Raw genomic sequence first — 72,089 nt, forward strand, 5'->3', positions numbered from 1 at the left:
GGACGCTAACCAGGTCTATGCTGACTTGATCATGCACTTCCTGTTTCCAAGTACACATACAAAACAAAGCAACAGCCAGATAAACCGGTGAGAATGATAATCCCAGTAAAAGCAACATATCAAGTAATACAACAATAAACATGCTTTCAAGACAACAACACGATCAATAACAACGTAATGAAATGCATGTCTTTAAACCGGGATATCAAATCTGATAAACGAAGGATTGCTACTGTGCTTTTGGGATCCCGAGGATGAGATCATGTGACGACTCACCGACTCTCCAAATCGAGGTGGTGCCACATATCTCACTCCTCTAGACTTTGAGCAACCATAATGAGTATGCTAGCACTAGCCGATACGACTACGACCTAGGCCACTCAATCATAGTTCCCAAACGTCCAGACAAAAAGGGGCGGTTCTGCCCGCTAGAAACAAGATTGGCTCAAGATGAATGCATAACAAAACATAAACATAAGCCACATAAACAACTCAAATAACAACCAAAATACAAGTTCCACATGCTAGAACAAGTATTGATGCAATATGTGATTTGAAAGGGAAACTCGAGAACCAACAGTCCCGAGTATGCTATCCCGCTACGATGACTGCTTTTACCTTTCAATGCAGTAGTTCCAACTCTGGAAAAGCTACAACAAAAGATTGTATCAAAGACTATACAATCTAAACAACAACTACGGTTCAAGGTAATCTCTTTACCGTTCTTCGTCCAACTCTCGACGAACAATGCTGCTAACACAGGGCTCGACAAACTCCAACGAATCTGTACGAAGATAAGAGATAATCAACAACAACGATTACTCACGAGCCAAAGTGCAACAACTCAAAGGGTTCGAAATCTCGAAATTCAAACCGACGGCATAACGGCTATAAACTGAACAAACCGAAAACGCAGACATCAGTTCAATAACGATATAACCTCATAACAATGCCCAAAACAACAATAACAAGGCAACCCCATCAATCTCAAAATCCAATTTTTCAAAAATGGCTTCCAAAAATCATAACAAATCCGAACGTCGCTCTAATTCAAAACCGACAGATAATAAACGATCAGAACTCCGCCAAGAACAACATACTAGAATCTAAATCGATTCTAACAACCTTCGAAAAACAAAACATATCCGATCGGAGAAATACTTACGGTATAACGAAGCTCTCGCTGCAGTGATCGCTAATCTGCCTTCAGAATTAATTTCTAACGGACGGATCGAGCTCGGACTGGATTTTGAAAGCTTGAAGAGGGTTTGAGGCGTCTCTAATGGTGGATATCGGTTTGGAGAGGAAGATGAAGACTTTTCCCAATCAATTCCAAGTGTAGATAATATATCAAAAATAATATTTGCGTTTTAGTCCCTGAAAAATCCAATTTTTGCGAAAAAGACCCTGATCAAAATCAAGTCGGCTCGTGAACTCTGTAATCTCCGATTAACTCAAATAAATTCATTTAAGATAAAAACGGAGCGTTACAAAATCTATATAGGTACTAAAAAATATTTTTTTTTGGGCGGGGCTACAGCCCATTACAGCTCCTTCAATGATTCGTCCCTGAGTTTGAATACCTGAATTACGAAAATTCAGGGGATACGAGACTATCGATCTTGGGCTTGTAGACTTCGCTCCTGCGAACCCTCAACGTGAGTATTAGATCATCATTCGCGTCACGAACAGTGTGTCAGAGACGCCAGATTTGCTTAGCGAAAACCCTCATACGTTCAAGTCAACGCTACCTAAAACCAGAACAAAGGAAAAAAACTTAAAATGATAAAATACGCACCTCTTAAAATGAGATGATGAGGTCTATTTATATACCTCTTGACGGGTTTCAGTGATCTAGATAACAAGGTATATATGTCTCATCTCCAGTGTTAGCATATTTACAGTCCTTCAATTTTTGTCCGTTTTTAGCTGTTGCTAAAGCATTCGGAACAACTTAGCACTAGTAGCATACAAATTAAATCAGTAAAACATTATAATTTGAGAATGTTATAATTTAATTTTGTATTTGTATTTTCCCCATTTAGGTGTTATATATATATATATATATATATATATATATATATATATATATATATATATATATTTCAATTATATCATCTTTGTTTTCTTTGGATGTGCGCAATGGTATATCAACAATCTTGCTGCAAAAATACAAAGTTGTAATGGTTGGAACATCTCCAACCCTCCTCTATAATAGAGGATGCTCTTTCCAAACTCTCCTCTATAATGAAGGATTAGAGGAAGGTTTGTGCTCCAACCCTCGTTTAAAAGCACTCTCCATTTTAAAGAGTGCTATAATGATCATTTGGAGACTTATTTGAAAGATGACATTCATGAAAAAAATGTCATCATCCAAAATTTCAAAAAGGTTCTTTTGTAAATTTTTTTCATTTCGATCCATTTCAATTTTCTAATTTTTTTTTTATTATTTTCAATGTTCCATTTATTTTAATTTAGTTATTATTTTACTTGAGGTGTTTTATTTTATTCATAAACTAATTGTAATTTTAATATTTATAAAAAAACATCAAATGAAAATAATGGACAAGTTCATGATAAAAAAAAAAACACAACACAATTTATTACAAACATTTATTGTTGACTTAATTTAACTTGAAAAATATGCGATATTTTTTACACAGAAAAATAAGCAATACTAAAGGACATATTACAAACAAATTATAAAAAAACACAAAAAAAAAAAACAACACATTCGTTGCAATCAGGAAAATACACTAATAGTCTGAGAAGGTCGGGTCCGGGTGGTGAAGTTCCTCCGGAAAATTGTCCAAACAGTGCAGAATTCCCAGCGGAACCATCCCCCTTCGCTAATCTTTTCTTATAAATTTTTTGTTGCTCTTTGACCAAGTATGAACGGACTGATTCATCAACAGATATGGGCTTCAACAATAATATTTTATTATCTTTCTTTTCAGTCATTATCTCATCCCTTTGTCTCTCAATATCAATAATATTACACGATTTTTAATTGAAGCTTATCGAATTAATTCAGTTGAAAGATATATTATGTAATTATTAAATTATATATATGTGTGTTGTAAAAGAAAAAAAATAGAAAAATGAAATATTTGGTAATATTAAGAGGATATGAGTTGAAGAAATTTTTTGAAAATAAAGATCATGAATTTCTATTTTGGAGAATAAAATACGAAAAATAAAAGATATGAATTGGAGATGAACTCAAAATCAGTATTTGAGAATGTGAGATTACTTCCAAAAAAATAATTATAAATTTCTCCTTCCCAAAACTACGTAAGTTCGTGTATCTTCACAAACTGTCTGGTCCCAATTCCAAAAGCATCTAAAACATTAAAAAAAGATTGACACGTGCGAAGGCGACCCCACACGTGTCCATCACTCGTGTCACTCTCACTTCGCTAGTGTCAATTCAGGCCCTACTACTAATTATGTGGATTTCCATGCTTGGCTTCTCCCTTTGCCTCTTCTTGTCCTTATTTATCAAAATACTAGACAACGAAATGCATACCACTACACAAAAAATATATATACTTATTTTTATTTTAAATTATTCGTTACATTTGTGGAATTAAACACATCGGTGTAATAAATTATGAGCTTTTAAAAATAATATATATTAGTTATATACTTATCATTTTTGAAATAATATATATATTGGTTAATTATTACAAGCAACAATTTCAATTATTGCTCTCCTCGTAAACAATTCCTTTATCAATAGTTCCAACTAGGGTGCAAATTAATCGAATCGAGCCGAATAATGATAAAATTTTAAGGCTCGAATTCGACTCGTTATAAGTATATTCGAATTCGAGCTCGATTCGAAGCTCGATAATTTCAAATATTTTGGCTCGAGCTCAGCTCAAAATATTTGAACATATTCATAAACTATTGCTAGGATATTATGGTTCGAAAAGCTCGAAATGTTCGAAAAGGCTCGAAATGTATATATATTTATTATATAATTATATTATATATATTAATTAAATATAATATTAAGGCTCGCGAACTATTCGCGAACTATCGAACAAAATAATTTTGGCTCGAGCCGCGCTCGGCTAGAAAAAGAGTTCGAACATGTTCGAATTCGACTCGAGTTCGATAAGTTCAAATACGAATCAAATATTTATCGAGTAGATTCGAAAAGCTCGTGAACCTGTTCGGTTCGATTGCACCCCTAGACTTCCAACTTTTGCAATCTGATTAAAAAAAACTTTTGCAATCCATAAAAATCGAAACACGTGATTATTCATTTGTGTGTGCGTGCACGTGTGCATATGTACATATTAGCCGCACCGCATACGCATTATGTGTGTAATGTTATGCACAAAAATTATGTTCTATGTATATATAATATAAATTTATTTTTTTCAAGTATTTGATTTAATTTTTTTTTTTTTTGCAATTTGATAATTTTGTGTGGATTAAAAGTGAGCATACCAAAAGACCACTAAGATACTTTTGCTTTTATATATAGTATAGATAGTATGACTGCATGGAGTGTGATTGGTTGGAAAAACAAAAAAAACTAAAATCATTTTGTTTAAACACAAACATTTTTCTGAATATATATATATATATATATATATAAATTTTCAGCTGCACAACAAATGATGTCCAACTCATTTCCGATAACTAAAACCCGATACCGTGTTTTAGTTATGCAAAAAATCAAAAACAAAAACAACTAAAACCCGGTACCGTGTTTTAGTTATGCGAAAAATCAAAACAAAAACAACTAAAGTCGGGGACGAGGTGGAAAAATATTATTGGGCAGCTGAAAAGTCCTCTATATATCTATATATATATATATATATATGATCCACTGCACACTAGTGTGTAGGGATTCATATGCACCGCGTGATGTTCGCGCGAACATCTAAGATATTTAACAAGATGTTCGCGCAAACATTTAAAATTTTTTTAAAAAAAAAAAAATTGACGCCGGTATGATGTTCTCGCGAACATCACGCAGTGCAAATAGTGTGCAGGGGAACAAAATATTTAAAAGCTAGATCTCTAGGTCTTTAAAACGCAAACATCACGCGGTGCACATAGTGTGCAGGGGAACAAAATATTTAAAAGCTAGATCTCTAGTTCTTTAGCGTCTGCTTCTACTTCTATTTGAAAATAAAAGTATTTTTCTAACACTTGTTCAAAACGCGAACCGTAAAAGCATTCTTTGTATTTGAAATAAAAGCATGTTTCTATTAATTTGAAAGTAAAAGCATTTTCAATTTTTTTTAGAAGCTAGGTTTCTAGTTCTTTAACGTCCACTTCTACTTCTATTTAAAAGTTATAAAAGCAATTTTATATAATGTTTTGATTGTGTTTGCTTCTATTTTTTTTTATTTTTTAATAAAAGGACTTTAAAAAGATAGACCTAGCTATTTAAAGCTCTTTTTAAGCTATAACTTAAGAGAGTGGATTAATTGTTTTTTGGGATTAGATTGGCTTTGATTTGATTCGTAAACGTACAGGCCCGATCTTTCATTCTCACCGTTGTTTCCATTATAAACCTTTTCCGGTTTTAAAAAAAAAAACAGATCATTTATCACAACTCATCCAAGAGGCAAATGAGTCAAAAATCTCGCCCCAAATGATGTCGAAGTTGGTGGAATAGATAAACGCTTATCCAAAAATTAGGAGTTCGATTCTCCATATCAATACCTTCTTGGATTAGTCTGTCGCATAGGGCTTGCCTGACTAGCGTAGTTTTCAGGCTACTACGTTAACTCAGAGGTTTACCTAGTGCGCACCAAAATACAGCGATTGCCGATTCTCACGTTATAAAAAAATAAAGTAAAAAATCTCATAAATTTTCTTATATGAAATATTTTACTTCCTTAATCCTTTTTTTCCCATAATTTTAATATCGGGTGTAATAATGTACTCTATTGGGAAATAATTGTCCTTTGATACTTGAGAATGTATAAAATAATATATAATTCTTCAGTTAATCCTTCATTTCATGGTTTTTACTAATCAGAGCCGAACCTGAATTCGACGGGGCCTAAGGCGAGAGATAAAATATGAACCCTCTTGTTACAATAATTGTAAAGTTCGATTCACAAATAACAAATATGATAAACGATACATAAATATACCATAAACAATATGTTACAACAATAATATGTCAACAAATATTTGAAATAATTACAAAAATACTACTCATGTATAGATGTTTTAGATGTGATAATAATTTTCAAATCTGTGTAATTTAGTTTTCAAACCATTTAATTGTCAATATACAACATAGCTAGTCCTTTTAGTATACTCTGTAACATTTTTTATGAAAGATAATTTTTGATTACTTCAACTTGAGAATGTTCTCTTTTGCTGATATAATTGTTCTTGATGAATATGATTAACAAAATTTTATAGCCAATATTAGTATTTAGAAATAAATCTTTCAGTTTTGTTTAATATTGGAGCATGTTAATTACTCATTTTCATTTGTTTAATAACATTTTACAACAATCAACTCCAAACACAACTCGTCACCATTAATTTCTCGTCCATTATACTAAAAAATAATTGAAGCTTCATACAAGACACCTTCAATTTTAAGGTTAATTTCTCCAATATTTTTTTTTTAAAACCCAAATTAAAGTTTCTTGATATTGTTTAAATTATTCAAACCGAACTTTAAAAAAAAATCAGGCTTGAACAATTATTAAAAAATAAATTAAAGTTGTTATTCTTTTTATTTAACATTCGTTAGATTTTTTTTTTGAATTTCAGTGAACACCAGTTTTGCATATATATAATTTTTTTAAAAAAAATTGGGCCCCTTACAAGGCCGGGACCTGAGGCGGAGGCCTCTTTGGCCTTATGGAAGGTCCGGCCCAACTACTTGACAATTATTTTGTCAAAAGACTCAAAACTGTCTAAAACCGATCGAAACGACACATAAATTAAATTTTTACTTAAGAATGAAAAAATATTTCAAACCGAACAATACATTATAAGTCGCTTGATTTTATTGAAAAAATTGTCTAAAATCGTATCATGATCATGTTTAGCAGATTTTAGAATATAGTATTTTTGATAGTCTAACTTGAAAATTTATTACCCAGGATCTTTAAAATATACCTGGTGATACCTCGGGAAGGTCCCATGTCCTTACTGAGCCCGGGTCGAGGTGGTTTGCCCGGGTAGAGTGAGGGAGAATTTACGGCGGTAGAAGGGTTAAATATTTTTGAGCTCCTGGCGCGCCATCAGAACCCGGGAGTTACGAGGATCCGGCAATGATGAGTAAGCATGTGCATCACACGGGAATTGCAGCGCAATGATGAGTAAGCATGAGCAACACCTGGGAAATACAACACAATAATGAGTAAACATGGGCACCACCCGAGAATTGCAACGCAATGATGAGTTAGCATGGGCACCACCCGAGAATTGCGAAAGATTTTTTCCCATTTCCAGATCTTATAAATACCATACTCCATACATTTTACTCTATACATTCTCTTTGATTTTTCCGGCTCATACACTTTTTCATTGTTGATTTAAGCATCGGAGTGGTCATGTCAAAATATCTTCCGGCGTCTCAGACTCCCACTAACGTGTTTTTGTGTTTAAAATGTGTGCAAACCTGTACGCCGTAGAAAGTCATCACCCGATCATCCAATTCTCATTGGAATAAACTCTCATATTATTTGCTCGAATAATCGTCCACTGTAACTCTACCTGATGTTTGAGGGCATCATCAATATCATAAAATGTCTAACTTGAAAATTTGTTACTCAGGATCTTTAAGATAAAATCCGGTGTACGATATGATACGTTCTAGACTACACTTAAAAATGACCAAACATTTTATATATATGTTGTGTGCCACACATATAGTCATGCATACTAACCAATGATCTCTTGGCCTAGTGGCAAGAGTGAGGCTCCAACATCATTTGATTTTTGGTTAATAAAATATATATATAGTCACACTAAATTTATATCATATAATAATATAATCCTTTAAAAAACATAATTTCTTATATTAAATTATAATAATTTATTTATTTTTTATTTAATTTCGTCGGAATTTTTTTTTTTAAAAAAAATAAATTTTCTCCTACTCCCTATTTAATTATAATTTTGGGTATATTTGCATGGCCAAGGTTCACATTATATGTGTGTGGTGAGATCAGTTATAGAGTGCCACTTGTCCCACCCAATCCGCCTATATATGCCAGGTACAGTTCGGTAACCGATTGCACACGCACCTCTCACGCACTAAAAGGTGTAGGGATCCCTTGTGCCTTCGATTTCTTGGTTTCTAGGCGCTCTTTTCGTTGGATTCTCCGCCGATTTTCGTCCAAGAACAACAAGATGTTTATCGAGCGTTTTCAGGTTGACAGCCCGAATGTCAAGTATTCTGATGATGAGATTCATTCCGTGTATAATTATGAGACCACGGAGCTTGTTCATGAGAGCAGAAATGGCACCTATCAATGGATTGTGAAGCCCAAGACCGTCAAATACGAGTTTAAAACCGATGCCCGTGTGCCTAAACTGGGGTAATTTCGTTTATTATGGCGTTTGTGTGTTGTTTTCGTTGCGATATTATGGCCCATGCATTTCGTTTATTGTGTTTCCGTTCGTGGGTTCTTCTGATTTTCGGTTTTCTTGCCGTGGGTTTTGCAGGGTTATGCTTGTTGGATGGGGAGGCAACAATGGTTGCACCCTTACTGCTGGTGTCATTGCGAATCGAGAGTGAGTTTTTTTTTTTTAATTATTATTATTTTTATTTAAATTGAACACGGTTGATTTCTTAAAATTAAATCTTTTTGTGAGAGTTTGTTGGTGAATCTCATAAGAAAATCTGAGGATTTGGGGACTGTTGGCGGTTATATTTCCAAGACAAGATTTTGCAGAAAAGGAAACAACTTTTTGGAATTTATATCCGTAAATCTCGGAATACAAAAAGATTCGATTTTTCATGATTTTTCCTTGGTTCTTTGTCATTTTGTGGAAGTGTGACAAAACTTTTGAGACATGGGTTGAATGATTTCAGAGGGATTTCATGGGCAACAAAAGACAAGGTGCAGCGAGCCAATTATTTCGGGTCACTCACCCAGGCATCCTCAATCAGAGTTGGTTCTTTCAATGGGGAAGAAATCTATGCCCCATTCAAGAGCTTGCTCCCGATGGTACAGTACCCCTATGTTTGCTCTGACGTATATTTTAACATACTTTGCAAAAATTATAATCGATTTTGACAAGTTTTATTTTTGTTTTCGAATATGAATAGGTGAACCCAGATGATGTTATATTCGGGGGATGGGACATAAGTAACATGAACTTGGCTGATTCAATGGGGAGGGCTAAAGTATTAGATATTGATCTTCAGAAGCAGCTTAGGCCCTACATGGAACACATGGTTCCACTCCCAGGTATCTACGACCCAGATTTCATTGCTGCAAACCAAGGCTCGCGTGCAAACAACACGATCAAAGGAACCAGGAAACAACAAGTTGAGCAAGTTATGAAAGACATTAGGTACTTAGTTTTAATGTTTTTTCCCTTTCTTCTTTACAATAGATTAGGGTATCCATGTCTATTGATTCAAGTTTGTGTCTTTTGCTATATAAGTCTGGACTTAACTTGGGATTTAGGATGATGCTATAATGATTTTGCATTTGTGTGTATTCTTTGGGGCATGCTGAATTTATGTTGAATTGTTCCTTGGTTAATGGTTTTGAATTTGTTGATTTTTTTTGAATTGGAGCTTTGCTGTGATCACGGGATGGTGGAGTTCACATAGTGCCACCCAATCTACTTCTTGAGATGAAATCAAGAAAATCTATATGTTTTGAGTGGTGTAGAAGAGATGAGGGACATCATAGGCACTTTATTCAGCTGGGGCAGCAGGCAATGCCAGAACTAAGAGTTCAAGTTGAATGAAACAACTTATACATCACGCCTCCAATTGATTTTTGTTTTAATACATTGGCATATATAATTTTTAAAGAAAAATCAGTTGGCGTGGTGTGATTATATTGTCTTTATGCAAAATGATAAAAAAATCATGAAAGAAGTGGGACAGGGGAAAGAGAGAATGTAATCTGACGCTTATGCCTCGAACTATTTTGGTCCCCATCTGAAATTATTTGAACTCACTCACTTTTTGGACAACTAGGCAACTGTTATAACTCTTTAAGCATGTTCCATAATTCTTTTTTAAAATGTTTATTCTTTTTTAAAACATTATGTCAAGGTGATTTTCTGAGTTTTATAGTAACTTGGAGAGCTCTGTAATTTTGTTAGGGAGTTTAAGAAGAAAAATAATGTGGACAAGATAGTGGTGTTGTGGACAGCCAACACGGAAAGATACAGTAATGTTATGGTGGGTCTCAATGATACCGTAGAAAGCCTCATGGCCTCACTAGAGAGGAATGAAGCCGAAATATCTCCTTCAACATTGTTTGCCATTGCTTGTATTCTTGAAAATGTGCCTTTCATCAATGGCAGCCCGCAAAACACTTTTGTTCCAGGTAAATTTAATCATCCTCCTATCACCAGATTTGCCTTGTTAAAAATTGGTAATTAATTATGGTCATCTCAATTTTCCAGGGCTGATTGATTTGGCAATTCAAAGGAACAGTTTGATAGGCGGAGATGATTTTAAGAGTGGCCAAACCAAGATGAAGTCAGTGCTTGTGGATTTCCTTGTTGGAGCTGGTATCAAGGTACATCATCACATTCTTTTGACAAACTGTGCATCAAAGATTATTTTGTATATTTTTTTGGTGTGTTAACTTAATTTTGTTTACTGATACAGCCAACATCGATAGTGAGTTATAATCATTTGGGAAACAATGATGGGATGAATCTGTCGGCTCCACAAACTTTCCGGTCTAAAGAGATCTCTAAAAGCAATGTTGTTGATGACATGGTTGCTAGCAATGGCATCCTTTTTGAACCTGGAGAGCACCCTGACCATGTGGTGGTTATCAAGGTATAACCACCATCAATTTTGAGTTGCATATGCATAATACATGTATTTGTAATTTGCATTCTGGTAATTGAAAATTTGTTAAATCTTGATTAATAATATGAACAAATAGTACGTGCCATACGTGGGAGATAGCAAGAGAGCTATGGATGAGTACACGTCGGAGATATTCATGGGAGGGAAAAGTACCATTGTGTTGCACAACACTTGTGAGGACTCTCTTCTTGCAGCTCCAATAATCTTGGATTTGGTCCTCATAGCAGAGCTCAGCACTCGAATTCAGCTCAAAGCCGAGGAAGAGGTATTTCTTGCAATATCAGCATTCTAATGTACACTACTGACATTGAAGTCCAATTCGATTTTGTGCTCATAGAGTTCTACATATTCTTTTCATATCCAATTTTGCAGGGAAAATTCCACTCTTTCCACCCTGTGGCCACCATTCTCAGCTACCTTACCAAAGCTCCTCTGGTAAGTGCACTCCAAGAAAATTTTCTTTCTTTCCATTTTTTTTTCCTAGTAGGAATCTAAATTTATTTTTCCTGATAAAATAAATCAATAGTAAGTCCAGTCCATTCCATTTATAAATTTTGATGAAGATTCTAACTTTGGTCCCCCACCCCCCCGATATGGACCAGTAGCTGATAACGTTGATGTGATCCTTTGATGTTGCAAACACCATTGACAACAAAACGTGTGGCTCATTATTCTGAGTTATTTATTATACATCCTTTATTTTTGTGAACATGAATGCAATATATTATGGACCACTTAAATGATCAAGGCAAAGCTTCATCACATTTTGGTTTATTTTGGGTACTTTTTAAGAAAACTTGTTATAAAATTTTCAAATATATCATACAGGATTATGAGTTTGGGAGCATGCGCACAAGTTAATTGTGACGCCCTGGACCCAGATGTCTGCGAGCTGTAATTGTACAATGGACTTCTAGAACATTGTAGAATATGTTTTCGCTCTACGAAAATAGTTGTTCTGGTTTATATAGACGTCAAATGCAATCGTTTCAAACATAAAATTTAAACAGATACGAGAAGGGGTATAATAATAATGATAGAGTTCTCGTTTTGTCTTGAAAAACAGGTTCCTCCAGGTACTCCGGTGGTAAATGCACTTTCAAAACAAAGGGCAATGCTTGAGAACATTCTCAGGGCTTGCGTTGGATTAGCTCCAGAAAACAACATGATCTTAGAATACAAGTGAAGAAAAATTGCGGAAATATTATCGCAATATAAATATTTCCGGTTCTTATTTATTTTCGGCTTTAATTTAGTACTCTCTAAGACAAGTATTTGTGTCTTTTTGTGTGTAGTATTTTTTTTTTAGTTTCTTGTAGTTATGACCAAAAAAATTATGGATTTTCAACTTTCGGTCGTTTCGGTTAATTCATAGCGAAGCGAAAGAGGAGTCACATGGAGTCTTCTGGCTATGAACTGTTGTTTAATCTCTCTTTGTATCTCTCTCTGATTTTAGTTTCACTTTTGGTTTCAAATTTGATATTTTACATTTTAGTGTTATGCCTGTAGAACTGATTTTCTATGATGTTAATTTTTTTAGTTTCGAAACTTATTGGGTTTAACTTCTGGTACACTCGAAGGTTGATTTGTGCTTGGCTGAATTTGGACCGTCTACACCAATGTAATTTTACTTGTATAATTGGAACAGAAGAAAGAGATGCTATTAGATTGAATATCGATGATATATGTAACATATGCAAATTTTATTTTTTTTTTAACAATAAATGTAATTGAACATATGTAAATGTAATTGAATAAATGAATTACCTGAATATTACTGATATGATGTGATCTATGAATTATGATATGAATGTTTTTGACGTTACATATTTTGTTTTTCATGTACTTGTTGACAATTACAATTTTGGTTTGTATATGAATTATTTAGCCGGGTTCAATGATACCAATTACTATTTTGGTTTGTATATTTTGTTCTTTCGGATTTTAGCAAATTGTATCGGTAAATTTTCGTTTTAATCTTGCATAATTCAATTTTTTTTTTTTTTTTTATACGAAAGTACTGCGCAGTACATATATTATATGCTATCTCAGAGCCCACAGGGGCATAGGCGAGTTGGTAAGGCCTGAGGTGACGTGGGAAGAAATTCCCCAGCGTTGCGGGTTCGATCCTCGTGTGAAGCATATTCCTTGCTGAAATATTGTGGGGATAAGCTCTTGGGATTGGGTCATGTGCTCCCTCTTTCAGGTCCTTGCCGCTCGTGCACATCCCTCGATTTACCCTTCGCATGCCCCAATGAGCCTCTGACTCATGTGAAATGGGGTCCCCTTCGGGGTCAACCATTTTTTTTTATATGCTATCTCAGAATTGATGATCTTTTAATAAAAAAGTTTGGACAAAATTATTCAAAACAGCTCATAATCTATTGAAATATTTTGTTTGACAACTTATAAATTATGTAAAATAAATATATAATCGAACCTATTTTGTAAGATTATATTTTAATATTTTAAGGTATCGTTTGATACAAGTATAATTAGTACTTGTATTATTTATTCATCTATTAATTATTTATTTTACATCAATCAAATCATTAATCATTTATTTTACATCAATCAAATCATTGAATTTAAATTACTATATTACCCTTATAAATATTTATTCTTAAAAGGACAAAATGATAATTTATATTTTTAATACAAAATTCAATCAATCAAATCAAATAAACTATAATCTATCAATCAAATCAAATACTAAATTAACTAGCATTTTCTATTTATTTTATATTATATTATATTATCTATCCAAGTATTATTTATCCTATGCTCGAACCAAACGGTGCTCATGAAAGATAAAAGTATCCATATACACTTTTATCTTTATTATAATTATAATTATAATATAACTCTCAAAGTCAAATCACATAGATTCCATAAAATGTCCAAAGGTATTTATTGGTATTATTTTCAAGATCATGTTTTTAATTTCGGTTAAGCATAATTAAAAATTCTAATTATATAGCATAAAATAATATCAATTACGCAATTTTTAAAATAAGATTTTAAAAAATTACAATTTACAAACTCCTAAAATAATTGACTTCTCTCTAAAAAAACAAGAAGCTAAACTATAGTTTATCCTTCAATTTGATACAACTTGGGGTCTCGAACGCGACTTATATGACTCAAACTCGACTTATAAGAATAAAAATATGACAAAAACTTTTATGAAACGGTCTCAAAGGTCATTTTTTTTAGACGGGTCTCTTATATGAGTTATCCATTAAAAATATTACATTTTGTGTCAAAAATATTACTTATTATTATAAATATGGATAGAATTAACCCGTCTCACGGATGACACCATCTCATAGGAGTGTTACTCAAAAAATATATAGTTACTCGAGTTGATAATCAAAAAAATATATATATATATATATGTAACATACTTTTATTTTATTTTTATTTTACTAAAAACGCATGAAAGCCTCCCTCAAATTTGAATTATTTTATGCTACACTTGGAGTACTTCTACTCCATGATGTGGTTAAATATTAGTCATTGAATCATCCACACACATGTCAATTTCCATAAAAATACAAGAAACCTACATGGTTAGTTCGATGCTACCCGAGGTAATGCCCTGAGGTAGCGGGGCCGATCATGATTGGTTAAAATCAGTGAGCTCCACGTGGGATCCACTAATTTTGACTAATTATGGGGTTACACATCGCCGCCGGGTAAACCCTTTCGTAGATACTCCAACTCGATCAAATTAAGCTCGTTACGAGTTTGACTCACTCGCTCAGTACAGCGCGTGGGCAATTAAATTACTTCGAGCTTGCAAATTTTGAGATCGAAAGTTTCGAGCCACCAGTTGATGGCGACTGACGATGGGATTTAGATGGGCTGGTTAAAAACATATGATTACTTTGGGGAGTATTTAAAAAAAAAGGATGTTGACTTCTTTTTTTTTAAAAAAGGGAGTTGACTCAGGTAAATTAAAATTAAATCTAATAAGTTAATTAGTTAAACTAATTAACAATTCTAACAGTTTTATTCGATTCTTTCCCGCAATTTGCCCTATTTTATTTTCCCGCAAGAAAAACTTGGGGCTGTCATCTTCTTCATTTTTCTCTTCACGTGGCTGCTCCGATCCTTGAGCTGTGAAGAAGACCTAATCTATTTCAAACATTGTCTATATCCCATTCATCTGTATTTGAAGAAACTTATCTCAGTACAAGCGCAAGTTTTCTCCATTGTTGTTGAATGTAAGCGTTAATACGATTTAAGTCTTTTTTTTTCATTTAGCAAGTGTGGATTAAAAAATGATGTGTTGGAATAAGCTGAGTTTGATTTTATTGGTGATCTCGGAGAATTTTTTGGTCGACCCAAAGAGTTCTGGGACTGAGACTGAGAACTTTCTTTTGGTCGACCATAAACTCTATTGATAGACCATGCTAGACCATGGAAAATTTTTGTTATTTTTGGTAATTAAAATAGTCTTATTCTCATTATTTTTGTGAATTTTGTAGGTTATGCCTACGGTTATTGTTGTTCATTTCGATGGTCGATGGGAAGCGAGTGAAGATAACATATATAAATGGAATCCAGGGCCCAATTCAAAGTTTGCTGCTATTCCAGTAGATGGTGATTTTTTTTTTTCTTGAAAATTTAAATCGTGAACTATATAGAACTGGGAAAATAGAAGAGTCTGCCAACCTGAGGTTGAGTTACCTTCTAGAGTTGACGTGCAACATTCAACCGATCTATATCGATAATGACCAAGATTTGAAAGCATATCTGTATTTTGGTTGTCCCAAAACGAGGCCAGTGCTCAAAGTTGAAATTGAACATGTTGGTTTTTTGGATGTTTCTGATAACGTGCATGAAGTTGGTATTGATGAAGGCAATACTGATTATAACGATCAAACCTCTTATGATGATTATTTTGATTTGAATATTGTTTCTTTGGATCGTAATAATATCAGTGAGGCTTTTGATGAGGCAGATGTGGTTGCAAATAGTGAGGCAGTTGTGGTTGCAAATGTGGATATTGATAGCGAGACAATTGTGATTGCAAGTAATGAAGCAGTTGTGATTGCAAGAAATGAAGCAGATGTGGTTGAAAATGTGGATATTGATAGTGAGGCAATTGTGATTGCAAATAATGAGACAATTGTGATTGCAAGAAATGAGAAAGATGTGGTTGCAAATGTGGATATTGTTAACGACACATTTTCATTCACAGATGGTTCAAACTTATTTGTTGGTCAAGAATTTCCAAACAGAGATGCAGTAAAAAAGGTGTTAAGAAGGATCAGTTTGGAAGCATGTTTTGAATTTGAGACAGTAAAAAGTAGTCATATAGTGTATGATGTAAAATGTATAGTGGCTGATTGTAAGTGGAGAATCTGGACCTCAAAGATTAAAGATTCACATGCATTCTCCATTCTAACATATTGCAATACACACACTTATGATTTGACAGGGAGAAGTAAGAGAATACGCAGAGCTAGTTCGGCTGTTGTTCGTGATATGTTGGTGAATACTTTCCAAGGTAATCCAGTGTCAATAGCCCCGAAAGCAGTCATGGCGATGATACACAATAATATGAATGCTGATATATCATATTACAAGGCTTGGAGAGGGAAAGAACTAGCAGACAATATTTTGAAAGGTGATCCTACCAAAAGTTTTACTTTACTGCCTTGTTATTTACACATGGTTGAGAAGATGAATCGAGGAAGCATAACAGACATATGTGTTGACGAGAAAAATCGATTCAAGTATATGTTTTTTGCTTTTGGTGCATGTGTCAGGGGATATCGAAGCATGCGAAATGTTGTATTAATTGATGGCACATGGTTGAAGGGAAAATACAATGGTGTTTTACTTGTGGCATCCGCACAGGATGGAAATTATCACCAATATCCTGTGGCGTGGGGAATCGTCGATGTTGAGTCTACGTTTTCGTGGAGTTGGTTTTTGACGAAGTTGTTAGAAGTAGTACCAGACGAGGATGAACTGGTGATAATTTCAGACAGACATCAGGGAATAATTATTGCGGTTTCTAGTGTCTATAGAAATGCACATCATGGCCATTGTACGTGGCATTTATCCCAGAACTTGAAAATCAGGTGCAAAAAGAAGGGTGCAACGGAACTGTTTCTGCAAATTGCAAAAATTTATAAGCAAAACGAGTTTGATATTGCATACAGTGATTTTAGGAAGAGATATCCTGAGGCCGCACAGTTTTTGGACGAGAGAGATACACTTGATCGATGGACTCGAGCATATTGCCCAAATACCCGTTACAATATTATGACGACAAACGGGGTTGAATCGATCAATGCTCGACTACTTGAAGAGAGGAAGCTTCCTATTATTTCACTTTTAGATTCTTTGCAGAGACTGACATCATCTTGGTTTGTCCGCTATCGCAACGCATCAGTTGCAGCTAACACTAATCTGACCCCAACCATAGAGGGAATTCTTCGAAGCCGTTTCACTGATGCCCAGGGAATGCAAGTTTTTGAATTGGGCCGTCTTGAGTTTGATGTTCGGAGTGGTCGACATTCGGCCATTGTGGACCTGGAATCTAAAAGATGCACTTGCCGAGTTTTTGATATTGATAGAGTCCCATGTGCTCATGCCATTGCAGCCAGTTGGTTAGCGAAGATTGACTTATATCAATTGTGTTCAGAGTATTATTCTACGATGACATGGTGCATGGCTTACTCAGAGACTGTCTATCCCGTTCCCGAAGAAAGTGAATGGCCACGTAACATTAATTTTCCAGTGGTCCTACCTCCTTGTTTAGAGAAGAGAGTTGGTAGAAAAAAACAAAAGAGAATTCCTTCTATTGGTGAATTTAGCAAAAGGTAGAAGCGAGAGGATTGTATTCTTTTGCAAAAACATGTAAAACTATATCTCATAATCGTGAGTTAGTGTATTCGATTGTTAAAACATGTATTATTATATAATATACTCGTGAAATAAGTTGATTTTTGTGTTAAAATATGCATCATTATGTCTCGATTGTCTTGGTCCAGCAAGACAAATCTCCATGGTCTGTACCAAAAATGCCAATGGTCTGCCATGGTCTGCCATGGTCTACCATGGTCTGTATCAAAAAATGTCAATGGTCTAACATGGTCTGTCATGGTCTTCCAAAAAATTATCTATGGTCTACCATGGTCTATCTAATCTCCATGGTCTGTACCAAAAAATGTCAATGGCCTAACATGGTCTGTCATGGTCTACCAAAAAATTATCTATGGTCTACCGTGGTCTACCTAATCTCCATGGTCTGTACCAAAAATTCCAATGGTCTGCCATGGTCTACCATGGTCTGCCATGGTCTACCATGGTCTGTATCAAAAAAATTCAATGGTCTAACATGGTCTGTCATGGTCTACCAAAAAATTATCTATGGTCTACCATGGTCTGTATCAAAAAATGTCAATGGTCTAACATGGTCTGTCATTTTCTACCAAAAAATCATTTGATTTCTATATCAAAATATGTATAATTATCTAACAATAATCGTGAAATTAATGGATTCATATATTAAAATATGTATAATAACATAACATAATCATTAAATCAGTTGATTTCTATTTCAAAATATGTATAATTATCTAACATAATCGTGAAATTAATTGATTTATATATTAAAATATGTATAATAACATAACATAATCATTAAATCAGTTGATTTCTATATCAAAATATGTATAATTATCTAACATAATCGTGAAATTAATGGATTCATATATTAAAATATGTATAATAACATAACATAATCATTAAATCAGTTGATTTCTATTTCAAAATATGTATAATTATCTAACATAATCGTGAAATTAATGGATTCATATATTAAAATATGTATAATAACATAACATAATCATTAAATCAGTTGATTTTTATTTCAAAATATGTATAATTATCTAACATAATCGTGAAATTAATTGATTCATATATTAAAATATGTATAATAACATAACATAATCATTAAATCAGTTGATTTCTATATCAAAATATGTATAATTATCTAACATAATCGTGAAATTAATGGATTCATATATTAAAATATGTATAATAACATAACATAATCATTAAATCAGTTGATTTTTATTTCAAAATATGTATAATTATCTAACATAATCGTGAAATTAATGGATTCATATATTAAAATATGTATAATAACATAACATAATCATTAAATCAGTTGATTTCTATATCAAAATATGTATAATTATCTAACATAATCGTGAAATTAATGGATTCATATATTAAAATATGTATAATAACATAACATAATCATTAAATCAGTTGATTTCTATTTCAAAATATGTATAATTATCTAACATAATCGTGAAATTAATTGATTCATATATTAAAATATGTATAATAACATAACATAATCATTAAATCAGTTGATTTCTATATCAAAATATGTATAATTATCTAACATAATCGTGAAATTAATGGATTCATATATTAAAATATGTATAATAACATAACATAATCATTAAATCAGTTGATTTCTATTTCAAAATATGTATATTTATCTAACATAATCGTGAAATTAATTGATTCATATATTAAAATATGTATAATAACATAACATAATCATTAAATCAGTTGATTTCTATATCAAAATATGTATAATTATCTAACATAATCGTGAAATTAATGGATTCATATCCTATATCAAAATATGTATGATTATATAACATAATCGTGATATGTTATGAATTCATATATTAAAATATGTATAATAACATAACATAATCTTCGTAGTCTACCAAAAAATTTTCACGGTCTAACAAAAACTTTTCATGGTCTACCAAAAAATTTCTATGGTCTACCAAAAAATTTTCATGGTCTACCAAAAACTTTTCATGGTCAACCAAAAAATTTCTATGGTCTACCGTGTTCTACCAAATAATTTTCATGGTCTATCAAAAACTTTTCATGGTCTACCAAAAACTTTTCATGGTCTACCAAAAGTGGACTCGTGGACCTGTACGAATTAGAGAACTGGTGCTGGAGCTGGATCTAGTGGCTTCAGCAGAAGAGGTGCTAGAGCTGGATCTAGTGACTTCAATAGAAGGGGTGTGCTGGACTAGGGGAGACTCCACATCATTCTCGAGACGGTGCTGACTACATATAACAGTCTGACCCTGACTCCACAGCTCTAGTACCCGAGTGGTGACAACATCTGGTGCAGAATCAACAAATACACCGGTCGTATAATACGATGACACGAGCTCCTCAGGAATAGGAGTCAAACATCCAACACAATCCTATATTAATTTAATCTCGTATCAAATAAATTAAAAATTTATTACAAGAGTTATTATATCAAATTAATTCATATTACTTACATGTATATCACAGGCACCAAAGGCTGCACAAACATCAACATCAGACGGGGCACGGTTTATTGGACCACGTGTTAGTTATCCACTGAAACATCCTGGGCAACATCAAACCGTCCACCACATCTCTTCTCTTGGCAAACTTTTCTCCCACACTAGGATAATATTCATAAGCAAGTATCTGTAACATAAATTTCAAGCAATGTTAACAAAGTCACTTTAAAATTTAAAATAAAAAAAAATGATATACCTGCAGAGGAAGCACAAAACCACTGAGAAAAAAACTGCCATCAACTTCTTTACAACCATGTGTCTCGCTAAGGGAAGTATATTTCCCTGAAAGGTCCTTTTTCAAAGATTTAACGGCATCCCGATAGGCTATTCTACCCCAAGGATAACTATTAAATCTATCCAAATCTTCTATAAGCCTTAACCATCTGAGATCAATCTTCATGCTCTTTTTCCTACTTCCCCCCCCACCGAGCACAGCACAATAAAAATAAAGACTAGTTATCTTCAACTTTTCCACATCCATTCCCTCGGTCTCATTCTGCCCTACGGCTTTGATCTTTGCCTCCAAATCACTGAGAAAAATCTGAGACTTACCAACAAAATGTCTGGATGCAAAGACATCTTCCTCTGGTAAATCTATCGGCTCTATACCGCAATCGAGATTGGTTATTAAACAATACTCTAACATAGAAAATCTTACCCGCCTCTTGCGCACAACCATCCAAAAATCATCACTGTTATTATCAAATATCTGCCTACTCATTAGATACCAAATAATTTGACCGGAAACATTAAAATCTCGGTAATACTTAACGAGATTACCAAATGAAAAGTGCTCAAAAAACGTCGTTCTCTCATTGTTGTTTAGATAGTTATGAATCTTCTCCGACGTCTCTTTATACCTCGACTCCATAGTCAATTTGACACGAAAAATTACATCCTTACCTAATTTTGTTGGCAAATGCACCTGCAAAATTCAAAAATATATGCTTTAGAATAATTAAAAAAACAAATATTAGATGAGTAGACCTAGAGAGCAATAAGCACTTGGGTCAGACCCAAGCTTGGGTCTGCCAAGCAGACCCAAGCTTGGGCTACCAAGCAAAGCACTTGGCAGACCCAAAGCGTTTTGCTTGGCAGACCCAAGCTTGGGTCTGCCAAGCAATGCGGGTCTGCCAAGCACAAGTGCTTTGCTTGGCAGACCCAAAGAGCACTTGTGCTTGGCAGACCTAAGCTTTGGGTCTGCCAAGCTTTGGGTCTGCCAAGCACAAGGGATCTGGTTCGACCCAGAGCTCTGGGTTTACCCAAAGCTTTGGGTCGACCCAAGCTTGGGTTGACCCTTAGCTTGGGTTGACCCAGGCATGGGGCGTTTTATCGAGACTCACGCTTGGGTCGACCAAGGGTTCACGTTTGATTAAATTCACAGACGATGAGTTTTGAAAAATACATTTAAGAAGAAACGTTACCACTGTGTTGTCAGCCATTTGTCTCGCTTTGTTGCCAAGATTTGTCTCGCTTTGAGAAGATGAAGAGTGCATAGAATTTTTGAGTTTAATGGAAGATTTTGTTTGATAAAGAAAGAGATTGAGAAATAAAAAATAATTTGAATGAAGAAGAAAGAGATGAAGAAGAAAGAGAGAAAAGATAATCACGTCGCCCGTTTAAGAATAGATTTATTATTGATTTAGAATTATAATAATAACATAGAAGGATATATAAGTAATTTTAAACATGAATCCTTATTTTAAAAAATAAGTTAGAAATGAATCTTCTTCTCCCTAAATTTCCCGGATTTAGGCTGCATAGATTTCATAAATTGATTCATGATGCGGCGGTGCCACCTTCTTGCCCGAACTGCCAGTCGGTCCGGTGACCACTTCGATTTGATCGCGATTTCTAACGTTATATTAATCCGGTAAACTTTGTTTTCGCTGTTGATCCACCTACTTTACGCTTGTTTGATTGTTTTTGTTTAGTTTTACAACTTGATTCTCTCAATTTATGAATTTGGTTTCCTTTGAAGCTGATTATTTTTCTCTTTTAAAACATATCGAATGTAATTCAATATCTTCTACTTGCATGAATCATGTTTTCTCCAATTCGCTCCTCTCCTGATGGCAATCTGAGTTATTGTTCCGTTAGATTCATCGGCGTTTGTGGGTTTGAACCATGTGATTATTTGTTACGAGGAAAGGCTTACTAGGAATTACTTATGCAGTTATGCATTCTTAATCACCCGCCATGAGTTAACCTGTTTATAATGAAGTTGAGTGAAATGTATTTGTGATTATTACGTGAGTGATCCAGAGTATTCAAGAAAATGATCCTTTTGTTCCGTCTTTATCATTAATTTTACATAAATGGTTCAGAAGTATTCAAGAAAAGGATCCGCCTTTCTGTCTTGATCCGTATTTAATCTGAACATTTTGTTGTTTTAAGGTACATTTGAATTATATTATAAGAATGAGTAGTCCTGCTCTTCCTCAAATCTTAAATGCCCGTTGGATTGTTCCAAATGGCGGTGAACTGTATTCTAGTGAGAGATTTCAATGCTTCTTTACTGGATGCAAGAAGCATCAAAGGAATTACAACTCTAGCTGCTTCAGAATGTGCATAAATAATGCATCTTTATCCCGTTCAGCATATGTACATCCCATACTGTCTTCATCCTGCACTTCCCGTGATGCTAATGCTTCTCAGACGAAAAAGAGTAACTACACTCAGAATCATGTTTCAAATTTTGTGCGTGTTCTTCATTTATCATGCATAATTCCTATGCATTAATATACATTTGCAGATGAATCTACTTTGATTCTGTTAAGACATGGACAATCAATGTGGAATGAAAAGAACCTGTTCACTGGTTGTGTAGACGTGCCATTAACAAATAAAGGAGTAGAAGAAGCAATTGAAGCTGGGAAAAGAATTAGCACCTTACCTTTGGACATCATCTATACATCGACTCTGATACGTTCTCAGATGACAGCTATGCTTGCTTTGACACAACATTGCTGCATGAAGGTTCTTCAAATTTGGATTTTTTGTTTACATAATGTTACAGCATCTTGAGCATTTTACCGCTTTGCTTGGACATGAATTAATTTTGAAATTTGTGTTCAGCGCTGATTGTCAAATATATGTACCTCCTCTGAATGATCTTAGAATTTTTCACTTGAACACTACCATTGTATCTTGGGTTAGATGAAGCTTTCTAAGAAATTTATCCAGGGATACTCTATTGAGCAATACTTAATTATTACTCTTTCAGCATATTGAACGAGTTAAATCACACTAGTTTCTTTACATAGAAATCCTTAAATAGGTCAAACTATTACTACCACATCGTTTGTTGTTTCTCAAACATGACGTTGCAGTTGCTTTCATGTACAATGGGAACAAGAACCGTTTTCATTAAAGAGACCTGTGTATTATTGTGGTGAAACCTACTCGAAATCTTTTAGGTGCCTATAGTTATGCATTGTGAAATAGACCTGTGTATTATTGAGGTGAACCTACTCAAAATGATTTAGGTGCCAATAGTGATGCATTGTGAAACTGAACAAGCAAGGACATGGACTCAAATTTACAGTGAAGGCACCAAGAAGCAATCTATTCCTGTGGTTAAGGCGTGGCAACTAAATGAAAGAATGTAATTTCATTCCTGAAATTCAGTTATTCTAAATGTCATTCAATTTTTTCGCTTTTTAATTTTAGCAGAGCAGTGTAGGGCATAACATTATGATTATGTTTATAGGTATGGAGATCTACAGGGTTTTAATAAGCAGGAAACAGCTGAAAGATATGGTAGTGAGCAGGTTTATAAATGGCGTAGAAGTTATCATGTCCGTCCACCAAATGGTGAGAGCTTGGAAATGTGCTTGGGAAGAGCAGTTTCTTTTTTCAAAGAGCATGTAAGTGTGATGCTTATAATTCTTCAACGACCTATAACTCTGCACTCTGACTGTTCTCATCGTGTGGGGATTTGAGTTGATACATGAAAATGATGATTTTGCAGATTGAGCCTCAGCTTTTGAGTGGAAGGCATGTGATGGTTGTAGCTCATGCAAATTCACTGAGGTCCATAATAATGTATCTTGATAAACTGACTTCCGAAGAGGTAACTAGCACTTTTGTACTTGTACTAGGTATTCGATGCTATTTGGCCGGTTTATTTTTTTCAACCGTTTCTTATTGACAGGTTATTAATTTAGAGCTCTCAACTGGTGTACCTATGCTCTACATGTACAAGGAAGGAAACTTCATTCGGAGAGGAAGCATCATTGGAACTAGTGAGGCTGGTGTTTATGCTTATTCAGAGGTACTCCCTTTCTGATTGAAGTAAACAACACATGTAATTCTCTTAATAGCTCAATAATTGTTGAAAATTACTCCCATGCTCAACTTGATTTGATCGAATATTAGTATTAAATAGACGAGGGATTACTTACTGACTATGTAAATCTGGTGTAACCTCAATTTGATAGTATTGAGACCATATAAATTCTATCAATTGAAAGAGCTTTTAGTTAATCTATGAATTAATTTATTATATAATAGATTGAATTCACGATTCTATAAAATGTATATTTTATTAATCAAAACCTAAAATGTATTCTACTAATCAGATCCAGTAAAAAATGTTATACAATTATGAGAAATAATTGTAAATACACCACAAGGATGGATAGAATTCGACATTTCAAAGTTCGTTCTGTGGAATTTTTTTTATCAAATAACTTAAATGGCTCTCTAGGACGGTTTTGCTATCACCTATGGTTTACTCTTAAACCATGTCGTTGAATTTTTAAAATAACCGTAGCAGAAGTCAGCGACAGTGTTAAAGATGATCGTCACTGACTTTAGCGCCAGTTTAGTTAAAAGATGTCAGCGATGGTGTTTAAAGATAACAGAAGCAGAGCCTCGACGGTATGGACTAAAACCGTTGCTGGTCGCAGAGACATAAAATTTTACACACGGCAAAATTTTCGCTAAACCACTGTTTTTTGTAGTGTCTAGATGGGGAAGTTATTTAAGAACTTGAGGCAATAAACAGAGATTCAGGTTATCGCTACAAAATGGATGTGAAATATCTTTGTATTATCCTAGTGAAAATAAATGCTAGTCAAGGGGTTTCAAATTTAGAAGAAATCATTGTCAGCATCACAAATAATCCTACTGACGTTGAAGCTAATTTTATGATTGGTACATTGGAATGGAATAAGGATGACACCATAGTTTTAGGGTCTGTTATTCTCAAGAAAGCAATCAAAACATCAACAATGCTTAGTATTTTCTAATTACAATTTGATAAATTAACTCTCAAACTTCTGGACGCAATGAGAAAACTCAAAGATGAGATTGAATTACACCCAAAAAAAATGAAAAATAGATTCATATTTTAAGAAAAAAATTTTATTTATTAAATTTTAGAATTTTAGCAAATTATTAATTTGTGATATGAACGGTACCATAGAGTTGCATAATGCTATTCAGAAAACTTATTATGATATTAATCTATTAAAATTATTATTTTATCTTTTAGTTCAAAGTTGGGAGGGGGAAAAATTATGATCTGATAGAGGTTAATAATTCTTGAGTATCCTCCATATGAAATTTTTAGAAGCTCTGGTCATCAATTTTCTGAAATGAGTTGAGATGAACTAAACAGGCCCAGCAGCTAATGGATTAGGAAAACACTATAGAACCTGCTATGAAAATTGGCAGAATAGAATCGAAATAGTGAAACTTTGAGATATTAGCTTTACAAGAGTGTATTTCTCTCCTGGTTATCTGGTTCTGTAAGGACTTTTGATCATATATACGAATTCAATACGCATATCAGTCAATATCTATACAGATGAGTCGGCATTGATCAAATTTATTTATTCTGCTGCAGAGCCTGGCAATTTATAAGCAAACGTTAGGTGAAACAACACAATGAAGAGTGGAAGCTGGTTGAAATATTCTGCTCGAGTGAATCTCAAGTTGCATATACCGATGATGCCTGGACATATTCTCAGCCTGATACGTTCAGTGCAACTTGTTCAAACACGAGATGAACTGATAGGATCATTCTATAGGCCAGTTTGAAGGCATAAATACATGAAGCTTGTTATTATTGTAGAATTTGTCTGATAATATGAAATGTTTGAGTCATGATATTTATATTTACTCGAATTAAATTCATGTGAAGAAACTAATTATTACCCGGAGTTCTCCGGCTGTTACATTGAAATCCCTTTTTTTTGGTTCTTCGATATTGAATGTTCATCAAACGTTGTATTATTGTTTCTCGCTCGCGCTATTAATTTAAATTGACTTGTGCTTAATTGTAAGTAGAAGATTATAATGTTAATTAAAATCCTAGGTTGTCTTTTTAGCAGATCTTTTAGCATTTATTGTTTGTGTATTGTACAGTATTTGTTTATTCTTATGTTGTTCAGATATTTTTTTTGATGATAAAGCGTGATATCTTATTAAACCAAACACTCTTTTCAGAATCGAATCGGACTGGTCGAACCGGTTCGGAACTTCACCAATAACCAAAAAACCGGTGCAATCGGTTAGAACCGGTCAAGAACCGGTTGGGCCGGTCAAGAACCAAAAAACCGGTTGGAACCGGTTGAATCGGTTTTTCGAATTTTTTTATTTTTTTTTAAAATTTAAATTTTTTTATTTTTAAAATTTAAATTTAATATTTTTTTATATATATTCATGATTATTTGGAATTTGTATTTCATTAAAAAATTATTTTAATAATTATTGGTTTTTATAAAATTAAATAATTCTTTATTTAAGTAATTTAGAACTATAATTGATATTTTGAATATATTTACATATTTATTTAGCTTTCAAATTATGATAAATATATATATTTGTCTATTTATATATATTTTTTAGTTTTTAAAATTCAAAATATATTATTTATTATATTATATTATATTATATAAACGGTTTTCCGGTTCAACAGTCCGGTTAAAACGGTCCGATCGGTTGGATTGTTTCTTTTAAGTAGATCGGTTCGATCACCGATCCGGTTATAAAAACACTGAAACCAAATTCAAATCGCTCGATACAAGCAAGAAAGAAAATTGTTTCTATTCTGTTTATCTTACTCCCTCCATCCCAATTATATTGTCCACATTTGATTTTTTATTTGTCCCAAATATATAGTCATACATCATATTTAGTAATACTTTTTTACACTTCTTTACTAATATATCCCTATTAACTACAACTTGAAAATTGTGCAATCATTTTTAATACATTAAATATGGATAAATAGAAAGTTTATATAAAATTTACTTTCCCAATAAATTTTTCTTAATTCGTGTGAAAACTAAAACAAGACAACATATATGGAACGAATGGAGTATTATAATTTCAAAATGTTTGTACATTTTGTTTCAAAATAAAAACAACATTTTATGTGTAACAGCTTGTAGCTTTCATCGCAACGTACTCTCGTATCCAACTTTTTTTTTTTTTTTTTTTTTGTCTTTGCTAGAAATGACTGCAAACTACATTTTGATTAATATTTGTTCTAAAAATATCCATATACAAGTTGTAAACACGACGAGGCATCAAATTGAATCAAATAGGTAGTTTAAAATATATATATATATATATATATATATATATTGATTGTGAATAATTGAGAAGAGGGTGGGTGGCTGGGGGGGGGGGGGGGGGGGGGAGGGTGGGAAGAATATATAAGGTGCATGTTTCGTAAATAATTTATTCTATACTAGTTTTTTTAAATAAAATACAAAAAATACTTTAATCGGAGTATTTGCCAAAAGATAGAGTTTGATGATGTGTGTGGATATAATAATAATAATGGATCAGACAAAAAATATTATAGTTAAAGATAGTTCATATAATTTTTTTATTTATTTAATGAAAATACTAGAATCATTTTGAAGAATCTGAATCTGCAAGGGACCAAGCTTTTGGATTGAATTAAACTGAACAAAAGTCGAGCCAGTTTTTTTTGTAGAATATAGGTATAGAAACATTTTATGGTATAAAATAAAATTTAATTTATCGAAAAAAGAAGTCAGTACATAAAGGTGACACTGGACAGCGTGAATTCTCCATTCCCCGAAAGACTTGGCGGCAATTTCTGATCATATTCAACCAAAAAATAACTAAATTTTCCGCAAAAAAATTAGTATTTCGAGAATGGGATAATCCATGTTTTTTCACGAAGAAAACAAAAAGTCAACACAAAAATCGATAAAAGAACCCAAAAATTCATAACATTTATATTCACAATCTTGATTAATTAAACAATTAAGGCACGGTCTCTTTTCTTGACAATTAATACGATTCACTAGAATTCTATTCTACATTGGAAATCCACGAAAGGAAAATATAAATATACATTGCATTAATTATGAGTTGTACATTAGTATTATTAGTTATTATATTATATTATATTATGAAAATATGCAAATTTAGTAAAAGATTATATTGTGAAAATATGGAAATTTAGATAAAAGATTGAACGTCTTTGAATCCTGCAAATTGTTAGAAGAGTCTGATTTCATGGCTACGGCCACCTGCAGCTGTTCCAGCAATCCCACGACCACCCCAGATAATAATTCTATCAAATGCGACAAGAAAAAGAAGGTATATTAATAATATTTTTTTTCTCATCGATTTCTTGAATATATAATCTTATGTTTCATTTATTAGTTAATAATGTCAATAATTTCTTGATGAAGTCTATCATTCCAAAGATTTTTGGTTCGAGAGAAAGCAGAGAGGGTTCAGAAGAGGACATTGTTCCATCGGATGGAAATGAAACTGGTAAACTATTTCATTTTTTTCCCTAGAAAATTTATGATGATGAAATAAATATATTCAAACGTTACATAAATGGGATTATTTCCCCGAAATAAAAAAATGAACATTTTTTAAATATTTTTTTGGTTGTTTGGGGAATATATAGATTTGGATAAAAAGATCATTACATCAAGAAAGAAAGCTTTCTTGGAGACGTCAAGTTCCACAAGGCAAGGTTTTCAAGGTAAGAATCGTTAGCATTATGGCAAACATATATATAATATATACAATATAATGTATATTATATGTATTTGTATGCATTTTTGGTTGGTGGCCTAACAAGAGACTAAGAATTAATTGCATTGATTTTTGCTATATATTTTGAGCAGTTTTTGTGTGTGTATGTATATGTGTGCACTCTCAGGAAGGCGCGGTGCCGGGATCGAAGGCCTGAACATGTCATGGTATGATGATCTAGCAATGGAAGAACCTACTGTAATTCAAGACATTCGGTATATATATATAAATTACTGCAAGTGATCATACAATATTGTTTTCAGAAATTTTTTGATATATCCAGTCTGCTATATATATATATCGAAAAACCGTAGGGTTTTCGCGGCGACATGGAATGTTGGGGGGAAGACTCCAAACCCCGAACTCAATCTTGAGGATTTCTTGCAGTTGGAGGGTTCTTCAGACATATACGTGCTCGGGTACGCCCGCGAATTTTGCTTTTGTGTACTCAACTCAAAAATATATATACTAGAATGACTAGTAAATTTATAATGAGCTAGCTAGCACATGAGCATATGAAAAATCTTGCAAGTCTGGGTGATTTTAAATGTTAGGATTTAATGTTGTATGAAATGTAACCATTGTTATCAAAAGATGGAGTAGAAAACACAATAGAAAGTGTAGAGATCATCTGTTTCAAATGTTATTTTAGTATTTAAAAGTCTCTCCCTGGATTAAAGATATCACTTTGTGCAAGGATAAATAGTTTCAACAGCCAATCTTGAAATGCATGGCTTTTTTTTTTTTTTTTTATATTAAAATAAAATAAAATTCACATTGGGTAAATATGAGGAAATTTAGCTATTTAATTTTTTTTTGTGTTTAACCGACATTTTGATCTATGATTCAATGTCTTAATTAAGTATGGTTCTACGTTTAGAAGATTATAATTAAAAAAAATTGCTTAACCTGCAGAGTTATATATTTCTGACCCACCCAACCAACTTTGTTTTTTTCCAAGAAAATAGCTAAATTTTAGGGAAATAATTTTTTTTTCTCCGCTAACTTATTCAATGTTGGGTTTTGGTTATCTAAATTTTCAAATTTTGATTTTGATACACTAACTATTGATTTTCTCATATTTTGGTCTACTTGCTGATGTCGGAAAACATCCATGAAATCTTTTAACTTATCATATGTCGAGTCAGGGAAATAACTAAAATTTTAAAGTTAATATACCAAAATCAAACTTGGATATTTAAAGGATCAGAACCCAAAAATGGGACACGTTAATCCGTGTAATTTATGTATCCTTATCAGATATATGACCCTAGCTAGCTAGCTTGCTTGCTTACTTTATTTTATGGAACTTCGAGGAGTGAGTTTTCTACTAGTGTTGTATTTTCAGGTTTCAAGAAATTGTTCCACTAAGCCCTGGAAATGTACTAGTAATAGAAGACAATGAACCAGTATCAAAATGGCTTGCACTTATAAGCCATGCACTCAATAAACAATACCATGAATCTGCCTACTACTCTTCAGATTCAAGCACAAACTCCAAACACTCGAAAGCCGAATCGAAATCCAATCTCTTTAGCAAGCCATCTTTGAAAGCGCTCAGCAAGAATTTGAGGGCAGATAATAATTTCGTAAAGAGATGCAACTGTTCATGGGATCCCGCGGTTTTGAATTGGAGGCGAGCTATAAAGCTTAGCGATCCAGCTTGTGCGTCGGAACCCTACGTGCATGATCCGAATGCAGATGAATTCCTTTCAACAGCTGAAAGTTCCATGCTTAAAAGATTCAAGTATCAAGTGGTGGCTAGCAAGCAGATGGTGGGGCTCTTCGTTTCGATCTGGGCGCGAAAACAGTTGTTGAAGGATATTGGTCATGTAAGAATTTCTTGTGTTGGAAGAGGAATCCTGGGCTATCTGGGAAACAAGGTGATATAAATATAACATCCCTATCCCTTTATTCATGTATATATTGATCTCAACTACCTTGTTCAATTTTCTTTTCATATATCCCTTTATTCATGTATATATTGATCTCAACTACCCTGTTCAATTTTCTTTTCATATACTAAATTTTAATTTCCAACTATTTTTATCCTATTGTTGATCGAAAATGTTGATGTGACATAGGGTGAAGTGATATTGAAAATTGCTGAATTATCAGATATCATGCAATTGGAAGAGTTTCAACCTATGTATATATATATCTTTTGGCAGGGCTGTATATCTATAAGCATGACATTGCACCAGACAAGCTTTTGCTTCGTGTGCAGTCATTTGGCTTCCGGAGAGAAGGAAGGAGACGAGCTGAGAAGAAACGCCGACGTAGCTGAGATCTTGAAGTCCACACAATTTTCCAGGATTTGCAAATCCCCCATTCGTCGAATGCCCGAAAGAATCATCGGTCACGAGTAAGCATTACGTCATGCATATGCTATCGTTTCAAGAGCTCGAGTATACGTTCAAATGTCTATTTTTCGATGAGCAAATAGGACGTAATGTTACATGGAAACGCAACAAATGAACTGGTAATTTGTCACATGTTTTCAGCCGTATGATCTGGCTAGGGGACTTGAACTATAGAGTGGGTTTGAGCTATGAAGAGACGAGGCTCCTGTTAGAGGGCAATGATTGGGACTCACTCCTGGAGAAAGATCAGGTGCTCTTATCACAGTTCTTGGTTCTTGATTGCTTTAAAACTCTTAACCAAATTATTTAAAAATATGAATCTTTTTGCGGCGAATTATCCTAATTTGACAGCAATCTTGAGGAATTATACATGGTTTTCATGACTAATAATCAATTACATATACCTCCTACTAATTGAATGGATGATACATACACAGCTGAATATGGAAAGAGGAAGTGGACGAGTGTTCAGTGGGTGGAATGAAGGTAAAATCTCATTTGCACCCACTTATAAATACTCCCACAACTCAGATTCATACACAGGAGAGACTGTCAAATCCAAGAAGAAGCGAAGAACCCCGGCATGGTATGAACATATAATCCAAAACCTTTGTTTATTATGATCAATCATTCGATTGATTCCAGTCGTAGAACGTAAGAGGGTCATGTGAATGCTAATGCATTTTCATGGATTTCAGGTGTGACAGAATTTTATGGCGTGGAAGTGGCATAGAACAACTGTCTTATGTACGAGGAGAGTCGAGATTTTCTGATCATAGGCCAGTTTGCGCTGTGTTTGCTGTGGAAGTGGAGACCAAGATTAACAGAAACAGTATTTCGAAATTATTGAGAAAAGGTTATTCCTGCACAGCCACAAACTTAGAATATGAAGACTGCATACCCCAAAGGCATAGCTTTTATGAGTTTTAGTTGCAGTATTCTTATTTATGACAATGATCACAAACATAGAACCATCAGGCCTAGCAACTAGCAAGTAGCATCAGACAGCCGAGACTTCTGTATCAAACTTCTAGTGACCGAGTAACTTCTTGATGTAATCGAAAATTTCACGGTTCCAGATATCGGGTTTACAATTTCAGTTTCAGTTCATGATTCGAACCGAGTAACTACGTGTATCAGAACCGAGAAGTGTTGGCCCTCGTTTTGAAAAACAAGTGTTTCAACTAGTTTTTATCTTATAGATGTGTCCTACCATTCTCATCACAAGAATATTAGACAGTGACAAACACACAATTAACATTAAGCAATGAAAATTGCTATTTATTAGGGTAGAATAATGCTAAGAATTCATTTACAAGGCTTATTAGAGTGCAAAAATTGAATCAAAATAGGGGAAAATGCCCTTTATTCATTGATCTGCCAGATCAAGTATATGTCCTATTTCAACATATAGTTACTAACATACATTTCGATTGCTATACCCCTCTTTTTGTCTAAGTCAAAGCATACCGTTCTAATTTTCAAACCCGGCGAACTGTGTATATTGAGAATAAGCTTCTTCTGTGGCCTGCATTCCAATTGGCGCCCGCGTCACATAATCTGGAATATCAAACGCATCCACAAGTTCCTTTGCAACATTCTTTACTTGGAAGCTTAGGTATTCACTCAACTTGTGTATTGCCTGCAAATATAGAAAGGCCAACAAATGATAATCCTATATTCAAAACTCAAAATACAAACTTTCCGCAAACAAAACCATAGATTATTGGCTTCAACCAACGGTTAAACTGCTTGTGCACGTATGACATAATAGAGCCATTTTGGTTGCATTTGAATGGAAGGATTTCAGTTGACTTGATTAACAAATCCACATTTCAAATTCATCGTATTCATTTGGCTCAAAACTAAAGCGAAGGATTTGAAATCCCGAATGTTGCTCAAATCCAATTATGCTTTTCAATTCCTTTGATTTGAATACCTCCCATAAATCCAAATCCTTCCATCAAAACACAACCATAAATCTTGAAATCAACCCTTGAAGAATCTAGAGTTTGATCCTTAACAAGAATATAACATACATACCTTAGCTTTGTTAGGAGCAACATAATCTACGTTGCGGTAAGTTCCAATGTCATTCCAGATCCGATCCAAGGCATATGAATCGCAGATTAGTTTTAAAGCTGCCTGGGAACTTGGATCAGGACAACTGGTGCAGAAGATTATGTTATGATTAATACATCCAAATTATTTCCCACAAGGAGTAAAAGGTGTAGGGTTAGGATCTACCTTTGTACAGCATCGATAAATTTTTCTAGGATTACGGATTCTATGTGAGACTCGGCAAGCGTCAAAAGGTGGTTCAAACATCTATTCCAAGCCCCAAAGCTCCCAAGAGTTTTTGAGTGCTTCCGGAGTCGAACAGCAACGCTTTGAAGTAACCGGGAAGTGCGGTACTGAAACAAGAAAAATTGAATTCAGAGATAAGATATTTTTTTATGGCTTTCTCATTTATATAATCATCCTAACAATAATTACCCTAAAGGCATCCAGCTGAAACTTAGGATCCCTTAAGTGATCTTCGCCTTCCCATCTAGCAGTCACAGGATTGGGTTGAGAGAGATAGGAGTTCATGGAGACTCTCAAGTAGTTCCATGTGACTGTTAGTGTTCCACCTCGGAATTTCTCTTGGTACTGTTTCAAGAGATAACCTGCTACCTGGATCACAAAGAGAGAGAGAGAGAGAGAGAGAGAGAGAAGAAGAAGAAGAAGAAGAAAATTTGTTATTCTTGCATCCATACTACCGAACACAAAAAAACCTGCTGTCGGGCAAATTGAATGAAATTTGTTTGCTTATAATCCAAAACTAGTCAGGAAAGGATGCCCCTTTTACACTTGTATTACAGGACCAACGAAGCTAACTCATTCTAAGATTAAGATATCAGGCGCAGACTAGGTTTATCGACAATCCTTGCATAAAGCAATCCACATCCCACTCATTTTCATACTCAGAGAAAACAGTTCCTGCCTCGAGAGCTCAAGACACGCTACTGCTGTATGTCCAATGTCACGTAATTCCAGTAAATTATGAGCTCGCTTGCTATTGTTATCATAATTCCATTAATCAAATATAGGTTCTTTTTGTTAAAAGAAAAAAAGTCTATTACGGACTAGTTTACAAAAGCTTGATGAAGAACATATAAGATATGCAAATTAGATAGAATAAAACCTGTTGCAAAAGCACGGTATTGTCTCCTTCAAATGTCTGAAAGATGTCATGGTCATTCCTCAAGCTGCCAAATCGGTTGACAGCAGCATATCCGTGACCTCCACAGGCTTCTCTACAAATGCTCAATGACTTCGCTGTATATGAAGTGACATAGGCCTTCAGCCCCGCTGAAAGTGTATGGACATCCCCTATTAACTGCTCGTCGTGAGTCTTCTTCATCTCGGAATATTTATCTATCAAGTGCAACGTGGCAAAGTGGTAAGCATAAGCTGAAGCCAACATTGGAATCAGCTTATGCTGCTGAGATTGGTAATCAAGAATGCTGATTTCAGGTTGCTTTGGAGGGCCAAATTGCTGTCGTAGCAGTGAATATCTTACTGCTATTATGACCGAAATCTTCAGGACACCAACTGAAGAATAAGCAAGACCGACTCTCCCTCCAACAAGCTCACCTAGTGTAGCAGCAAATCTTTTGCTGATAGAAGGCAAACTGCTCGTGTATTTTCCATCTCTGGAGACATCTCCAAATCGATTTAGAAGATTATCTCGAGGAATTCTTACCGATCTAAATCTCAGTGCGCCATTATCTACTCCATTTAAGCCAACTTTATGTCCACAATCATGTATTTCAACTCCAGGAAGCGTCTCATGGGTCTTCATATCTCTAATCGGTACAATAAATGCATGAACACCCATATCAGAAATGCCTTTCGCATCATGAGTAGGCAAGATTAACTTTGCAAAAACTGTTGCAAACTTTCCATGGACGGCAGCGTTACCAATCCACCATTTAATGGCCCCATCATTGGGCGTGTCAATGATGAACTCGTCTTTGAGTGGATCAAAAGTTGCTACTGTTTGGAGGCCTTGAACATTTGAGCCTTGAAAGGAACATTCAAAAGAAGCCATAAGAAAAACGTAAAACAAAATCTTCACAGTTCAAACTATGTAAATCTTATATTATTTTCTTAATCTTTTGCAAATCTATTGTTTCTTGAATTGTCATATAAACGCCATAAAAGAAAATATGAAAGTATTATTGTCAACATCCATGATCAAGTGCATAGCTTGATAGTTAAAAAAAAAAAGTGCATAGGTTGAGAATATGGAGAACAAATGGCACCGATGACATTCAAGAAATTCTTAAACAAAAATTGACTCATGAAGAATAATGGTTCATAAGTGGCATTAGGTCTTGAGCCCGAGCACGAGAAACTACCATGATGAAGCTCTGTCATTGCAAAACACCCTGGATACTCCATGTTGTCAATTCCTTCAAAGAACTTGTCTTGATGCTTTTTGGTCCCCAAGTTAAGTACAGAACCTCCCCAAAGGCTGAGGAATTCATATAAATTCAAGGTCTTGATTAGGATCATCTAAGCAGAGAGTTAAATATTAGAAACACTAGAAAGCAAAGCACCAGATAATGTTATTTTTATAATATCCCACAATTATGTGATAAAGGGAAAAAAAAACCTCAAATACATCAACTTATATAGGCACCAGGAAAGCCAAAATAGTTAAGTCACGCTCACCCAACAATCATATGCATCATGTAAAAAAAAAATTTGTTGCCTTCACTTTACATGTATTATGAGTTAATGAGGAAGGGAAATTGCACCAAGAGGTGTCATCAGTTCCATGGCATGATTTTTGCAAGGCAACAAGATAGATTGCTAGTGCGTTTTTGTTTCATATGGTCCAGCAAAATACGTGGATATGCCTTATATCGGATCATTTATAATAGATCCCCATAACCTCTATCCTTCCATTCTGACCTAATCTTTGACGAAACAGAAATAAATGTAACAGCCAACATAGAGCCCCAATCAAACTGTAATATCATCCACAAGGATGCAGAAAGAGTTTGTGATGGGAGCATCATTGGTTAACGCTGGGAAATGGCGTGAACAACTTAACAGCTTGAGATCTGGGAAGCAGGAGATAGGAAGGACAGTAGCAAATTTTATTTGATATTCCTAACGTTTACAAATTCTAAAGTGCAAAGGAAATGAAAATCATAACAGAGTTCAAGATCCTTCTATTTCTCTTCTAGGTTTCCTTCTATTCTGTTCTTTGTTCTAACTTTCTTCCTATTTCTGAGATTGAGCAAAGCTCAAGGTCATTGGGTATCCTCATCACATTAGTACCCTTGATTATAAACAACAGAGTGAAAAGGTTGAAAAATACTATCACGTGGCTCACACTGAAACCCAATCCAGAATAGTGATTAGTGAACGACAGTCATTACTAGGAGACAACCACGGGACATCAATTTGTCAATGGTAAGGGTACCAGCCAAATCCCAAATGGTGTTCAGAGTCATTCACATCTATTGGCAATGCCACCACACTCCATCGATTTCACAGCACATTACGCAAGCATGATGAAAAACTTGAGACTTTTCTCCGAAACAGATTAAGACTTTTGGTTGGTTCCAGAAACTGAGCATATGAAATAACGATCAATGATCATGTTCTACAAAGCACACATCCATCAAGTCATTCACTCTTCTTAATCACACATATTAATTAAAAAAGAACATAAAATTATAACCTTTGGCTAAACAATGCCCGTTAATAAACGGCAAACCATAATTCCCCAAGAACACACATGCAAATTTATACATAAAAAAAGATCTAAAGTAGCAACAATTACCTGTATTGCACACCCATCTTGATCCCCAACGACATGTCCACGCCTCCCACGGCCTCAAGAATAGCAAAATACTTCCCCGGGTCTTCCAAAATATACCTAAATGGCCTGATTCCAGCCTCTCTGACCAACCCCATCAGCTGCCTCATACAAAGCTCCCGATGCTCGTCCTTGGATATCTCAAGCGGCGTCTGCAGCTCAGGCCTCGAATTGAAGTAATCATAAACTCTTTGTTGTATATCCCTGTGCTTTCCCCTCATGTACTCAGACAATCGATCCGTGTTCACTACAATCTTCGCACGGCCCGCGCAATTCAGCACCTCCAGGTCTCCGCAGGACGCCGATTCCGGCGCCGGCTGTAGGTGAAAACACAATCTTTGGATGCGTCGAGTAACGATGGATTGATCCTTATCCAGAAACCCATCTCCCGACATTGAAATTGAGGCGTTTTCTTCACGGGATTCCATTCCTTCGATCGAAAGAATTTGAGGTGAAATTTCTGAGGTAATTTATTGGTTTTTGTATAGGTGAGCAGCTCAGAAAGATTTGCACGGAAAGAAAGGTGACGTGGTGCCATGTAAGATATCCACGTGGAAGGCTTTTGATTGGCTCATGAAAGCATGGAAGTACATAATTTTGGCGCGCCTTCCAACGCGGTGGAGATAGAGATGAAATTGTAGAGAAAAAAGATTTTAATGTCTTTGAAATTTTTTATTTATTATTATTTATTAATGTCTTTGAAAATTATTTCTTTTTAGACGGTGACGTCATAATCTTTGACTATAAAGACTATTAATATTTATGATGTTATAGGATCGTGCTAACATCCTCATCCATATACAAATATTATTGCGGATTATAAATTATAAATTAATCATTTCAAAAATGAAAATAAATATGTATAAAGAATTTTCATATAGTATTTCCATCTTTTCAATTAAAAGATTTATTCTTAGCCCGTTAATTAAAATGGTGTAGGTATAAAATAGGAGCATAAATAGTAAATACTAAGGACGGGACCACCTGTCTGAATAAGCTAAAATAGAAAAAAAAATCATAATTTTTTAGGTAAAAATTAATTCATGCCTAAAAATTTAATGTTATCATACATAATAAGTACTTTAATATAAAATCAGGTATAATAACTCGACCAAATACGCAAATGAATAATTTTAAAAATATATTGAAAACAGAAAATTTAGCACATTTCACAGACATATTTACCTCATCTGATAGTAGGTTTTATGCTTAAATCTAAAAACTTTAGATTTAACATTCTATTAATTTTTATATAGGGTGTTTTTCGTTTTTGTGTTTTTATTTTTTTGTTTTTTGTTTACATTTCATAAGAGGTGTTGATGCATTAATTCTCCCACAAGAATATCTATACATTACACAATCAAATAATTATAATTATAATTATATTTATTCCACATAATTCCTTTTTTTAATGCATTCCAAATACATTCTTATTAACTCGAGGATTGTAAATATGTTCCTATTTTTTGTTTATTTAATATATTTGTGCAGAATTTGTGACATTTTGGCCAAATCTATTGTCATTTTATATTTACATGCGCATAACCAACATATGCATGGACCAATAACTATAAATAAGAATCGGGGATGGAGGAGCTAGAATTTTTATGTTGGGAGATGAAAATATTTTTCAAGATAATTCTTCTTCAAAAATATCTGACAAATAACTATATGTATATATATTTTTTACTTTTAGATTTACTCATAATAAATACTAGTACTCGTCTCCTATCTATTTTTTAATTAAAAATAACAATAAATAGTGAAATTAAAAATGGATTTTTTTGTAAATAAATATTTATAAAAGGCAAAAAAATATAATAAAAATGATATTTTCGTAATTACTTAACCACCCAAGGGTAAAATCATAAAGGATGTCATACCAAAATATCACTAAATCTTGCTTTTATATATAATTTAGCTATTGGAAGCGTAGGTGCATAATTGAAAGTAAAATATATGGGCCAAAATAGCTCTTAGGAATAAAAATGGATCGTGTTTAAACTCGTTCTCTTATTGAAACAGTCACGTTTCCTGATCAGTCTAAACCCAATCAATTGAGTCTAGAAGTGGCCGACACTTTCAAATAAAAAACAGATGGCCCAAAACTGAATCCCTAACCCTAAAATCCATAGCTCAAATCCACTCCAACTGTTTGGCTAACTCATGAATTTGAGATTTTTCGATGATCTGTATATGTGGTCCATGGGTTTGTATTGTACCCTAATGTGTTGTCATAACACTTATTTTAATTTCAAAATATATTTCTTGAATATCGGATGTGTTAATATAATTGTTTTGATTAGTATATGTTACTAAATTTTTGATTTTATTATAGAATTATTGTACGAAAAATATTTGTTTATGTTTTTAGCATGATGAAAAATGAATTGTCAATTACGGATGAATTTGATTGTTTTATATTGAAACTCAAGTATTTGATATGCCCTGATTTTTTTTTAAATCTTATGAGGTTTAGTATTATAATAAGTTATACTTTTTTTTTGAAAAACATAAATATTTTGTTTAAAGTTTATTTATGTAAATTTAGTATTTAATCCAATTAAAATAAATAAAATGTAAATTTATATTATTTTAAATTGAGCAGAGTTATTTTGTAATCTTACAGTCTTACTACTAGTTTTAATTTAAAAAAATATATAAAGAAATAAAGAATAATATATTAAATTTTTTATGATTTGAATTCAAAATTTTTGGCCGCAATATTTCTAATCAATGGAATTAAAATCCACTTTGAAATTTTATATACCTGCAGCCGATATTTACTTTATTTATTGTCTAAAAGCTTGCCTATCAGCGTTGCTTCAATTTCGTCCTATAAAAGGAGATATTATTTGGACTAAAATTTTCATTCAAATTAAAGCTTACCTATGGAGAAGGCATTAATCAAAATAGTATTTCTTTGCTTCCTTCTACTTGCCACACCAAGTAAAGAGTATTACTCCTCCCTATAATTTATTTTACAAAAAAAATTATATATATCACACACACTCACACACACATGAAAATGCAATTGATCAAATTATAATTGTTTAAATACCAAACTGTGTATAACATTTAGCAGATTTTGAGTTCCTGAAAATGACAACATCATCAAAGATGGTTATAACAGATGGTTCGTCAAGAAAACTGCTTCAGTACATGACTGCTTTAAAAGTTTAATATTTTCTTCCTCAGAATGTTGTAAAGTTAATTATCGATGTTTTAGAAATTTTGCTTGTGTACTTAACCCGCCATCAATTCATGTGTGATCTCCCTTTATCAAAATCTTAATTTTTTTTTTAAAATCAGTAATAATTGATATGCCGGCATGATTAATTTGCTATCATCATGCATTCATGTGCTCTTTGCTTGTTGAGGTACAAAAACTCGAATTGTTGTGCTATATATATTGTTACGCTTTATGTTTGCAGGTCTTCTTCCTCTCTTTTGTTGTATCATAATACGATCGATGAATGAATTAATAATTAATAAATATTCTGTCTGCGCGTGTTATGCGAGTTAATTATGTATTTATTATATTAACTCAATAGGTCCTATTGAGTGAATAATTTAATAAACTAAAATAAAACAAAAACAATATAAAAACTCAAATTCCAACCAAAAATAATTAAAGTTAGGGAGGATAAATTCAGTAGGAAAAAATTATCAAGATTTCGGTTCATCGTTACAATCCCCTAAAATTCTCAAATTATTTCTAATTGACATCTATTCATAAGGTGACGAGTTCTCCTAATTTATTTAATAGACTCTCATGAGCTATATCAAACCTAATATTGAATTGCAACAAGTAACTCTCGTTCACTTATTTAACAAACAATATCGCATAAAATATTTATGAAAAAACCACTAGCCTTCGATTAGATAATCTATAGCTATAACACATGTATTTGAATTTATCTCTCGATCTCAATTATAATTATAATACATAAAATTATTCATAGAGGGTGTTCTTCTCGGTCGGAAAAATCCAGGAGGCTGCTCTCTCTTCCAATCTTCTCCTTTCGCTGCTGTCTTTTTTTTTTTCTTTTTTTTTTTTCGGCGGCCTCAAATCTCAAGTCTCCAATCCCCTCTTCCTCACGGCTGTCCAGATTATAAGAGGATTGGACTTTGAATATTATTGGGCCGGAGCTGGACAAGGCCCAACGCATGTTTCAAGATTTATTAATACATGAAGTATATCACGTCTTTTCCTTTTAGTCGGGATGTTGTCGGTTGACTCCGGAGTATCAAAACTATGCGAAACCTCTATTTTTTTTATCGTTTCAACTTATTTTGCTCGATCGGACTTTTACCGAATGAAAACTCATGATTACGAGTCACAAACAATAATTTAACCATTAAAATTCAATTCACTCAAGAACAAATAAATTAAATAAATATATCAAAATATGAACTTATCATATATATCAAGCATAAAATTGTACAAATTTTCAAAAAAATAAAAATTGAAATGAGGGGAAAATCAGGGACAACACCAATATGTAATTTTCGTAGATAAGGCCGTCACCAGTCTTACAAATCATAGTGATGATAGTCCGTCTTTTTCAGAAATTGTTTGAAAATTATTAAAAAGAAAAGGATAATGTTATATGTACAAATAGAGTTACAAATAAGATTACAAGTTTTCGCATCAAAATCTCTCCAATTGAATTATATTCAATTTCTCGCGATAATTTGAATTTTTCCAATTTTTTACTACTCTTCACAAGACACATTATTGATAGGGGTGAAAAAAATTTATCTTTAATCCTAATTACGCAAGCTACGTACATGATCGCCTTCCTCCCTCTTCTCTTTTCGTGAAGGACGGAGCAGACAACTATCGTAGCTTCAGTAAGTATATTTCATCGTATTTTTCAAATACGCTTAATTTGTATTTGTTTTATTTAGTTTAGTTAGTTTTTGTACGTGAATGTGTGCAGGGATGATTTTAGGTTTCTTGGCTTCTGTATTTTGTTCAAGTAAGGGGAATTTCCCTCTGAAGTCTTCGGTCACACTGCAGAAGAGTAAGCTTATTAACTTTCATTTATAAGTCAAGATCCACTACCTGAGATGGATCAATAAACTCAAGTTCTACATCAAGAACAAATAAACTATCAAGTATGTGGTTTGTCGGGACAACTCAAGAATCATCAATCTCAAGTATCAAATCCCTTACAATCAATGTCATCTTATACAACAACACAATAGGAGCAATTAAGCATGCAAGTATGTGATTTAGGAAACTCGAAGTCAGAACGATCTCGAGTTATTCTTCCCATCTTATCTAATGTCTATTCATACCTTTATTCGGATTCAAGTATTTGAAACTCTTGCAATTCTTGATCAACTACAAGCTAGTCAAATTTGTCATCAAATTCTGTTCAACTCAACCTTGATAGCTCAATCTCTTTGTTGCTCTCGTTTCTGATTCAATATTCCACACGGCTCGAACTCGACGACTCGACTTCGATAATCTTTCACTTCAATTCTGAAATGAATTTATAACATAGCTTAACATCAGCTTTCATTTCCATTTCAATCTCATCTAATCTGAAACCACTACAAGATTTGATTATTCAATCAAAATCGATCAAAACCGGCGGCGTAACAGTTCGAAACCGAAATTCCAAACGCATTAACATCATTAATTCAACCATCTAAACCAATACTCATCACCAATTCAGTAGCATACACACATACAAAACAGTCCCCAAAATTCAGAATTCTGAAAATCTTTTCAAAATCGAAAACATGTTCAAAACGATGATCTTTTCTCGATCCGTCTTAGATATGCTATAGTCGTATATACTAAAACATGTTTAAACAATTAAATCTTAATTCTAACAATATTTTAAAATTCAAATATGGTAAAAATTCTTAAAACTTACGTCAAAACGTAGCACTCGAAGCCGTGATAGCGAATATACGATCAATCAGAAATTCTACCGTGCGGATCAAAAGATATCGAAGCTTGAAGAGGAGAAATTAAATGGCGTTGAAAAATTTTCTGATTTCTTTTCCCCTTGTTGCTGCTGATTCACGTGAGAATGATAGGTAAGCAAGTGGAATTTGTGATATATATATATAAGCCTATTTGCAATTTAGTCCCTGAACTCTTCAGTAATTTCAAATCAGTCCCCGTCCAATCTTTTTAATTCAATTTCAATCCTAAATAATTTAAGAATATTAGAATTTAATTCTAAACTCTAAAAATTCTCAAATTAAATATTTTTGGATTAAAATTAAATAATCTCGGGCTTACCCCTTAAACTTTGATAATTGCAATTCGATTCCTGCGCAAGTTTCACCTTCTAATTAACTCTTCTTTAATTCTTGAAACTCAGAATTTAAATCTTAAATTTTGTAATTAATAACTTAATATTTTTGGGTCTTACAGGAGAAGTGTCATTTTCTTGTCGTTGGAAAAGCTTGATCTTGTCTGAAATAGGTAATTTCATATCTCATCTCATTTCTATTAATATGATATGGAAATTGAATTTTGTGGAGTTTGGATTTCATAAAATAATGTAATTGTAAGTTTGCAAAATATTTTTTTGTGTAGGTGTTGTAAATTCAATAGATGGTGGTTTAATGACTGATACACCTTTACTTGCAGAAGATAGTGAGATTGAGCCCAAGGTGGGGATGAAGTTTGAAAATGAGAATGAAGTTTTTGATTTCTATAAGAGATATGTGTATCTTGTTGGTTATCCAGTTAGAAAAAGAACTTCACAGAAGAATAACAAAGGATTTGTTACATTTGTTGTGTTCACATGTTGTCGAAAGGTTGTAGAAATAGTAATACAAGCACTACATTGAAGCCCCAACCAACCAGTCAAACAGGTTTCAAAGCTAGGTTGTCAGCTTGTTCAGATGCTACTGGAGTATGGAAAATTACCAGTGTCTATCTCGAGCACAATCAAGAAATTAGCCCATCCAAATTCAGAGTATTTCGATGCTATCGTCGGTTGAATGCTCATGCGAAACGACAACTAGACGTGAATGATATAACATATATTCCTCTTCATAAAAGTTTTAACTCGGTTGTTGTTGAAAAAGGTGGATATGAGAATATGACTTTTATTGAAAAAATTGTCGAAATTATATCGATAAGGTTAGAAAATTAAGACTTGGAGAGGGAGATGCAGCTGATATTCAAGCTTATTTCTCGAAAATGCAGTCTATTTGTCCTAGTTTTTTTCTTTAGCTTTGATTTTGATGATGATGGTCGATTAAAGAATGTATTTTGGGCAGATAATAGGAGTAGGCAAGCGTACAAGGAATTTGGTGATGTAGTGACTTTTGATACAACATATTTGACTAATAAGTATGACATGTCATTTGCTCCTTTCATCGGTGTAAATCATCATGGATAGTCGACACTACTTGGATGTGGTATACTTTCTAATCAAGATACATAGACATTTGTATGGTTGTTTAGGATATGGCTAGAGTGCATGGAATTTCAGACACCTCAAGGGATAGTCACTGATCAGGACAAGGCAATGCAGAATGCTATCGAAATCGTATTTCCTAACACAAAACATAGGTGGTGTTTATGGCATATACTTAAGAAATTGCCTGAAAATTTTGGATATCATCTCAAAAGGCTTCCATAATATGGTCTGTACACGAATTGGTGTATGAATCACAAAGTGCAGATGAGTTCGAACAGGGCTGGTATTCTATGCTTGATATGTATGAATTGCAAAATAATAATAGATTAATAGGGCTTTTTAGGGAGAGAAGTCGTTGGGTTCCTTGTTTTCTCAGAACATCATTTTGGGCTGGAATGTCAACAACTCAATGAAGTGAGAGTATGAATGCTTTTTTTGATGGGTATGTGCATTCAAAAATATCTTTAAAACAGTTTGTGAAGCAATATGAGCAAGCTCTAAGAAGTAAAGTCGAGAAAGAGTTCCAAGACGATTTTAGGTCCTTCTTCCAAGTGGTCCCTTGCGTTACTCGATTCGTATGGAGAGGCAATTTCAAACTCCTTATACAATTGTAAAATTTAAAGAATTTCAACAAGAATTGACAGGAAAAGATGTATTGTGACATTGAATCCACTGACAAGGGGTCTTTTGGTATGAGATATGTGGTTACTGAAGATTTTATCGTGCATGAGAAAGTTAAGGAAAAAAAGATTGAAATTATGTTTGAGAGAGACAAATGCACATTTTCTTGTAGTTGTCACCTATTTGAGTTCAGGAGAATAATTTGTAGGCATACTATTACAGTTTTGATCCGCAATAAGTTTTCGGTCGTTCCCGAGCAATATATACTTTGGCGTTGGAGGAAAGATGTGCGTAGATTGTATACGAGGGTGAAGATCAATTACAATGGATGGATAAGTACTCCTAGTCAGGGGCGGATCGTGGCCCCCCCAAAATTAAATTTTTTTTTAGTATTATATATTTAATAATTTTAGAAATAGTATTATATATAATAACAACCCCTCATAATTTAATAAAAGTTCCTGCAGCTTAGTGACAAGAGTTCTTCTGTGTATCTTTCTACAAAGGTCCCTCATAATTTAATAATAGTTCCTGCAGCTTAGTGACAAGAGTTCTTCTGTGTATCTTTCTACAAAGGTTCGATTCTTATTTCCCTCTCATTCTCTTTTGTTTTATTTTTTCTTCCTCTCGCGCGCACACATAATTTTTTCTTACTATTTTCTTTTTCTTCTTTAACTAAATTATTATTATTTTTTAATTAATGATAAATTATTTATTTCTTGAAAATTTTAAAATTTATTTTCTAAAATTATATAAAATAAAATGACATTATAATAACAAATAAAATGAAAGAAGTCATATTAATCGAATAAACAATTCAAATATATAAAATATTTGTATATTTATTGATATCTTTAAAATTTATCATCTAAAATTACACACACTCTCTCTGTTTCATATATAATCACTTTTTCATTTTTTTTTCCTAAAATATATGAACTTGTACGATAATTAATAATATTTTTCCACTTTTTCGAATTAATATGTTCATATTTAATTGAGATTTTAATTAAATATATAGATTACTTTCAATAATTTTTTTACACCATATAAGTATTCATTAAATAAGGATAATATTGGAAAGTTATTTAACAATTGACATTTCCAAAAAAATTGTAAATATGTGTGTTTCAGAGCAAAATGGATGACGATTTTCTCTTGGATACATTGATAATATGTATTAAAATAATTGCTAAAAATATTTGTATTGATATTACCATAAATAACTTTAAAAATTCTAATGGACGTCGAATTCCTTTAATGTACAAATATTTTGTTCGAAACATCAATTGATATTTAATTAGTTGAATATAACTAAAACTTTAATTTGTTTTTTTTCTTTGAATCTTGTGTTTAGTTTGTAGCCGCCCCCCCCCCCCAGATCGAAATCCTGGATCCGCCCCTGCTCCTAGTCAGTTAAATTATGAGAAGTTGTCATGTGACGCATTTAAAAATGTTGCAGATTTGGCTGCAGATAATGATGATGAAACTCAAAAAGCTCCTCGAGTGGATTGAAAGTAAAACAAGTGATCTTGCTATTTCAAAGTTGCGATTAGATTGTGGTTGTACTTTGGTATCATCGCTAAGCATGCAAGTACAGTTTGATCATGTTGATAATTTATACCAAGTTTCTACTTGCAAAGTTCTTGATCCAAAATGTACTAAAACAAAAGGAGCCCTTAAGAAACTTCGAAAAAATTGTCCATTGGAGAAGTGTTCCAAGAAATCAAAGGTACAAGATATTCCTAATAATTTTTTATGAATTATCAATATCTGATATTCTATTCATACATATGTTGGTTTGTAGGTATAAGTAAAATCAAGCAAATAAAAAAACTCACAACCAGAAAATATTGAATATAGTAATGCATTTATTCAACCATCTGATCAAAATTATGCATGACTCCGCTCTCTTTCTCACAACAATTAATGATATAATATTATGATCTTCATGTTTCAAGTCGTTAATAATGTTTGTGTTTGTTTCTTATATTTGCATAATAATTCTAGGGTGTTCATCATCTTCCTTGTAATATCGATTGCGGCGTACATTTAGTATCCAACTATGAAATTGATCAGACATCGACAATGCTATGCTCATCAAGATGGTGTTCGAATGTGGATGAAGTGATAGAATGAGTTATAAAGCAAGTTAATTGGACATTCGATTAGATATATAGTAATTCAGATTTTTTTTATGTTAGTTGGAAAATTCTGAATTTGGAACGAATGTGAGTTCATATTTTTTCCACCCAATTTGATATGTTTCGGTTGTATGTTTCATTCAAAAAAACTCCTATTTAGTTTGTAATATGCATTTATTAAGAGATCATAATATTTCTTATCAATTAAAAATTTTGAAAAATTTAAATTTACAATTTTCAAGTAACTCACCTTCATACGCAAAGTACAAACTTAGAAGAAAAAATTTGAGGAAAAAATATAAATTGAAATCAAAAAAATAATCGAACAACAAAAATTTCTCAATTGAATCCCAATGTGAATTGTTATAAATATGGACAATAAATAACGAAAAATAGAAAAAAAATAAAAAATAAGAATTTTCGGCTAAAAAATAAAAATAAAAAAACAATAATTTTCTCTAATGTATTATTTAAGAAAATCAAACAGTTAGAGAAGAAATCATTTTAAATAGAATTTAGGGTAATTTTGTAATTTAAAATGAACTTGTAATCCTATTTGTAACTCTATTTGTACATATAGCATTATCCAAAATAAAATTTATATTTTTTATTTTCCGTGTTATTTGTACATATAAAATTTGTATAACAAATATATTTTTTTAAAAAAAATATAAAATACTTGAGCTGTCAATTCGGGTTGGGCCCGTCGAGCCAACCCTCTCGTCGTTAAAAAATAACGAGTCGGTTTGTGCTATGTTTAGAGGCGAGCCTAAACGGGCTGACCCGTTTGGGCCACGAGCCAAGGCGGTTTTTTTGTTTTTGAATTTTTAAAATTAATTAAAATTAATGTTTTTAATATTTTATGTATGGTTAATAAATTTTGAATTATTTATATTATTTAAAATGATTTATATATGTTCATTAAAAGTAAAAAAAATTATATTATTTATAATAATTTATGTATAATTGATCAATTTTGAAAATTTATATTATTTATAATGATTTATGTATGGTTAATGAATTTTTAAATATGTATATAATTTATAATTGTTTATATATGAGATTTTTTAAATTATTTTTGAATTTTTTGACGAGTTGGTCCCCACAGCCTACAACTTATGACGTAACAATGAGGGTGAAATTGATGATTTTGTTAGATTTTTAATTTTGTTGATCTTTAATCTAACAAAACCATCAATTTCACTCTCAATGTTACTTCTTGCAAGTAAAAGAATTTTTTATTTAGATAGTGTTTGCAACCTCTAAAAATAAGTGATTATGAAGATTTTCTTAACAAATTTATTTAGAGAATCTCCATAATCACTTATTTTTAGAGGTTGCAAATACTACCATAATAGCTTACCGATTGGCATTGGTGAATTTGCCGACAAAATGACGTTCTAAAAATTTGGAATCCATTTTTAAGTTTAAGTCCACGGGTTGGCCATATGTTGCAAACCAAGGACAATAGAGAACTCTGATGAACGGAAAGAGATCCTTGTATCATCACCAACAATAAAACAACATGATTCCACTTGAAATTTGTCTAGTAGATAATCAATCCTGCCACTACTGATCGCAAGGATGGACATTTCAATCCATTTACCAAAAGGAGTATCATTTATACGACTCTTTTGCTGCTCGCCTAGGATCGACTTTAATTTTCTCATCGCACTTTTAAAATAGGAGGGAGAGCATCATGAAAAAAATATCTTCCCATTTTTTCTCTCATCAAATACTTCATCTTCTACAGTTATTTCTATAATCAAAACCAAACACAAAATCATAAAAAAGAAAAAGAAAAAAGATAAACACAAAAAAACAAGAACCAAATTATAACACACACAAAAGTAGGAGAACCAACTTAGAATATTGCACTATAACTAAATTCTAAATTTCATCAACATTTTGCAATTTCATTTCAATATAGAAATGACAGCAAAGAACAAATCCTAAAAATTTGAAAAATGACTTCAAAATCATGAGAAGGTCTCACATTCAAGAATTATGAAAAGAAATAGATAAATTAATAAAAAAATTATTTTTGTCATAATGCACACAACCCATTACCATGATAGAAGACTGACGAAATCAGTCAAGGAAAGAACGACATGGTGGAGGCTTTAGGGGATGGGAATTTCAAAAGAGATGAAGTTAAGAGAACAAGAAAATCATTCCTAAAAATAAAGTTCGATTTTATAATAACATTTTAAAACCTAAAAAGGTTATTTTACTCATACCTTTGCTGTTTTTCTTCTTCTTTGCCGCTGTAACAGATTTATTCTTTGTTGGAGCTTTTTTCAGTTTATCATTCACTGCCTTTTCCCTCATTAGTGCTACCGATTCGAAAATTTATTCTTGTTCGATGATTTTTCTCGCCTATGGTTGAACACTGCCGTTCAAGGATGCAACGGCAGAGAGGGTTTCTTCATTCTTGGGTTTGATGCGTGTGAATTGGGGGAGAGAGGGTTTGAGCGTGTGCGTTGGAGAGAAGGTAATTACATTTAATTAATTTAGACGATTAAGAGTTTGTTTGGATTTCATTGAATTTTTTAAAAAAATACTTTTTTAAGCTCTAATTTTGGGATTTTAAAAAAACTCTAAATTTGACTTAAAATATATTTTTTAAGCATTTAAATGACCATTTAAACACCTGATAAAAAACTAAAAAAGCACTTTTTTTAAAAAAAATATTTTTCTGGTCTGGCTTTTGATATCAAACGGTGCCTAAAAATATGTTAAATAGGTGGACAGGGAGTTAAAAAAAGTTTGGTACGATCAGGGAGCTTAAACAAAAGTTCTCTGACATATGGAGCAAACACATATAAATGTTTATGAGTGGAGATTTTCCCCCAGTTTTCCCAAGATTAAACGCAAAATAAAATCAAATATTACGATAAAATTTTTATTTTCTTTTCCCCAAAAATTTGTTTTCATATCTTACTATTTACTTAAAAGTAAGCCTTGAGTGCATATACTACTAAATAACTTAATTTAGTTGATTTGGCGAAGTCTTATTTATAATTATAATTACACATTCTTTTACATAATTTTATAGTAGGTCTCTTGTGAGACGATCTTATAGATTTATATATATATATGTGTGTGTGTGTGCGTGTGTCTAATAGGACGACCCGACCCCATATGAAGTGAATTCATGAAAAGTAAAACTTTGAAGACAAAAAATAACATGTCTTCATAAGTCGGGTCGACTTAGGGATCCATGTCACAAAATTAATTTTTAAAACGGTTTCATATATATAAGTTTTAAATTTGACAGTGTCATGTCATGTATACTATTTCTTAATAGTATCTTTGGTTTGAGTGATAAGATAAATATTATATAGATAAGTAATATAATTTAATAAAAAAATAAATAAGAAATTATAGTTAAAATATTATTTGATTTGATTGATAGATTATAGTTCGTTTGATTTGATTGATTAAATTTTAAATAAAATGATAAAATTACAATTTTGTCCTTTTAGTAATTAAAAAAATATGAATAATACTATTTATAAAGGGCAATATAATAATTTAAATTTAATGATTTGATTGATGTAAAATAAATAATTAATGATTTGATTGATGTAGGACAAATAAGTAATAGATGGATAAATAATATGACTAAAAGAACATGAGATGAGATAAGATAAATTATACATAAATTAATAGTAAGCAAACCAAACGGTACCTAAATATTTAAAAATTTTGAAGGACAACAATACATATCCAAATAAATATTTACTTTTTTGTACATTTATATTTGTTTGTTTATTATTATTTTTTGGCTGATATCAAGCGATTATGTAAATGTTCCGTCGCTGTGATCTATAAAATATATATTAATTTTGATTCACGATGATTCTTTTCTTTTATTTTCTTTTTTTTTTTATTACACGATTATTTGAAATTAAAATAATAATTGGATCAATTTATAGTCAATGGAATTATGCATTGTTTTGAGGGTTAATTGTCAATCACTCCCTAAAACACTTTATAACTTATTTATAAATCCCTACATAAATAAAAATTACTTTCAACTCCCTGGAGAGAGAAATTTTTGTTTCTAAATACCAATTTTACCCTTATCTCGAGAAAAAAAAAAAGAGAGAGAATGGATAATAAAAACAAAACTAATCCAAATAGTATATATATAAAAATTCAAATTAAAATCAAAGAACATAAACCATATCATATACATGCTTATGTTGATACAGGAGCAAGTATGTGTTTAGGAAGCAAGCATATATTTCCAAATCATTATTGGAAGAAATATGATAAAGGATTAAAAGTTCGAATAGGAGATGTATCAATAATCATGCTTAATACAGTAGCAGAAAAATTAAAAATAGAAATAGAAGAAACAAAATTTGTAATACCCATTATATATCAAATAGAATCAGGAATGAACATTATAACAGGAAATAACTTTTTAAGAGAATATCTTCCCTTTACACAATTTGAAGATTACATAACTTTAAACAAAGGATCATTAATGATTTACATTCCCAAAATACGAACAGCATTTCGCGTAGGAAATGAAGGATTTACAAAGAATTTTCATAAACGAAATACAAATCCAATAGAACTAAAAATAGAAAATATTTTAACGATTAATCCTGAAAAAGAAATCATGAGAAAATTTCATGATATATGTTCTGAAAATCCTCAGGACAAAATTAAGAAAAGAAAACAATTCATTGCTTCAATAAAACTCAAAGACCCTAATATCACAATCCGTGAAGCACCAAGAAGATGTAACATGGATGATGCAAAAATATTTGAAAAAGAAGTTCAAGAATTATTAAAACTTAAGATAATCATCCCTAGTAAAAGTCCACACTCTTCACCAGTCTTTTATGTCAGTAAGAAAGATACTGATAAGAAAAGAATGGTAATTGATTATCGAAAGATGAATAAAGCAACAATTATGGATGAATATTATATCCCAAATAAGAATGATTTACTATCTTATATAGGAGAAATGAAATATTTTTCCAGTTTAGATTGTAAATCAGGATTCTGGCAAATTCAACTAGAACCACAAACACAATTACTTACAGCATTCAGTTGTCCAAAAGGACAGTATCAATAGACTGTATTACCTTTCGAACTTAAACAAGCACCAGGTATCTTTCAAAGATATATGGATGAATCTTTTAAATCATATATAGATTTTTGTTGCGTTTATATAGATGACATATTAATTTATTCAAAAACACTAGATCAACATTATAAAGATCTCACGACAGTTTTAGATATTTGTCATAAAGATGGAATTATACTTTCTGAAAAGAAAGCACAATTATTCAAAACAAAAATAAATTATTTAGGATTACAAATAGAAGATGGAAAACATTGTTTACAACCGCATATACTTAAGAAAATTCATGATTTTCCTAGTGAAATCAAGGATAAAGATCAATTAAGAAGACTTGTAGGATTATTAACTTATTCTGGAAATTACATTAAGAAACTTGCAGAAATCAGAAAACCTCTTCAGGTAAAACTTAAACAGGACTATAAGTGGAAATGGTCGAAAGAAGATACTAATTACATAGATACTATTAAAAAAAAAATAATTAGTAATCTTTCTGAATTATATTTTCCTTCAAATAAAGATATAATAATAATTGAAACAGACGCTTCAGATGAATACTGGGGAGCATGTTTAAAAGCTTATACTGGAGAAAGAAATTTAGAATAACTTACTAAAACAGCTACTAGAAATAATGAAGAATTATGCAACTATACATCAGGAACTTTTCAAGGTGCACAATTAAATTATCATTCGAATGAAAAAGAATTATTAGCTTTAATATTCACAATTAGAACTTATGAAATTTATCTTATTTCTAAACCGTTTTTAGTAAGAACAGATAATATGAATTTAACATATTTCAAAACAAGGAAAATATCAAGAAATGCAGGGAGAAATGCGGCAAGGCTAATTAGATGGCAATTGGAATTGAACCATTATCAGTTCGAGATCCAACATGTCAAAGGAACGGATAATTCATTACCCGACGCATTAACCAGAGAACTTCATCCAAACTATACTATCCGTAGTAACGGAATAATAAAGGAGATCCTAAGTGATCCAGAAAATGTCTGTGAGTCATCCGAACATGCCTCATAAAGCATGGGGAATATAAATTGATGAAATGAGATTTATATTCAGAAACATGAATTATTTTATGACTTTCAGTCATCCGAACATGCCTCAGAAAGCATGGAGAATATAAATTGATGAAATGAGATTTATATTCAGAAACATAAATTACTCTTTGAGTAAAATAATCAATTTAAGATTGATTCAATTCTTGCAAAAAAATTTATAAATGCAATGATATGCATAATAAAACTATCCGAATTACTCACGAAAAGAGTTATTTTACTAACCATTATATATATAAATATGTTTTCTTGTGCAGAGTATAATCAAGATGGAGAAACTAAGTCAATTAAAAGAACAATTGATTGAATTGCATGAAGAAATTCAAATTCTTCAACTAAAAGAAAGGAATTTGAGTAGAAAAATTCAAAGGACAGAAGAAAAGATGATAACTTCATCATCATCATCCTCACCAAGAACACCAATCAAAATGGCAACTCCATTTGACAAAATAATGGAGATAAAAGAGAAACAGTCAGTGGTCACAGCCAACACTGACAAAGAAAAAGAAAAGAAAAAAGAACCGATGGACACAGCCAGCACCGAGAAAAATAAAAAAGAAGAAAGGACGTTTAAAAGTGCCCTTTAAAAGAAAGAAAGAAAGATGGTCAATCTGCGACCACAAAAACCAATTTTTGAGAAAACAAATTTTTCAGAAAAACTCAAGACTGAATTCTTTGAAACACTAAACTATTTGAGAATAGCCAAACCATCTGCAGAATCTTGGCTACAAACTTGTGACACACAGAGCATATCAAGAGCAAGAACACTGCAAGGTGCTCCAGCGCATGAAGTCGCAAGATTCTTTTTAAATGGATTATTAAGTGGATTGAAAGTCAGTCCCAACAATCAAGAAATAAAACTATTTCCATATCAGTTGAGAAATAGTATCATCCAGTTCAAGAAAGCAGTCTTTAAGGACTATCCAGTATTAACATTGAGTATTCACTCAACCCTTCCAGATTGGGATGATAACAAATTCTATCAACCAATGGTATATATTCAATGTCGAAAACAAAAAGACAAGTTCTTATTCGAAGGATCAAATGAAGAGAAACCAGTAATGGATATCTCAACACTTCCTGAGATAAGAATAAAGACATTGATTGATATGATCTCAAAGACAGGAAAGATTGATGGAAACTCAAAGGTTAAAATAAATTTTGCAACCAGTAAAATTTTATTAACCACTGGATACAAGGAGACAATCCAAAAGAAAGAACAAGCCATGTTAGCTCAATTCGAAGCTCCAATCTATGAAGCAAGAGTTGACATGACCCGAGAAACCCAACAAATGTTATGTAAAAAACTAAGAACAATGATATCCACTCACAAATGTGGACATTGTCAACCCATTCAGACCGAAGAAGCAGATGTCAAAGAGGACAAACCAGCTGTCAAAGAAGACAAACCAATAAAGAAATGGTCCGAATGCACCAGTGATTCAGAGAGTGACACAATGTAAAAACAAATGAAATCGTGGACCACACCACATGTTAAAGGCATCCACTCAGATGTAAAATGAGTTGTTTCCATTATGTAGTGTCGGGTGGTCCCCCTCTTTTCTTTTATTTTTAATTATGTATGCGTTTCTCCATGCCTATAAAAGAAGATGTTTTGTGCTGTAAAAAAAAGTAAGTGAAGTTTGAGTATCTCTGTCTTCTTAAAGTTTCTTACAATCTGGTTCATACAAAACGTATGAAAACTATCAGAAACTAAGAAACATAAAATCAGAAACAAAATAAGCCTTATGGCTAATAACTAAACAAGCAGGGCATAAGGAGGATAAGGTTGGAAACCAATCATTGAATATTCATGGTTAAGAGTAAACCTGGAGATCCATAGAGCAAGTACCAGTTGATCAAGTGATCGTTAAGAGAAAGCAAGGATTTGGCCTCTGCTCAAAACCAAGATTCATTCAAACAAGGTAACCTTCCTAAATCTCCTGCAGCCCTTAATTCAAAGAAATAGTCAAAATACATTAATCATGTCATCATCCTTTATAAGAAATGGAAGATTAATAATAAAAAACTGGTTCGAAATAGAAGATGATCATGAATATGATACATTTCGTGAATATCGTTTAAATACTTCTGATTTAACCATATTTGAATCAATTTATCAACTAAAATTTGTATTAATAATCCATGAATGGAACCAAACTAATATGAAAACATTTATCTGTTATAAATGAATCAGATCTGAAAATCCATGAATCAGATCTATAAATCCATGAATAAGAAAATTCATAAGAATTTGAAGAATTCCGCAACCTGGTATCAGAGCTTAAATAAAGCAAATTATTAATGCCTGCATTAACTTTAGATATTGAGATTAAAAATTTATTTGATAAAATAATCTTACTAAAAGATTTGCGTCAAATAGATCAATTATGGAATAAAATAAAAGATCTCCAAACCTTTTATTTCAAAAATCATAAAAAAGAACATTTTTCAAGCAACTGGAAAATGATAATTCAAATTTCTGAAAACGATGAAATTGAAGACATAACAATATGTTATGAATAAGAACAAACTTTGTTATCGAAATCCGATCAACAAAAACAAAATAATAAAAGTAACAATTTTTACTAAATGGAAAATGTATGAAAATACAAAAATAAATATCTTTAATTTATATTCTCAAAATATAAATTTTGATATAGAAAATTGTGAAAACAATTTGAAACATCTTAAAAATTGTCAATCTTCAATTGATAGTTTCGAAAATTTTCAGAATTTATTAGAACAGATAGATTCGACAAAAAGGCTTTTAATAGCCTTAAGAAAATTAAGAAGTTCTATCATCTGTTAAAATGACAGAAGTAACAATTTCAAATCAAAACAACCTGGTCGATGAATCTGAAGAAAACCAAGAGTATAATTTGAATATTATATTCAATCAAAGGAAGTTTGCTGAAATACAGAAAACAGAGTTTTCTAATTCAAAAATAAATCTAATAGACCAACCAGGAATACTAAGTAAGATTTCAAATTTTATTAATCCCAGGAAAAATTTAATTTATTATTCGATTCGTACAAAAGAACGATCTTGTAAAATAAATAACGAATCAAGGTCTAATACTCTGAAGTTATTAACAACTCAAGATATTAATACCATCATGGAAAAAGCCAGTGAAAAAGAACGATCTGAACTGAAATATGTTCATATCGGAGGAATTGAAATAATAATATCAGCTCACTACCGAGAAGGAATAGATACACCAATTGAAATAACAGTTCGTGACAAAAGAATACGTAATTTCGAGGATTCTATCCTTGGAAAAATTGAAGGAAATTTATGTTACAAAAAGATGAAATTTTGTATTTATCCACAATACAATAGATCTCTTTTTGATAAAAACATAAATGACGTTTTAACATTAGATTATTACTTTTATATAAATAATCTTATGTTAACAGAAAACCATCCGATCAATATAAACTATGTTGTCGGTTTAGCAATAAGTAATAATTCTCAAACAGGAATAATTTCAACAAAACCAACTATTTCTGTTGAAAGAATGTTTGAAAATATTACAAGAATTGAACACCCTCGAAAAGCATTTATTGAAGAAATAAATCCCTATAAAAGATGTAGTTCAGATGACCTCCAAATCACAAAACAGTCTATACCTAGAAGATCATTATCATTTGCTAGAAATGATGAAGATATTCTTGATAAGATTGGAACCATGAATCAAAATATTCTTAAAATTAAACAATCTATTGTTAATGAGTCAACCTAATCGCAATGACGTCCTTAATAAAATTAGAAAAAGATCTAGGAGATTTAGAAAATAATATTAATAAGATCAATCTATCAATACAAGAATTAGAGAAGAATTTCAAAGAATATATTGATTTAGCAACGACTAGATTAATAATTGAACAAGAAAGACATAGTAATGAAATATTAAACTATCTTAAGGAAATTCTTCCAATAGATAAAGGAAAAAGAAAAATGAAAGAAAAACCACCATTCAAAATTGAATCATGATATAGAAATCCCCTTAGTTATGACAAACATAAGTATGGAGATGTTTAGTGAAACCGACTCATCTGATTTTAAACAAATAGGAGTAAATACAGAAGAATTATATCATTCAGAATTATATCATTCACATCAGGACTCAGAACAATACAGAGATATGGATATTTCAGAATCAGAATCTGAAGATGATTCTAGACCACGATTAAATCTACGAACGAATGTAGAAGGTAGTGATGGAAGAGATGATGAAGAATTTAAATATAATAGAAACCAATACTCTGGATCTTATAAAGATGTTAGAGATATTCTTAGAGAATAAAAAACATCAAGATTTGTGAAACAAAATATCTTAGATTTAGGATGTTCAACAGCCAAAGAAAGGATATCAAAGATAGATCATTGGGCAAATGAACTATCAGTACAAATTTAATTAACACCATTATTAGACAAAAGTGAGAATATTCAAGTTTTAACTCATGGGATGATAAAAATGACACTGGTAGGAGCAGTAAGAACTTGGGCTGAAAACCTAGTAATTACTAATCTACCACAAGGAATGACAGGACATCGATATTTCGAACTATTTGTTGATGCCTTGTACCAAGAATTTTTAGGAGTTTCTAATAATGATGCTAATTTGGTAGCTAAGAATATAGAACAAAATAGAGCAATCTTTATATTAGATAATATTAAATTATGCAATTTATGTTACTTAGAAGAATTTATTTGTGATTATGAAACAAACTATTATCAATTAATAGATGCTGATAAAAAAGAACATTATAAACTAAGTATCTTTAATAAGATACCTAATATACCTATACACAGTAAAGATGAATTCTTAACTAGTCCTTATGCTAAAACTTTAGGAAGAGCTATTAAATTCATCAAAGACATAATAACAAAGAAATGTCATGAAGTAACACTAAATAAAAGAATCTCTAAATCCTACAAACAAAACAATAAACTTTGTTGTGACAAAATGGAATTCACAGTAAAAGAATACGGTTGCAAAACAAACATGTCACACAAATATTTAAAACGACAGAAACAGAATAAATTTAATAAGCCTTATAAATCTTTTAATAAGAAATTTATTCCCTATAAGAAAAAGAAATTTAAAAAGAATTTCTTCAGAAAACCTTATAAAAGAAAATTTTATAAAAAGTTTGATAACAAAAAATCATCTTGCCCAAAGGGTAAAGGAAAGAATTGCACATGTTAGTTGTGCAACGAAGAAGGACATTATGCGAATGAATGTTCAAAACGAAACGAAAAGAAAAATAAAATTAAACTTCTTGAAGAAATATATACTATTGGATTCTATCCCGTAGAACCAATTGAATTTTCATCCGATGATGAAAATATTTATTATCTTGATGAATCAAGTGAATCAGATTTTGAATCCGATTTCACATTTGATAATTCAAGAAATAATAATGATTAAAATAACGACAAGAGCATTTTCGGAAAGACAAATATAGGGAGTAAATTGAAAGTTATGTTTGATTTAGGGAGTTATCTATAAGTTGCCCTTGTTTTGAAGTTGAATAATAACAGAGTACTTACATTACACTAATGCTTATTATCTTTTATTATCTTACTATCTTACTATCTTACTATATTATTAAGTATGTGTGGGTTATAAAAACTGTTTTTGGTGTCATGGTATTTTTTTAAAATTTACCCAGTATTCCCCCATACTCCTCACTAACTAACAAACAACTTTCTTCATGTCTCATTCCTTCAACTTTCTCATAGGTTTTCCCTTTAACTTTCTTTCATCGCTTTTTTTTTTTCTCTCTATCAAACTCAAATTTTCTCGACCGGCACCTTAATCAAGTTAGAATTTTTATCAAATTATATATTTACGGGACACGCATCATGTGTGTCATGGTGGCTTATATATTAAGGGTGAACATACTAGAATAACTAATTGGTGTATTGGTCTGTTTTTAAAACTATCTAAACTACCATCACCCACTTCTCCACATTTTCACGTTCCTTATTTCCCACCCAAATCTCAAACACATTCATTCTTTTTTTTTTTTACATCACACACATTGTGTGTGCTTATTTGCTAGTTATTATAAACATGTCGATCATAAAGCTGTTTTGCAGTTGAATAGTCATGAAAATCATGGCTATGAAAATTTTAAGGTGAAATAACATTTATTACCCCGTGAAATCTCGAGTTTGCTGATATTAGTAGCCCATGTGATTCTAGATTTATAACATACACACTCCTTCCGACTAAAAAAATGACTAAACCACCCTTAAATGACTTTTATGTACTCTTTTATAATCATTTATTGAATTTTTAAATTAAAAATCAATGTATTAAGTAAGATCGAGCGTTTTCCTCTTTACCAAAAACTATAGCTGGTGGTAATGGTGCAACTCAAATCTTTTAAAAGCACACAGCAGCCCAAGCGTCATGGTTCGATCGCTCGGCCAGCCGGGACAATTATTGTACCTCGACAATCTCTCTCCCAATAATTGCACTTCTTGCAATCAATGAGAATCGAACTCATGATCTTGGCTCTGATACCAATTGTAGGACCGATCGTTTGTCGCTTTACCAAAAGCTATAACTGGTGGTAATGATGGAACTCAAATCTTTTAAACTGCACAGCAGCACAAGCGTCATGGTTCTATCGCTCTACCAGTGGGACAATTATTGCACTACAACACATTAACTTATATTTTCAATTAATTTTATTTATACCATCACTTTAATTAATTTAAATATTACATTTTATTTTAAAAATAATATTTAAAATTATTAATTAATTAATAAATTTAATAATAAATTTATTATTAAAATATGTTTCACGTATAACAAATATTAAGATAAAATAATTATATATAATCAAAGCCAATCGACTTTGCTTTGATTTCCTAATATAAAAAGGGATTATTTGGACTTGAAATTCATTCAAAGCTAATTACCCATGGAGAAGGCATCAATCAAGCTAGTATTTCTCTGTTTCCTTCTACTTGCCACGCCAAGTAATTTCTCCCTTTCTTTCTTAAAAATTTATTTATTTATATGATATACACACACAAACACATATATGATAATATGAGCAGGTGTATGGGACGATTTCACGGATCTATATTAATAACATTGTTGTTGTGAAAAAAAATATAATAATTGATCAAATTTTATATGAATGTTTAAAAATCAAATTGTGTATAATTACATTTTGCGTGCAGATTCGGAGTTTCTGAAAATGACAACATCATCAAAGATGATTACAGACGGTTCGAGGAAACTGCTTGAGTCGTTGTGCTCTAGAAATTTACAACCTTGTTCATATAATGAAGAATGTTGTGAAAATTTTCGATGTGCTGGCATTCTATGTATACCTAATTTATAACTGCCATTTTCCTATAAGTATATGGGTCTCCCTTTTATCAAATTCAGTTTTACTTTATTTTCGGTAATAATTGATACGCATGATCATTTATGATTTTGCTATCATATGCTAGCTCTTTGCTTGTGGATTGCGGTACAAAAACTCGAATTTGTTGCCCTATTAATTATTATATATGCCTTATATATATGTTTGCTGGTCGTCTTTCATCTCTTTTGTTGTATCAAAAAATGATGAATGAATCAATGAGTAAATTGATATTCTATCCCTGTTATGCGAGTGTATTTATAAATTATATATTATATTATGTATGTATTAAACATTATATATATAGAGTTTTGATCACGTGGGCAACCACCATGAGCAACTACGTGAGCAACAGCTGACGTGACAATCATTCATTGGATGTCTAATGTGCCACGTCAGCTGTTTATCACGTAATTGCCTATGGTGGTTGCCCATGTGATCAAAACTATATATATATATATATATATACACCTGTTTGAAATGACTCGATCGAATCATATGAAGATTCATGAGGCGTAGTCACCTCGTAAAATAATCAAGGATTAATTAGTACATCTGTGATCATTGATCCATCAATGAAGAGTTTTATTTTTTTAATCTAACTCGGGTTATTGGAGTGACAGGTCCAACTCAAATCAAATTAATTATTAATATCGTCAGATACACGATGCATATGTTCCGTAAAAAAAACAATGAAGTATCTTTTTAAAATGTTTTACCAAAGCATTAGGTTTTCGGAAAAAAAAGTATCTTTTTAAAAAACTTTTAAAATAAAAATTAACAATTTTTTATATTGAAATGATAGGAGAGAAACATAAAATATAAAAAAAAATACTATTTTAATATGATAAAACCATGTAGATAGTTTGATAAGATGATGGTATTTTAGGCAAAATCTAAAATTACACCGTGACTTTTTATAGCTAGTATAGGGTGTCAAGTGCTATTATATTATACTAGTACATAGAACACGTGCATTGCATATTCATAAAACATATATTATTTGAAATTAAATATTATTTTATAAACTTGCCTAAAAAAATATTATTTTATAAACTTGAATTTAATTATAACTTTTTTTAAATGTTAGGATAATGTGATAGTGGTTAGGATAATAGGATAGTGGAAAAAAATATGCGAAGATTTTGAATAAGAAGTTTACTTTTTTGGACCTCCATTATTAAACATATTAGAAGAATGATAAAAGGTAAATTTGAAAATACATTAAAATGACCAAATATAATTTTTCTATGGGGTTTATGTATTATTAATATATATATATATATATATATATATATATATATATATATTGCGAGTATGATGTCACTCATCCTATTTGACCTGTGGCCACAATTAATATTTAAACATTATAATTTGATTAATTATGAGAGTGACTAAAGTTTGAGTCTCAATTACCCGTCCATATCCTTAAAAAAAAAAAATAGAAGTTAAATTGTGTTAATACATTTTGCAGATTAATATGGATTTATGAAAATGATAACCAGGGGTGGATCTAGGATTTCGACTTTGGAGGAGCCGCTACAAAATATAGACAATACATAAATTTAAAATTCATCTATCATTTTATCCTATCTATTATGGTTAGTTAAAAAAAATGGAATATATGTATGAATAAAATTAAATCTACTTATTTAGTTATTTATGTAGTGTAAAGTGAAATTTTGAAAGAAAAAAAAAATTTGGTGTCCTCACTATAAAGTGCTCAAATATTATACTCTCTCCGTCCCAATTATATTGTGCACGTTTCTTTTTTTGTTTGTCCCAAATATATAGTCATACACCATATTTAGTAATATATTTTTACACTTCTTTACTAATATACCCTATTAACTATACCTTGAAAATTGTGCAATCATTTTTTAATACATTAAATAGGGATAAAATAGGAAGTTTATATAAAATTTACTTTCCCAATAAATTTTTCTTAATTTGTGTGAAAACTAAAACAAGACAACATATATGGGACGGAGGGAGTAAATAACTAGGATAATCGTACACATACACTATGTGTGTACAAAGTAATATAATATATTTAGTATATATATATAAATATTATATTTTTATTTTTCAATAATTTTTTAACATTTTTATTTTTATTTTTAAAATAATATAAAACAAATTTAAAAGTTATTTATCATTTTATTCTAGCTATAATGGTTAGCTGAGAAAAATATGAAAAAATGTATAAATAAAATCAAATTTACTTATCTATATCTATACAATATTATAAAAGTTGAAAACTACATAAAAACAGCTTTGGTTGGTTAGTGACACACCAAATTTTTTTTACCATCTTTGCCCTTCATAATGTTATCTTCTTTGAGATTTAAAATTATGTTATAAAAAAAACGGTTTTTAAAATTTCAACTGTGGGAGAATTACATGAATTTTTTTCTTGAAATAAACACGTCTTACACAAGCAACGCGTGTGCAACAGACGCTAGTTATGTATTAAGCAAGAGCACCTTAATTCGTTGATCTTTTGGTATACTCAACTTCATAATTTCAAAAAAAAATAATAATAATAATAACATTGTCAAATTACAAAAAATGAATTTCATCATATTAAAATCAAATAATTTAAAAATAAATGTTATATCATATGCACACAACACATAATATTTATTTATTATATTACACACGCAATGCGTGTGCGTCAACGCTATTTTATATTATGTAAGGGCAATTTTGTTTTCACGATGAAAATCTATTTTATTTTTATTAGTTTGAAATTTCTTATTTTAAATGAGAAAATTTAGAAAAAAAATTAGAAGAGAGATTTTCACTTTTCACCATGAATAAGACTTTTCTTTTTATTTTTATTAATTTGCAAATATTTATTTTATATAATTTTAGAGGAAGAGCTTGATAGATTTAAATAAATAAATCATTTAAATCATTTATTATAAGGTCAGTGTCATAGACAACCTTTTATATAATAACATGAAATTATATATTAATATAGTTAATATAACTCTACAACAATAGTATAGAGTGCGTGGATTTTCGAGATATTCCAAACTAATCGCATGTCTTCTTGTGGCGGAAAAGAACAACGAATTGTTAGTAAGAAATCATCAATCCCGACCCACTGGATCAACGGCATTTCCTGAAGCAAATGTCGTAATGAAAAATGAAAACCAAAATCAAAGGAATAGACCAGATTTTGGTCGTGGACGAGGTCGAGGACGTGGGCGTGGACGTGGACGTAGAAATGACCATGGTCATGGACGCGGTCGTGGATATGAAAATAATCGAGATAGTTATTTCAGTAACTCATCTCAAAAGAGCGTCACACACCACCCACTAAAAAGGCAGCATGAAAACATGAGTGAAAATGAAAATCACTCAAAAAGAACCGAGAGTGTTTGTTATAGATGTGGCACTCCGGGACATTGGTCACGAACTTGTCGAGCCCTCGAGCACCTTTGTAAGCTCTATAAAGAATCGATAAAGGGGAAAGGAAAAGAGACCAATTTTGTTGAAAATAGTGACCATTTAATTGGTTCAACTAGTTTCAGTGCTGCAGATTTTTTGAATGATTTCGAAGACATTGATTAAAAGATTGGTGGGACTAGATTGTAACAAATTTGTATTTTTCATGCATTTTTTTTATAAAGCATGTTATATTTGTATTGTACTTAATTTTTATTTATTACATTTTTGTGAAGTTTGATATGAAAAATGCTATGAGCAAACATGGAAATAATACCATGGAAATTTGCATACCGGATAGTGGTACAATGCACACTATTCTGCGAGATGAAAGATATTTCTTGGAACTAAAACCAACAAAAACAATGGTGAATACAATATCAGGTCCTGTAGACTTGATTGAAGGTTTTGGTAAAGCAAAATTTTTGTTACCTAATGGTACAAAATTTTTGATAAATGATGCTTTATATTCACCACGATCAAAAAGAAATTTGTTGAGTTTTAATAACATATATTCTCATGGGTATGATACTGAGACAACGACTGATGGAAATCAGAAATATATGTGTCTTACCACATATAAGTCAGGAAAGAAATTTGTAGTTGAGAAACTACCAATGCTCCCTGCTGGATTGCATTATACACATATAAGTCCAATTGAATCAAATATGGTGATGGATAATTCATCAATATTAACAAATTGGCATGATCGATTAGGACATCCTGGTTCAACAATGATGCGAAGAATTATTGAAAATACACATGGTCATCCACTGAAAGACCAGAAGATCTTTCAGAATAATAAGTTTCAATGTAAAGCATGTTCACTTGGAAAAATTATTATAAGACCATCACCAGCTAAAATCCAAACTGAATCACCCATATTTCTTGAACGTATTCAGGGTGATATTTGTGGGCCAATTCATCCACCATGTGGACCATTTCGATACTTTATGGTATTGAACGATGCCTCTAGCAGATGGTCACATGTATGCTTATTGTCAACTCGGAATGTGGCATTTGCAAGATTGATGGCTCAAATAATAAAATTACGAAATCAATTTCTCGATTATACAATCAAGAAAATAAGACTTGATAATGCTGGAAAATTTACATCCCAGACTTTCAATGATTATTGTATGTCAATGGGAATCACTGTTGAACATCCTGTAGCTCATGTTCATACGCAAAATGGATTAGCTGAATCATTGATTAAACGTCTACAACTGATTGCTAGACCAATGATTATGAAAACAAAACTCCCTATTTCTATATGGGGACATGCAATTTTACATGCTGCGGCATTAATTCGCATCAGACCAAGTGCATATCATAAATTATCCCCATTGCAACTTGCATTTGGTAAAGAACCAAATATCTCTCATCTAAGAATTTTTGGATGTATGGTGTATGTGCCTATTGCACCACCTCAACGATCAAAAATGGGTCCTCAAAGAAAAATCGGTATTTATATCGGTTATGATAGTCCATCAATCATTCGATATCTTGAGCCTCAGACAGGCGATGTGTTTACAGCACGCTTTGCTGATTGTCATTTTAATGAAGAAATATTCCCAGTGTTAGGGGGAGAAAAGAAACACGTCGAAAAAGAAATCACATGGTATGTACCATCATTGTTACATTTGGATCCAAGGACCAAACAATGTGAAAAAGATGTACAGCAAATTGTACATTTGCAAAGAATAGCAAATCAAATTCCAGATGCATTTGCAGACACAAAAGGGGTGACAAAATCATATATACATGCTGTAAATGCCCCAGCTCGAATTGAAATTCCAAAGAAACAGATTAAAGACACTCATGATGTCATTAAACGCCTGAAGCGTGGAAGGCCAGTCGGTTCCAAGGATAAAAATCCTCGGAAAAGAAAAGGCATAGAGAAGCACGATGATCATAAAATAGAAAATGGTGTTCCAGAAGAAACACATGATGATGAAAATGTTCTGTCAGAACCACAAACTGACAAAAATCGTGAAATCTCTATCAATTATATTAATACTGGAAAAATATGGAACCGAAAAGACATAGAAGATATTGATGAGATATTTTCTTATAATGTAGCTTGTGACATCATAAATGAAAATGAGGATCATGAACCAAAATCTTTTGGTGAATGTAAAACTCGTCATGATTGGGCCAAATGGAAAGATGTCATCCAGGTTGAATTGGATTCGCTGAATAAACGTAATGTTTTTGGACCTATAGTCCTCACACCTGAAGGTGTAAAACCTGTTGAATACAAATGGGTTTTTATTCGAAAGCGAAATGAGAAAAATAAAATAGTCAGATATAAAGCTAGACTTGTTGCACAAGGTTTTTCTCAAAGGCCTGGAATTGATTATGAAAAAACGTATTCTCCTGTTATGGATGCAATTACGTTTCGATATTTGATTAGTTTGGCAGTGTATGAAAATTTGGAAATGTTTCTTATGGATGTTGTTACAGCTTACTTATACGGATCACTTGATAGTGATATATACATGAAAATCCCTGAAGGATTTAAGATGCCTGAAGCACAAAGTTCAAAATCCAGAGAATTTTATTCTGTAAAATTGCAAAGATCATTATATGGGTTGAAGCAATCCGGCCGAATGTGGTATAATCGGCTAAGTGAGCACTTGATGAAAAAGGGATATGTAAATAATCCAATATGCCCTTGTGTTTTCATCAAGAAAACAACATCCGGATGTGTAATTATTGTTGTATATGTTGATGATTTAAACATCATTGGAACGAATAAAGAAATTCAAGAGGTTATGATGTACTTGAAGGAAGAATTCGAAATGAAGGATCTTGGAAAAACCAAATACTGTCTGGGTTTGCAAATCGAACAAAAAGAATGTGGAATTTTTGTTCACCAGGCAAATTATACAAAAAAGATCCTTAAACGTTTTAATATGGATAAATCAAATCCATTAAGTACTCCAATGGTTGTAAGATCATTAAACATAGAAAAGGATCCATTCCGTCCATGTGAGAATGATGAAGTTATTCTTGGTCCAGAAGTACCATATCTAAGTGCCATTGGTGCCCTTATGTATCTTGCAAATTGCACTAGACCTGATATATCTTTTGCTGTAAATTTATTGGCAAGATTCAGTTCATATCCAACAAAGAGGCACTGGAACGAAATTAAACATATATTCCGTTATCTACGAGGAACGACAGATTTGGGACTTTTGTACTCAAAAGACACCAATCAAAGTATCATTGGTTATGCTGATGCTGAATATTTATCTGATCCACATAAGGCACGTTCCCAAACCGGATATGTATTTACTCGTGGAGGCACCGCAATTTCTTGGCGTTCACATAAACAAACATTCGTAACAACTTCATCAAATCACGCCGAGATTATTGCATTACATGAAGCAAGTCGTGAATGTGTGTGGTTAAAATCAATGACACAACATATCCAAACTTCTTGTGGATTATCAGTAGACAAGAAGCCTGTGACGTTGTATGAAGACAATGCTGCATGTATTTCTCAAATGAAAGAAGGATACATCAAAAGTGACAGAACCAAACATATCCCCCCAAAGTTCTTTGCCTACACTCAAGAGCTTGAGAAGAATAAAGATATTGATATCTGTTACATTCAATCAAGTGAGAACTCATCAGATCTCTTCACAAAGGCACTTCCCACGACGATATTCAGAAAGCATATACAACATTGGGATGCGCAATCTACGGAATATGTAAAGAATCACTCATATTAACATGAGGGGGAGTTTACGTGGCTGCACTCTTTTTTTCTTACTATGGTTTTTATCCCACTGGGTTTTTCCTAGTAAGGTTTTTAACGAGGCAGCATAAAACACGTAATAAAGACAATCATCATATGCCGATCATCATCACAAGGGGGAGTATTGAAAATATATTATATTATATTAGAATTGTTGAAAATTGAGTTGTATTATTTTGAAAATTAGTGTGTGATGATGTAGATGATGATGATTTAATTTTTGGACTAATCTCCCATTGAGATCTATAAATAAGTCTCTCCATTTGTGTAGAAAAACATAATTTGAGAGAATAAATTTAAAGTGTGGAGTTTGAGAATATTTTGAGTTTTTGAGTTTTATAAATTTTACTTTTCACAACATATATATATATATATATATATATTATGTTTTTAAAAATTAATATATATATATATATATAAACATATATACTAAAAAAAAAATTCAAATTTTTGGGGAGACCGTGGCCCACCTTCGCCCTATGGTGGATCCGCCCCTAATGACAACATCAACAAAGATTATTTACATCTGAATTATCAAGGAAACTGTTTGTATCATGCTCTTAAGCTGACGAGATCATGAGACTTGCTAAAATATGTGCCATACGTACCGGAGATTTTGTGAGTTCGAGTAGAAATTTGAAAACTGGCTTCCTTGAATATATGTCATTATTTTTACATAAATAAAAGTTTTTTCGAAAGATATAAATTTAATATTTGTTTTTTTAAACAATCGAGATATATCTAGTTGACCCAGTATTCCTAGTCACATCACTTTGTAATGACATATAGTTTGAGCAGGATTAGTCTAGTTGACACAGTATTCCCAGTCACATACTTTCCATGTACATGTAGGTTTGTATACTCACGCATTGATATAATCATGGAGACCACATTCGAAGGGACATGACTCAGGTTGAACGATGAAAGGTTAGTGGCGAAGCCAATGGCCGCTTGGAGAGGTTTACCTTAGTACAAGAGTCACTCGCATGCGTCTATTCCTTCCAATTACTTCTAACAAATACACCTCCCTTGAGATTTATTATTACACACCATCGAATTTTGCACCCAACTTTTTAAGCGCCCCAATAATTATCCGCAAACTTAGCTATAACCGTGATAGGATTTGGATTTCAATCCTCTCGTCTATAGCCCGAATGGAGCATCAACCCCATTGAATCCACAGACTTAGTTTCAGACTAGGCGATTAGGATTTCAATCCCTTGTCCAAAACCCGGATGGAGTTGAATTTCTCAAAAATTCATATCAATATCAATTTTTCAAAAATTTTGGCGAGCCCAAGATCATAAGTGCAATTGTTAGAGGATCATTAAAAATCAAAAGACACAATTAAGATCACTTAGCACCTAGTCGTGCAATGGTCAAACAGACACAAACATCATCAATTTTTTTGCTACAATTCACTGGTCTAACATGAGAGCTTAAAAAGATTCACGGTTCAACCTACAGTTTCACATGTCAAATCAAGGGCAAAAAACAAAAAAAAAAAAATCACAAAAATCAAAACTTCCTATCATCATTGGCTCCCAATTATCATCCTACTCAACACACATAAAAACAACAACAAAACTGACACGAACTATATGCAAAAAAACTAAAACATGACAGATGCAACACAAACACAAAACACAATGAAATATAGACTAGAATACCCCCCCCCCCCACCCCCTCCCCTCCCATACTTATCCAAAGCATTGCCCTCGATGCTTTAGAAACAATGAACAAAATGCAAAAATGAACAAACACATGCAAGACGAACAAAAACACAATGAAAACAAAAATAACACTCCCCTGGTTTTAGATTCGTCCTCTTCCTCCATCTGTCAAACTCCAACAATAACTTTTTATTAGCAGGGCAACCTATTGAACATGTAAAGGCAACGGGTAAGGCGTTGGATTAACAAAAGGGAATAAAAAAATAAACATAAAAAGAACAATTAAAAAAATATATATAAATAAAAGAAAGAAAACACTGGGTTGCCTTGCAGTCAGTGCCAAATTTATAGTCTATAGCCTGACTATATAGTAGCAACCATCAAAGAGCGGTTGCCGCCCATAGTAAGAATAATACGATTCTACGTATGAGTCTTGATTTTCTACGCCCTCAAGCTTGGCGTGATATTGACTTTGTAAGCTCGTCGATCCAACAATTCATGGATTGATTATTTTGAAAAGAGACCCGAAATTCAGGCCGAAGCTCATAGAGGACGTAATAGTGTGGAGTTGGCGTCAATGGCAAGAACGGATCTTCTAATGGTATACATGTTGTAACGACCCACTGTATCAAGACGTGTCTTTTCAGTGTGCTTATGTCCTCACTCACACGTACCCTGAGAAACTTCCCAGGGGATCACCCATCCTATAATTGCCCCAAGTCAAGCACGCTTAACTTTGGAGTTCTTATGTGATGAGCTCTCGAAAAGAAGATGCATCTTCTTTTCGGAAGCTCATCACATAAGAACTCCAAAGTTAAGCGTGCTTGACTTGGGGCAATTATAGGATGGGTGACACCCTGGGAAGTTACTCAGGGTGCGTGTGAGTTAGGACATAAGCACGCTGAAAAGACCCGTCTTGATACAGTGGGTCGTTACACATGTAAAGTCCATTGACGATGTCATATCTTTCGCCTTGTATATTTCTTTCTCCTCCACTGTCACTTTCGGATCTTCGTCACATGAAAATTCTTTAAAAAATATTTCTTCTTGCTCTGGCTCAATTACTGCTGCAAAATCACATGCCCATGATAACTGATCAACACAATCGCTTCATTCTTTTGGCGAATCTCAGAAGATGGTTCTATAAGGAGCGCAATTTGTTCATCCAAATAACTCACAGAGTTGATGTGACTTTTGAAGAACTTATTTATCTCAGCCTGCTTTTTCACAATGTTCTCCAACTGATCCACATGATCTTTAAAACACCCTATACACTCTTTTTGATGCTCAGGTGGTTGGTTCGAATGCCAATGGTAGTCGAAATCTGCCATATCATTTAACAAGTTCATAGCACCGTCGTAATATTTGTGAAACAAGTGACTGCCAGTTGACAATGCTTCATAATCTACCCAACTTCTTGTTGTTGCATCCAAACCACCATAAAAAATTTGAAATAGTGTGTAGTTTGAAAAATCATGACATCGAAATATGTTCGCCAACTCATTGAATCTCCCCCAAGCAGCATAGAAAGGCTCCGAGTATTGTTGGCCAAACCTTGTGAACACTTGTCGATAATGCATCTCCAAGTACCTCACAAGTAAGAAAAATTAAAATTAAAATTAAGAATTAAACAATGCAAGAAAAAAAATGTCTAGTCTCAAACAAATAATATATCCTAATTAATATTAACTAAACAGTCCCCGGCAATGGCGCCAAAAACTTAACCGCTAAAATCGGT

At 32.4% G+C, this 72,089-nt stretch overlaps 5 protein-coding genes across 6 annotated transcripts; 4 read left to right on the top strand and 1 right to left on the bottom strand.

The window, feature by feature from the left end:
• Nucleotides 1-8,227: 8,227 nt before the first annotated feature.
• LOC140894744 (inositol-3-phosphate synthase) lies at nt 8,228-12,492 on the top strand. The gene is made up of 10 exons (XM_073303342.1): nt 8,228-8,543; nt 8,671-8,739; nt 9,041-9,176; nt 9,278-9,525; nt 10,294-10,520; nt 10,600-10,715; nt 10,808-10,984; nt 11,094-11,282; nt 11,390-11,452; nt 12,084-12,492. The coding sequence occupies exons 1-10, from the start codon at nt 8,356-8,358 to the stop codon at nt 12,201-12,203; spliced, it is 1,533 nt and encodes a 510-aa protein (XP_073159443.1). The 5' UTR covers nt 8,228-8,355; the 3' UTR covers nt 12,204-12,492.
• A 3,130-nt stretch (nt 12,493-15,622) lies between these two features.
• Nucleotides 15,623-17,863, top strand: LOC140860882 (uncharacterized). Its single transcript, XM_073263886.1, has one exon. The coding sequence runs from the start codon at nt 15,623-15,625 to the stop codon at nt 17,861-17,863; it is 2,241 nt and encodes a 746-aa protein (XP_073119987.1).
• A 4,291-nt stretch (nt 17,864-22,154) lies between these two features.
• LOC140865204 (2,3-bisphosphoglycerate-dependent phosphoglycerate mutase 1-like) lies at nt 22,155-26,636 on the top strand. 2 transcript variants are annotated; one of them, XM_073269766.1, is made up of 8 exons: nt 22,155-22,294; nt 22,819-23,089; nt 23,177-23,400; nt 23,910-24,028; nt 24,134-24,290; nt 24,395-24,496; nt 24,578-24,697; nt 26,276-26,636. In XM_073269766.1, exons 2-8 carry the CDS (start codon nt 22,843-22,845, stop codon nt 26,318-26,320), a joined length of 1,014 nt encoding a protein of 337 aa, XP_073125867.1. In that variant the 5' UTR covers nt 22,155-22,294; nt 22,819-22,842; the 3' UTR covers nt 26,321-26,636. The 2 variants fall into 2 exon arrangements, with proteins under 2 accessions (XP_073125867.1, XP_073125868.1); XM_073269767.1 differs by lacking the exon at nt 22,819-23,089.
• A 2,283-nt stretch (nt 26,637-28,919) lies between these two features.
• LOC140860204 (type I inositol polyphosphate 5-phosphatase 5) lies at nt 28,920-32,865 on the top strand. Its single transcript, XM_073263081.1, has 10 exons — nt 28,920-29,013; nt 29,109-29,193; nt 29,336-29,413; nt 29,594-29,681; nt 29,781-29,885; nt 30,815-31,349; nt 31,638-31,831; nt 31,971-32,079; nt 32,267-32,415; nt 32,528-32,865. The coding sequence occupies exons 1-10, from the start codon at nt 28,930-28,932 to the stop codon at nt 32,757-32,759; spliced, it is 1,659 nt and encodes a 552-aa protein (XP_073119182.1). The 5' UTR covers nt 28,920-28,929; the 3' UTR covers nt 32,760-32,865.
• Nucleotides 32,866-33,098: 233 nt separating this feature from the next.
• On the bottom strand, nt 33,099-38,274 carry LOC140860203 (acyl-coenzyme A oxidase 2, peroxisomal). The gene is made up of 7 exons (XM_073263079.1): nt 37,675-38,274; nt 36,236-36,351; nt 35,017-35,897; nt 34,326-34,505; nt 34,077-34,243; nt 33,873-33,996; nt 33,099-33,471 (listed from the first exon to the last, which is right to left on the bottom strand). The coding sequence occupies exons 1-7, from the start codon at nt 38,136-38,138 to the stop codon at nt 33,304-33,306; spliced, it is 2,100 nt and encodes a 699-aa protein (XP_073119180.1). The 5' UTR covers nt 38,139-38,274; the 3' UTR covers nt 33,099-33,303.
• Between the last annotated feature and the right edge of the window lie 33,815 nt (nt 38,275-72,089).

Source organism: Henckelia pumila, chromosome 4 (genome assembly GCF_033568475.1).
Source record: "Henckelia pumila isolate YLH828 chromosome 4, ASM3356847v2, whole genome shotgun sequence".
Taxonomy (NCBI): domain Eukaryota; kingdom Viridiplantae; phylum Streptophyta; class Magnoliopsida; order Lamiales; family Gesneriaceae; genus Henckelia; species Henckelia pumila.

Bases quoted from the DNA above. Each gene is read 5' to 3' on its own strand.
- LOC140894744 (XM_073303342.1), top strand. From the start codon at position 8,356: ATGTTTATCGAGCGTTTTCAGGTTGACAGCCCGAATGTCAAGTATTCT. The intron at 8,544-8,670 runs GTAATTTCGTTT...TGGGTTTTGCAG, and splicing joins GCCCGTGTGCCTAAACTGGG to GGTTATGCTTGTTGGATGGG. The intron at 9,177-9,277 runs GTACAGTACCCC...GAATATGAATAG, and splicing joins TCAAGAGCTTGCTCCCGATG to GTGAACCCAGATGATGTTAT.
- LOC140860882 (XM_073263886.1), top strand. From the start codon at position 15,623: ATGGTGATTTTTTTTTTTCTTGAAAATTTAAATCGTGAACTATATAGA.
- LOC140865204 (XM_073269766.1), top strand. From the start codon at position 22,843: ATGAGTAGTCCTGCTCTTCCTCAAATCTTAAATGCCCGTTGGATTGTT. The intron at 23,090-23,176 runs GTAACTACACTC...ATACATTTGCAG, and splicing joins TGCTTCTCAGACGAAAAAGA to ATGAATCTACTTTGATTCTG. The intron at 24,291-24,394 runs GTAAGTGTGATG...ATGATTTTGCAG, and splicing joins TTTCTTTTTTCAAAGAGCAT to ATTGAGCCTCAGCTTTTGAG.
- LOC140860204 (XM_073263081.1), top strand. From the start codon at position 28,930: ATGGCTACGGCCACCTGCAGCTGTTCCAGCAATCCCACGACCACCCCA. The intron at 29,682-29,780 runs GTATATATATAT...GAAAAACCGTAG, and splicing joins ACTGTAATTCAAGACATTCG to GGTTTTCGCGGCGACATGGA. The intron at 32,416-32,527 runs GTATGAACATAT...CATGGATTTCAG, and splicing joins AAGCGAAGAACCCCGGCATG to GTGTGACAGAATTTTATGGC.
- LOC140860203 (XM_073263079.1), bottom strand. From the start codon at position 38,138: ATGGAATCCCGTGAAGAAAACGCCTCAATTTCAATGTCGGGAGATGGG. The intron at 34,506-35,016 runs GTTTTATTCTAT...TTTGTGATCCAG, and splicing joins ATACCGTGCTTTTGCAACAG to GTAGCAGGTTATCTCTTGAA. The intron at 34,244-34,325 runs GTAATTATTGTT...TTCTTGTTTCAG, and splicing joins TTCAGCTGGATGCCTTTAGG to TACCGCACTTCCCGGTTACT.